At 42.8% G+C, this 72,089-nt stretch overlaps 2 protein-coding genes across 2 annotated transcripts; both read left to right on the forward strand.

Moving 5' to 3' along the window:
• The first annotated feature begins 4,293 nt into the window (after positions 1 to 4,293).
• LOC122893401 (ribonuclease pancreatic-like) lies at positions 4,294 to 6,195 on the forward strand. The gene is made up of 2 exons (XM_044230379.1): positions 4,294 to 4,378; positions 5,489 to 6,195. Exon 2 carries the CDS (start codon positions 5,514 to 5,516, stop codon positions 5,967 to 5,969), a length of 456 nt encoding a protein of 151 aa, XP_044086314.1. The 5' UTR covers positions 4,294 to 4,378; positions 5,489 to 5,513; the 3' UTR covers positions 5,970 to 6,195.
• A 26,297-nt stretch (positions 6,196 to 32,492) lies between these two features.
• Positions 32,493 to 34,259, forward strand: LOC122893080 (ribonuclease pancreatic-like). The gene is made up of 2 exons (XM_044229876.1): positions 32,493 to 32,511; positions 33,775 to 34,259. The coding sequence occupies exons 1-2, from the start codon at positions 32,493 to 32,495 to the stop codon at positions 34,257 to 34,259; spliced, it is 504 nt and encodes a 167-aa protein (XP_044085811.1).
• The last annotated feature ends 37,830 nt before the right edge of the window (positions 34,260 to 72,089 follow it).

Consider the following 72,089-nt stretch of genomic DNA (forward strand, 5'->3'; position numbering starts at 1 on the left):
GAATTTTGAAACTTTTCAGTTTATCCTTCCCTCCCAATCAGAAAGTTCAATTACTATGGACTCTGAAAAACAATCTGAGGGGTTTGAAGTGGTGGGGGAGTGGGAGGTTGGGGTACCAGGTGGTGGGTATTATAGAGGGCACGGATTGCATGGAGCACTGAGTTTGGTGCAAAAATAATGAATACTGTTATGCTGAAAATAAATAAAAAATTTAAAAAAAGTCTCATTCAGGGCACCTGGGTGGCTCAGTTGGTTAAGCGACTGCCTTCAGCTCAGGTCATGATCCTGGAGTCCTGGGATTGAGTCCCACATCGGGCTCCCTGCTCAGCAGGAAGTCTGCTTCTCCCGCTGACCTCTCTCCTCTCATGCTCTCTCTCTTTCTTTGTCTCTCTCTACCTCTCAAATAAATAAATAAAATATTAAAAATAAATAAATTAATTTTTTAAAGAAAGAAATTTCAATTACTGTCACCTCTACTGTTACCTCTACTACTAGATCAGAATTAAAAGTGAACTTTAAATTTTGACTCTTGAAGAAACAATATCAGTAGTGGTAATAATAATAACATTAAAATTCTTTTAGGGCTTACCATGTGCTTTGAATAGGGTGACCCTATAATTTGCTGTCTGGTTGGGACACTTTTGAGAGTGAAGAGGGACATTATTATATATTAGCCAAGAAATGAGCATAAATAGGGATGGTCCTCAGCAAGCAGGAGCATTTATATGGTTTCATAGCTATGAACCAGTTTCACATGATAGAGAGCTAAAGGAGCTCTCCGTGGTCTCTCTGTAAGGGCACTAATCCCATTCCTGAGTGATCCACCTTCATGACATAATCACCTCTCAAAGGCCCCACTTCTAGTTACCATCCCATTGAGACTTAGGTTTTAATATACAAATTTGGGGTGGGGGTGGGAAACAAACATTCAGTCCATAGCATCTTAGAATAAGGTACTTAAATTATTCCTAATTTACAGATAAGGAAACAAATACAGAAGTTGATATATTATTGATCTTTAAAATCATAATGCAGGACTTTTGGGTACACATCTGCACTCAACCAGAAAAATGTAAGTTGGAGTTTCAGGAATAATTAAAAAGGTGAACTGATTCCAGACCACTGTCCAAACAGACTCCAGTTGCTATGCACTTAAATTCTCTTTTATTAGTGCTTTGCCAATCATCCATGTGTTTTATAGATGACAAACTGAGGTCCAGAGAGGTGATAACATTTTCCTGAACATAACATACCAGTCATGAAGCTGCAACTAATACATATGGTCTCCTCACTCTACAGGCTTTAGTCAAATTCTCAAGAGCCATTTATGGAAATGAATATCACATCGTATGTGCCTAAAGAAATGACAACTGTGATGTATGTCAAACTACTTGAGAGAAATTTTGAGATTGATATCATATTTAATCTGTGTAATGAAGGTAAATACTGCAACTGTGATTTAATGTATGGGAAATGAGGTTTCTCAGTAATGGCTCACAGACTCATTCTATACTGGATAGCTGTCCCCATGACCTAGAGGACAACAGAGATGATGCAGACATTCTCAGAACCATTTTTTTAAAACAGAGGTTTGAGGCAAACAAGACTCAAGCCTCACTCCTTGGAGAAAATCCCATTGCTGGAAAGGACATTCTTCTGCTGCTCATATTCTTAGTCAACTTCACTGTTTCTCAGCTGCATCCTTTTCCTTGTCTGGTACCCACCTCCCTCTTTCCACCATCCTCACAGACAAGACAGTCTCCTATTCCTTTACCCATGTCAGCCCCCTTCCTGGAGCTATGCTCTCTCTGTGCTGTATTTTCAGTGTCTTCTCCCATACTGACTCTTTCCTCAAGATGTGCACCCCTTCATGTCACCTTCTCCCCAGCCATCCCCATCATGTTAGTGCACAAATTTGCTCCATCTCGTCACTGTCAGCCTCCTCGTTAACTCCATTTCTTTCACTCTGACTTTTTCTTTGACCTATTGGAATAAGGGTGCTCTGAAAGTACTCCAGCAAATACTCCATTGATCTCCTGATTATCACATCTCATCATCTAATAAAATATTACCTTCTTAAACATTTTTAAAAATTGTAAGTTATCTATAGGTACATGTATATATATAAATATACACATAGTGTGTGGGTATACTCTGTATATATGCACGTAGACAGAGAAAGAGTGTTACTTTTTTTCTATCAATCTTGTCTTTTAACTGTACCATTTAGTCCATTTATATAACACAATTATTCATTTTTATTTTCCTCAGTGAATACCTACTACCTTACTTTGCCTTAGCTATTAGTCTCATTTGTCTGGCATTTCTATTTCCTATCCTTTCTTCCCTTCTTTTGGATTAGTGGTGTAATTGTCTGTCATTCTGTGACAGCCATTAAAGCTGTTCAAAATAATTCTCTCGTTCCAGGCACCTAGAAGGATCCTATTTCTCTGTCCCTTGTACTTAAATGTGACCATGAGGTTTTCTCCGGTCAATGAAGTGTGAATAGAAGTGACATATGTCCCTTCCAGCAGAAGCATTAAGAGCTGTCCTCTGCGGTACTGTTTTTCTTTTTTGGTTTTTTTTTTTTTTAGGTTTTATTTATTTACTTAGATAGAGACAGAGAGAGAGAGGGCGTAAAAGGCAGAGGAGGAGGGAGAGAGAGAATCCCAAGCAGACTCCAAGCTCAGCCCAGAGCCCAACTCAGAGTTTGATCTTATGACCTAGATCATGACCTGAGCCAAAATCAAGAGCAGGATGCTTAACCAGCTGAGCCACCGGGGCATCCCAGTGCTATGTTCTTTCCTCTGCCTCTTTGATTAAGACAGTGTGTGTCAAGAGGAAGCCTGTGCCAACCTGTTTTCCCAAGTGACAATAGCAGGCAGAGCCCCTAGGCTGGACCAAGATAGATATGTAGCAGGAATGAAAAAGAAACTTTACTGAAATTTTGAGATTGTTTGTTACCGCAGCACAACTAGACTCTCCTAACTGATCCACAGTCTCCTTATTCTCTGCTAGTTTGGAATTCAAACCCTGTGTTTCCCTTCTTTTCATTGCTCTTCTTAGAAATTCTCAAATGCATACTAAACAGGAAAGTCTAATCAATACTTTTAGTCATCTCTTGAACACTTGGCAATATGTTCCTGACATATATTTTAATTTTATCTTCTTAACTCAACAAGAAATTATTGCTTTATATAGTCAAAAGATCTTTGATTTGTTCACATACTTATCACTATCTTTCTCTATTCCTTCCTGAATTCATATTTCTGATGAGTAGCCTTTCTTTGTAACCTCATATCCATTCTTAGAAATTTTTTAGTGGAAGACTGCTTTAATGAAGTCATATAACTCCATTAGGTTTTGTTTTATATTATTGTTTTATATTATTGTTTTGTCAGCAAATGCCTTATTTTATTCATTTCTAAGTGCCAGAGTAAATAATGTTGGTGTGTTGAGAAATCAAAGCCAGTGTATTGAATTAAGATTATGATGTGCTAAAGAGGGGAAAAGCCGTTCACATGGTCAGGTTACACCATCAGCATTCCAGCTGCCACTTTCGGGAAGTGAAAAGCCCAGGGCACAGTTTCAGGACATGGATACAGAAGCAAAGTCATAAGATTTGTCCCGTGCCTTGGTGACTGAGCCAGCCTGACATCCCTTGGGGGTTTCGTTTGACTTTAGTTCCTCTCCTCCACTCTGACCTTGTAGGAGTGGTTGCTGTGGCCAAGAACTGCTGCACACCCACCTTCCACACGCAGGAGAGCTGAAGTGGCCAACACTGGGTGAGGTTGTAGGTCTCCTCCTCTCCCTGCCCAGACCCCCCCTCCTAGACCCTAGGTCCACACAGTCTTCCAGCTGCAGAAAGCAGGATGCCCCCCACACCAGAAGAGGTGCTGTTGGAATTCCAGCCATGCCAGGACTCCTGGGGAGACAGAGGACCTCCATTTCTCTGGTGCTCTGGGGAGCACATGTTTATGTGTCCTTTGCAAACCTGCAAGAGTTATTTGTTTGATGCAAATGGCCCCCTGAGATGACAAGGACTTTGCTGCGGTTCAGGCATCATTACCGTAGAGGCTTTCTTTGCTGCTCCTTGTGAACCAGCAGACAGATGAGGTTCACATGGTACCAGGTTCCTATAAACAAGACTCACCCTTCTCAGCAGTCCTGAAAAAAGAGTGGTGTGAATGGTTCCCTACAATATCCTTCCTCACAATGTCTTTGGTTCCCACTAAAGTGAAACCAAGATGCTCCTCCCACCTATCTTTCCTTGGAAGCCAAACCCCTTTGTAATCTGTATAAGATTCCCTCCCCAGGGATCTCGGGATCACAGAGACTGGCCTTCTGCTCTGTCCTAGACACCAAGCTAGAGATCCAGGTCAGTGGCTGAAGAGATGGTCTTAGGGACTCCTTCTTCTTCTGTGTTGGATTAGAGGGACCAGGGTGGTTGAGGTTAGCACCTGGAAAAACTTGAGCTGGACCAATATCGGGATGGAGCATGTGGGCTGCAGGGAAACAAAGGCACTGGGGGAGGGAAGCATTGCTCTTGGGAATACAATGGCATCCCTCTATGATGCTGGTGTTAGGAACTGGGCTGTTGCCCTTGTGTTGGAGAACAATATCCCTGAAATACCACATGACCTATAGGATCATGACCTATAGGTCCGTCATGATCCTATAGGTCATGTGGTATTTCAGGGATACATTTCAGCTCATGTCTTATTCAAAAGGATTTCCTGGGGCGCCTGGGTGGCTCAGTGGGTTAAAGCCTCTGCCTTTGGCTCAGGTCATGATCCCAAGGTCCTGGGATCCAGCCCCACATCGGGCTCTGTGCTTAGCAGGGAGCCTGCTTCCTCCTCTCTCTCTCTGCCTGCCTCTCTGCCTACTTGTGATCTCTATCTGGCAAATAAATAAATAAAATCTTAAAAAAAAAAAAGGATATCCGGATAAGCACCTTGAGCACTGGGTATAAATGTACTCATTCTTCAAATGTATTTTTTTAATGTTTTTAAGATTTTATTTATTTATTTGACAGGGATAGATAGAAAGCACAAGCAGAGGGGGCAGTAGAGGGAGTGGGAGAAGCAGGCTCCCCTCTGACCAGGGAGCTGAGCTCGAGACAGGACTAGATCCTAGGACCTCAGATCACGACCTGAACTCAAGGCAGACACTTAACAGACTGAGCCATCCAGGTGCCCCCTCAAATAGATTTTAAATTTTAAAATCTCTAATATTCAGACATAGGACTGCAGGATTTTAGTTCACTGTCAAGTCACCAACCAGAGGGAAAGACCACCTCTCTCCAGCTAGTAGGACTTAAATACTCTTGGACAAGAGTGTATGTGAGCATCTCAATCCTTGGAAAATTGCACAGGAGGAGGGGTACCTTTCCGGCTGACACAGAGACTGTGAGCCAGGGAGGCCACAGGTAGGAGCTGGGGTTCTTCCTCAGGCAATGCTTTTTCTCTTCTCTCCCTTTCCTGGCTAGGCTCTTCCAGAGGAGTGAGACCACCATGGCTCAGGAGAGGTTCTTCATCCTCTTTCTACCACTGGTCCTGGTGCTGCTGGTGCTGGGCTGTGTCCAGCCTTCTCTGGCCAAGGAGTCGAGGGCCGAGAAGTTCCTGCGGCAGCACATGGACTCGAACACCTCCACCGTCAACGCCAGCTACTGCAACCAAATGATGAAGCGCCGGAATATGACGGTTGGATTTTGCAAGCCAGTGAACACGTTTATCCACGAGCCTCTGCCAGATGTCCAGGTCATCTGCTTCCAGGGAAATGTAACCTGCAAGAACGGGAAGCCCAACTGCCACCAAAGCAGTTCCAAAATGCGCATCACCGACTGCCGCCTGAAGAAAGGCTCCAAATACCCCAAATGCGACTACGAGACCAAGCAGCAAGAGAAATTCATCATCGTGGCCTGTGAGTGTGTACAGTATGAGACAGTCCACTTTGATGGTTCTGTGTAGGTCTGCACCTGAGGCCAGAGAAGCAAGATGCCCCACCTCCCTGTTGTGGCAACTGCTTCTCCCCTCTCCCTTCCTGGATCTGAAAGAACTCCAGTCAGGTCTCCTATCCCAAACACACATGCGTTCCTACCCAGGACATGCCCCTGTGTGGTTTCGGGGGTGAGGGGGTCCCTGTGTAAACCACTTCCTGGATTCTTTCAGTAAAACACAGTTGCAACCACCTGGATTTCTGAAACTGTCGCCATCCTGATACTGTCGTGTGATTGCGTTCCTGCTTGGGTGAGAACTGTGAATCTGGGTAGATTTCGTAAGCATCAAATAGAATCATTACTTGCCTTTGCTCCTGACTCTTGGTTCTCGGTGACCTGAGATCATTCCTTTTCTCAGAGATGCCTTGCTGCCAAATATGAAGCTGTTAAGTATGGGCTATTTGAGATGAAAGGGAGCTACAGTCTGGGACTGTCCTGCTGGGTGAGCTGATGGAGGGTGAGCTCAAATACCGAACTCTCTGGCATGGAAGGAAGGACAGGGTGACCTCAAGAAAATCCTGCTCAGACCCTGGCTGGGCAGGGGTAGGGGATGTAATTATGATCCTAAGATTTCCTTTTCCTTTTATTGAGTGAGCTATTACCAGATCACAAAAATGGCCATCTCTTAGTTGGAAAGTCAGAACGTTCCATTTAGGAACTAGAAGGGTCCATAAGGATTATTAAATTAAACAAGAAGAAGTAGATTTTGACTCATGTATCCACTTTAATGGATTGGGCCTGCCTAGAATGTTGCAGAAAAAAATTCCAACAAGCGATGAGGTTGAACGGTAGCCTCTATTGAAGGAAGGATGGAGGTAAATGTGTGTGTTCCACTTGATATCCCTGAGATAGTAATCCCCACTTTTACAGAGGAACAGCCTGAGTCTCAGGAATGGGTAAGTGACTTGCTCACAGCTGCTGCTACTTAGTGACACAGCTGAGACTAGACCCCAGGTCTCCTGGCCTCCAGTCCTTGTTCTTTCTGCTACCAGAGTGGACTCAGGAAGAAAATCCTGCAGTCTCCCTTTTCCTAAGTGGTGGGGAGGGCACCTAGGTGGCTCAGTCTGTTAAGGGACCTACTCTTGATTTCATGCATATCATGCTCTCAAGTCCCATATTGGGCTTTGTGCTCAGCTCAGAGCCTGCTTACGGTCTTCCTCTATCTCCTCCTCTGCCCCTCCCTTGCATGTGCTCTCTTGCGCTCACTCTCTCTCACTCTCTCTCAAATAAATAAGTAAATCTTTAAAAACAGAAAAGTAAGGTAGAAGTAATTATGGATATGGCATCAAGGAAGTAGGTCTAGGGAGACCTGAGAAACAAGATCAGAAAGGATGGCATAGTAGGGTACATAGTTCCCTTGGTTCTATTGAACGTCCTGTTCTGGAAAGTTCACTGATCAAATCACTCAGAGGAGGAGGAAAATCATTTTTTCTCACAGGAAGCATAGCTTCACTTTTCCAGAATTCTACCTTTGTCTCTTGGGCTTTAAGGAATGGCGGGTACACTCTATGGCAGCCTTGATATTTTATTTAAGTTCCATAGTGTGATGTCCAGAGCTTGTAGTTTTTGCAGCATCCACGCACTCCTGAAATTCCTTCAGCCAGCCTAGACACACGGAGATGTCAAACCATCAATTCTTTCCTCAATACTTTTTTTTCTTTTTCCTTTCTTTTTCTTTTAAAGATTTTATTTACTTATTTGACAGAGAGAGAGAGAGAGCACATGTAGGGAGAGCAACAGAGGGAGAGGGAGAAGCAGGCTCTCAGGGAGTCTGAGGCAGGGCTTGATTCCAGGACCCTGGGATCATGACCCGAGACCTTTAATGTCTGCCTTTGGCTCAGGTCATGATCCCAGGGTTATAGATGGAGCCCCATCTTGGCCTCTCTGCTCAGCGGGGAACCTGCTTCTCCCTCTCCCTCTGCCTGCCTCTCCCCCTGCTTTGTGCTCTCTCGCTCTGACAAATAAATAAATAAAATCTTGAAAAATAATAAAAAAAATTAAAAAATAAACACAGCTTGCACCTGGAGATGACAGGGGTGTGAAAGGTGAGAAAACCATTGGAACAGAGGCTAGTTCCATCTGTCACATTCTACAAATACATTTTGTTAAGGAAACATGACTACCTAGGAAACAAAGCCCTGACAAGCCAGGTAGTTCAGTCTGGATGATATACCCTTCTTAGAGATGAGACTCAGAGGCAGCCTGAATGGGCAGACCTGACCTTAACCCCACCACACCCTGCCTCCCTCTGAGCAGCAGTGCCCAAGGAAGAGCACTGGAGCTTGAAAGTAGCCCCTCAGGACTCTGCTGCTCCCTGCTATCACCACCCTGTCTGGGCCTCGGGACAATCTCTAGCATGGGGACAGTCAGAACTACCTTGTAGTCTGGTGTGAGGATTCAGTGAGGCAATTTAGATAAATTGCCTTACAAATGGGAACTTTCAATCTGCTCCAGAGTATGTTCCAAGTGAATGTAAAAATAAGTTAGCTGTCCATCCTAGTACCTTAGTTTGTCCGCCATATACTAAAATGGCCATTATTTTAACTGTCTCCAGCATTAAAAGACCAAAGTCTAATAATCCAATTGATAACTGACTTCTCAGATACCCATTATGGAAAATAATAATAATAATAACAACTACTCAGTTGTGTCCAGAATGTTCACTTTTCCTAGGCTTCCTTAGGTCTGGTAACAGCAAGTGCATCTGGAAGGGTTTCCTGTTGTCAACCCACAGCCCCTAGAACCCACACTCATGCGGGAGCTTCAAAACTTATCTCCAGGGAAGACCGGTAACACGCGGAGGGACTTATGGACAGCATGCGTACTACAGATAAATCCATGGGCCTTCGGGCTGCTGTTTTGTTCCAGTATATTCCTTCTAACTGGTTTATACTGGTAAAAGCTGGCAAACATACAAAATGTCCTGAACATGGGACTGGTTAAAATGTGATGCATTTCCTTACAACAAAATACTATGCAAATAGAACCAAATACACCTTTGCTAGTGACATGAAATATGTCCAAAATTTATTCTTAGTGGGAAACAGGAAATAGTGTACAACATTGTGTATAAAATGTTATTATTGGTGGGGCACCTGAGTGGCTCAGTTGGTTAAAGCCTCTCTGCCTTTGGCTCTGGTCATGATCCCAGAGTCCTGGGATCGAGTCCCCATCAGGCTCTCTGCTCTGCAAGCAGCCTGCTTCTTCCTCTCTCCTCTCTCTCAGCCAGCCTCTCTGCCTACTTGGGATCTCTGTCTGTCAAATAAATAAATAAAATCTTCTAAAAATAAAAAAAAATGTTATTATTGGTGATGGGAAAAGAGGAGAGAAACACATGCATGAGGATACATGTTAATTCACCATTTTTAATGTTTTCTTTATTTACTTGAGAGAGAGAGAGAGCCTGTGAACAAGGGAGGGGGCAGAGGTCAAGAAAGAAGCAGACATCCCACTGAGCAGGGAGCCTGACCACTCAAGACCAGGGGCTCCAATCCCAGGACCCGGGGATCATGACCTGAGCTCAAGGCAGACATTTAACCCACTGAACCTCCCAGGTGCCCTGTCAATAAACTTTTATTTTTATTCATATTTTTGGTAATAATATATTCATTTATTATTGTTTTAAATTTTTTCATTTAAAGTCAACTAATTAACATACAATTATTGTTGGTTTCAGAGGTACAGGTCAGTGACTCATCAGTCTCATATAATCCCCAGTGCTCATTACATCATGTGCCCTCCTTAATGTCCATCACCCAGTTACCCCATCCCTCTACCCCTCTCCCCTCCAGAAACCCTCAGTTTGTTTCCTATGATTAAGAGTCTGTATGGTTTGTCTCCCTCTCTGGTTTCCTCTGGTTTTATTTTTTCCTCTCTTCCCCTATGATCCTCTGCTTTGTGTCTTAAATTCCACAGATAAGAAACCCTCAGTTTGTTTCCTATGATTAAGAGTCTGTATGGTTTGTCTCCCTCTCTGGTTTCCTCTGGTTTTATTTTTTCCTCTCTTCCCCTATGATCCTCTGCTTTGTGTCTTAAATTCCACAGATCAGTGAGATCATACGATAATTGTCTTTCTCTGAATGACTTCTGTTACTTAGCATAACGTCCTCCAGTTCCATCCAGTTGTTGCAAATGCCAAGATTTCATGCTTCTGATGGCTATATCATATTCCATCACACATATTAATAATATTTAATACTTAAGTCTGTGTCATAGATAAAGACCGTGAAGAGACATAAAGAACTGAACTGCGTCTGGAAAAGAAAACTGGGACCTAACAAACAACGACCAAAGGAAAACATCCTTTTTACCAGATTTCTTTCTCAGTGTTGCATTTATGCTTACCATTTGCATGTGCAAGGCATCCATAGATATAAAGGAAAAAGTTAAAGGGACTACCTCACTGCAGCCCCTTCTCTGTCAGTAAGGAAGATCCTGGTAATAGAAAGTCCAAAAAATGGGGTGCCTGGGTGGCTCAGCAGGTTAAGCCTCTGCCTTCTGCTCAGGTCTTGATCTCAGGGTCTGAGATCCAGGCCCCCATCAGGCACTCTGCTCAGCGGGGAGCCTGCTTCCCCTCTCTCTCTGCCTGCCTCTCTGCCTACTTTGATCTCTCTCTCTGTGTCAAATAAATAAATAAAATCTTAAAATTAGAAAAAAGTCCAGAAAATGGCATTAGGAAGAAAACTTATAAGTACCACCACGATGAAACCTTGAGTTGACCCGGACACCCCCACCTGTCACCCCGCAGCAGCCCAGGAGACAGAAGCACACACCCCTGCTTTCCACACAACTAACCATCGTCGTGGTGGAGAGCTAGTGGTCCAGAGTAGGTGCACTTTATCTGAAGCCTACTGGCTTACTTTCAGGCAGTGTTCCTCAGTGTCAGCCATTTTGACAATCAAACCCGTAGCTCTGCAGAAACAATAATACTAAACCTTAAAAAGAACGTGGAGCTCATCAGGTAGTATCAGTCTCTAACTCACTGTTCTGACCACTCACTTGTCAGGTGCCTGATCAGAAAGACCTCAGCAACCAGGGAAGACGGAGTGTTCTAAGATGTTGAATATGACTGAATATCGTATATGATTCAAGATACTAATGCTCTGTAATTTCGGTGACAAGAATTTGGCACCATTACTTTTGCAGTCAGCAAGCATATAAAAGTCTAGAGAAAGAAACAGCCCAAATAGCAGGCCTTCGAACTAATCCCCTTCAAGCCAGGCAGCAGTGTGGAGAAAACACAGGCGTGTTGCAACAGAGACCCCGAAATGGACACATCAAATGCCCTGAACTTGCTTTAGGATTATGGGCCTGGACCAAGGACCAAGCCAACCGCCAGGGTCCATTCACATGACACACAGCTTCTGACAGAGTTCAGGACATCCTATTACAGAATATGGCAACTTGGCAAATTTAATCTTTTAAGTTGAAGAAATTTGAGAAAGGACAGGTACAGGAAAGACTTATTGACCTTCTCTGGAAGCAGGTCATTAAACCCTCCTGGGAGAAGGTTTCCTACACCCAGAGGAAAGGAGTGTCATTATCTGCAAAAATGGAGTGACATCTGAACAAACATCTTGCTAAGTTGCCCACCAGTTGCTACACTTAGCTTGTACCCTTTGTTCTAGCACATCTTTCCACCACTTTCTACCTTTCATCAAAACCTAGCAGACACGCGCTCAGGTTTAACCACTTTTTTAGAGCTTTATTTCCTTGGGAAGGCTCTCCTCTCATAATAAACCTATGTGAAATAAATGGGAATTCTTTTCTCTTGTTAATCTGTTTGGGTTTTTCTTATTCTTATTATTATAGGGTCCCAGCTGAGAATGTAGAAGGGTAGAAGAAATGGATATTTTTCCTCCACTACACTTGTAAGATTTGGGATAATTTAAAAGAGATAGGGAGGAGAGGGAGACTATTCCAGTTGTGTCCTCTCCAATCTTTCTTGCAGTCGTTCAAATAGGTGTTTTAAGATAAGGTACAAACTTTGTTTCAGGAATTAGGTAGAAGTCCAGTCTTGAGAACTTGGGAACTGGGTGAAAATCAGTGTCAGTTAAGAAAAATGGTTCTCCACTAGGAATGGGTATGAGATTCACCATGGAGCTCATCAAACACAGACATGCAAAAAAGACCTGCTTCCCAAAGAGTCTGTTTCACGAGGCCTGGAATCTAGGCCTTCTTAAGAGTCTCTTCGGCACTTCTGATGAGAGAGGCCAGGGTTGGGAACTCCAGTTAGGCACAGGGGTAATCTGATACTGTTTGCCTCTGCTAGTGGGCTCAGGGTGCTATCAAGTTGTGGCACTGCAGAGGGAAGTGGGGCTTGTGGCTGTAGAATAGGATACATGAGGACTAGATACACAGACAGCTTGTTTGGTTCAGGTTGGTTTGGTTTGGTTTGGTTCTAATTAAGTAGCTTTAATTCTTCAGGGCAATTTTAAGTTTACAGAAAAATTGAGTAGAAAGAATAGAAAATTCTCTCGTGCTTCTCCCTTGCCTGCTTTCCTACCCATACAGCCCAACAGCCCAACTGTTAATAACAGTTTTCCTGTTATTAACATCTTCCTTGGGGGGGGTCCTTTTCCTATAATTGATGAGCCAATATTGATGAAGGCTAACTAAAGTCCACAATTTAATTATGATCAATTCTCTGCATTATATATTCCTATGGGTTTGGACAGTGCATAATATCACTGTAGGAGAAGAAGCCATCTTCCTCAGCTCTCTTATGGTCTCTGACTGGGTCTCAAAATTGAACTGACAGAGATAAGTAAGAATAAAGCATACAAATTCGCTTATATTTTCACATGTACATGGGAGACTCCGTAAGGGAAAAAAGACCTAAAATAACGACTAGCACTGGAAGCTTTTATACCCTTTAGACAAAGACACAATACATTTTGGAGACTTGACAGGATAAAGGGGTTTGGTTTATGGGTAGGAAATGGGGAAGAAATAACTAGAAAGAAAAGGGTTAGTATAACAAGGTTTGTTTCCAGATTCCTCTGGTGCCACCTCTGGCTGGTAACATTGTCTCCAGGAAAAGAATTTATTTCCTGCCTTTAGGCAAAAAAGGAGAGCCTTCCCTGCATTTATGGATTCTTAACTGCCTTTAGTACAAAATATTATTTGTGTCAAAGAGCCATAGCTTGGGGTCACAGAGTCTGGTTTCCTTCAGCATGAACAAAGATGATCTCCTCATATACTTAGATTTTCTTTGATTTCTTTCAGCAGAGTCTTGTAGTTTTCCTCATAATGATCTTGTTCATGTTTTTAGTAGATTCATATCTACATATTTCATTTTTCTTGGGTGTGTATGTAAATTTTTTTCTCAAATTTCAGTTGTTCATTGCTGGTACCTAAGAAAGCAATTGATTTTTGTATATCAACCTTGTATATTATGATTTTGCTCTGAAAAGACATCATTTTTATCCTGTAGATATCTAAGACATTAAAAACAAGAGTGTTCCCCTATTTTATTGATGCTCAAGGAGTACTAATCTGGAAGGGATGTGTAAAACAGATTGGAAGGAAAAGAGGCTAGAGGCAGGGAGTCCCTGTAGGAGACTTTTCTGTGAGCCCTCCAAAAAACAAGAAGATTCCAAGTAAGTGTATTACAGCACCAGTGGAAAAGCAAGAACAGACTGAAGAGGCAAATACCCCAAACTGGCCTTTCTCCTTCGTGTCCATGGGTCTCTGTTGCCAGACTCCAACATGTCCGTATACCCAATGTGCAGCAAACCAAATTCTGAGACACTGGATTTAAAGCAAGGAAAGCTTTGTAGTCTAGAGAGCAGCCCAAGGAGAAAGAAGGGGAGCATTCCCAAAGCTACCTTGCCCTCTTACCCTGTTGATCTATAAGGGACAACTTACACACATGAAAGGAAGCTAAGGGGTTTCCTGACACTTGTTGGGAGGTCCTTGAAAAATCTGGAGATAAGCATTCTTCTGGACAGTGAGGCACAACTTGGGATCTGGGATCAGATACATCAAGATACATGTTTCTGTCTGGTCACTGTTATGTGTCTACAATCATTAGGTACCACAGAGTAGAAGTAAAAAGACAAAGTTAATGACTGATTGTGCTGAAGGTTAAGAAGTAAGGAAAACAGAGGCACCTGAGTGTCTCTGTCATTTGACCTTCCAATTGGTTTGCACTCAGGTTCTGATCTCATGGGTGGTGGGACTGAGCCCCAATAGGACGAAGTGCTGGATGGGGAGTCTCCCTCCTCACCCTTGCCCCTCCACCCACTCATGGTCTCTCTCTCTTTTTCTCTCTCTCAAACAAATAAATACATTTTTCAAACAGAGTACGTAACACATAATTAAGTAGGAAACAACACAACTTAGACCTAAGTGTACCATGCAAAAAATAAAATTACAGTGATCCTTATGATTTCAGAATGGGTCCAGGAGCCAGCTTCTGGCTTCCTCTTCACATGCAGTTCCCTCATGGGATGCCCTTTACCATCCTCTTCACCTAACTTCTTATTAATCCGAAAATAAGTTCAAGTCTTAGAGCCTTCTATCTACCAGCTCCTCAGAGCCCCCTGGCACCTCCTGCACTGCAGCCAAAAGAGGTATTTACAGTTATTAATGTACAATGTATGTCTCTATTTATCTGACCATCTCCTTCATTAGATTATGAACTCCTGAATCTATAAGGGGCAACTTATACACATGAAAGGAAGCTAAGGGGTTTCCAGAAAGTTGTTGGGAGGTCCTAGAAAAATCTGGAGATAAGCATTCTTCTGGAGAGTGAGACACAACTTGGGATCTGGGATCAAATACATCAAGATACATGAGTAGGAGAGAGTCTGGCCCAACAACATACCCATAAATCAATAATTCATTGGAGTCTGCTGTTGCAATTCACAACATTACAAGGTACCTAGCAAATATTGTATCAAATCTACATTGGGTGTTTTCTCCTAAAGAACAGAAAGCATAGAGGTTCCAAACACTGAAGCTTCCTATGGAGAAGGAAGCACCAAACCCATATCAGGAAGTCACCATTTCCTCACAATTTCTTTGAGGAAGTTATCACTTCTCCTTTGTTCCTTTAAGGAGGCTTGGTCTTCCTGCATCTGCGGGGATACTGGCTTTAGACAGTGAGTTGAAGGATGTGGATCTCATCCACACTGTGCACAAGAAGGGCATCTTCCAAGCCCTGGGTTTCCCTTTCCTCTTTCCTAGGGCTCAGAAACTATCCCTGCTACAAGCAGACCACGCTGGCATACCTGGCAGAGGAACTGCAAACAAAAGCCTCTGAGCCGGGGAGTAACCACTGCCTCTATCCTCCGCAGGACCCCAAGCAAGGAGACCTGGTAATAGGAAAAGCCTGGGGGCTGGGGAGTTAGAGCTGAGACGATGGCCAGATGGCCCAGGTTAAATAAACGGAGAAGAAATTTTCTAGGAGGGAGGAGGGAAGAAGCAGGATTCTGGACCCATAAGCACAGGACAGAGAGAAATGGGATCTGCCAGTCAGAGGAAAAGTCATCCTAACTCACATTTCTCCTCCCCAGGCTTGAGGACCTTCACAGAATTGTGAGAATCACATCAGAAAGAGGATGGTTTTACAAAAATAGACTTAAGACATCTTGAAAGGCTCAATGAAGATCTAAATGGCTGTGAATGATAATTTTGCTCTAACTGCTTCTACTACTATCATTCTATCACTTTCTTCCCTCTTCCCACACAGAAGAGATGATGCTGGATCTTCTGGGACCATTTCCTCTCCTCCTGGTGCTGCTGGGATCATGGGGGCCAGTGCCACTTGCTGCTAGGCCTCCAAACCTCAAAGGGTTCAAGGGTTTGAAATTCAGCATGTAAGAGCAGGTCCTGTCCAATGCAAGACAGAAATGCATGGGGCCAATAATTATACTCAGACTTGTAAACCTTCGGACACCTTTCTGCACGACACCTTCCAGAATGCGGCTGCTACCTGTCTTTTGCCCAAGACAGACTGTGAGGCTGCCCAGAAATACTGCAACTGGAGAGAGAATCATATTAACATGACTTACTGCTATCACTCTGGAGGGACAGTGTGACTGCCGCTACAAGACTATGCTCCAGAACCGGTTCTACCTTGTTAAATGTAACGAGTTTCAGCCAGGTTACCCTCCCAATAGTCTGCTTCCTGTACACTTAAACAGTATCAGATCACAGCCTCCTGGATAGTTTGATTAGACTCAGGTTCCCATTACTTCGCTTCACACTTGGTGCAGATGCTCTTATGCTCCCTTCTGCCTTTTTTTTTTTTTTCATTGTTGATTTCCATGGTTCCCATAGAAGAAAGAAGGAGGGGAATGAGAGAATTATGGGGCCATGATGCCAGACCAGAGCTGGGGACAAAAACAAATAGCATTCCTTTCTGCTTTGGTACTTTGTGTGTTTTGGAGAAGGGCAATAGTGAAAGGGGCAAGGAAGGACCCAGGCCCCCATATTTTTAATCTTGGAACGTCTTCCAAGTTTGTTCCATTCTGTTCACAGCAATAAAATCACTTTCTGCTCCATTGTAATGACCTTGAGTGTGTGTGTGTGGGATGACTTTCACATCATTGCCAGCCTGGAGCCATCTAGATTGCATTTGCTGACATTCTTAGGAGAACTAGTTGGGTCTTGGGCGTCCTTTGAGGTTAATCTGCAACCCAGAGCCTCTCCCACTTCTCTCACCTCTGTGGTTTTTGGAACTTTGGAGCAAGAATATTCTCCATCTCATCAAACTCTACTCACAGCTTTTTACATATTTCCCTTGAAACCATGACCTATGTTTATTTGGAGATGGCACAGATATTTCATAAAATGTCCACAGTACTTTCACTCACAGGTTCTAACCCTGACAACCAGTGCAGCCTACATCTTTACTGTTGATTTCCATATTTCATCATTAATGTTTTAAATGCGTGTAGTATTGGGGAGAATAATCCACTGTAGGCTTAGAGTCAATTCTTCCATGATCTATTGCAATGCATGAAGAGAAAGCATAGATCAAGAAAAAAAAGTACTAGGGATCTAACAACATTTCTGTCTTACTTAACACTGAAATATCACAGAGTAATAGTGTTTTTGAAGAGGTAGAAGACATAGAAATTGAGAGACTGGGATTCAGAAGTTGGCTGGGATTAAGAAGTTAGGTCCTAGATGTAGGAGAGGAAACATAATTTTCCCTCTACCATTCTAAGTTCTTAGCTGAGAGTCCCACCCCCAGTATATAAAGGCAGAGTACAAAAACTATTTTAATTATGTACATACATAGAGGATCCCCACAAAAATATGAGACTAAAAAGCAGCTATCCACCTGGGACTTATGGACCATCTTGGGCTAAGGAAAGGATAGGGATCTAGGGCTTTAAAAGGGATAAAAGCAATTCAGAGGAAGGTGAGAGAAGGAAAATTTTGTGAAAGGAAATTGGCCCTGGAATGAAAATGACTCTCCCAGATGAAAGTGATCCCTGTCATGGCTCACTTCCTGTACTGGACCCTTTTCTAATGTAAATTTCCCCTACAAAGGTGTAACCTCTACTCTGCTTTCAGAACTTCTCCTGGTCTACACTTTCTCACAATAAACAGCTTAAGATAATTCTTATGCCAAAAAGGAATATTTGGGATGGCGTATTCTGCTACCCCTCCATACCTTTCCATTTCCTTTCCAACTACCAACTCAATGGGTTAACAGTCCAGGGTAGGTCAAAGTGCTTTGTAGCCTGATCTGTCTTTGAGTAGCAGCCAAACATAATGCCTATCTGAAAGGCCACCTACTGAAGTAGTTACAAGTGTGTCAGTTATCTGTGCTGCACAATGGTTCTTTCCAAACCAAGCGATTCCCTTAAAAGCTGTGCTAGTCAGACTCACCTTCCTTTATGCCACTTCTTTATGTCAGGTCTTAGAAACAAAGACAGAAATATGAAGTTTCAGGTTTCAAGAGCCTGGATTCCAAGGGTGCTAAATTCTCAAGGCCCCTCTCAGTGGGAAGGCATGAGAAGGCCAGGACAAACTGGCACTTGACAAAGTGGGTACCCAGTAGGGGAACTTCTCTCATGGGACTTGAGTCAGCCAATTTAGAGCAGCTTTCAATAGTATTCATCTTAGTGTTGATATTTACATTGCATAGGTTCAAAGTATTCAAGCCAAGTGCAGGGGAAGTAGACGCAAGGATCTGTGTTCACATTAAGTAGGTACCAGTGTAGGAACATAGCATCATCCTCAGGGAAAGGGGTGCATTGACCTGATCAGTAATCACAATGGACTTATATATTGTATAAATATTCCTGGACACTTCAGCAGATTCTTGGAGAAAGTAACCTAGTAAAAGGCTGAATTTCCTTTCACCCAACCACTCAGTTACTCTACCTTACTCAACTATTTCTCAACAATCATTATTTATACATTAGGGAAGAACTCTGATGAGGGGATATTTAAAGTGAAACTTAAGAAATGAGGAGACAGTCACATAAAAGGACATTTCAGGCAGGAAAAAATAACAAGTGCAAAAGCCCTGTAGCAGGAAAAACTTGGCATCTTCTCTCCCCCTAAAGAGCCTGATGTGGCTGGGGAGAGGTAAGGGGATATGAGATGGTGGTGACAAGGCATAGAGAGAAGAAATAAAATACCTAATAGAAGGAATCAGGTTGAGGTGTCAGTAGCTCTTGTATTTCTTGTCACAGAAATGGCATGGCCTCAGGAGAATAGGAAAAGGAAAACCTAGATTTCTTTTTATTTTTTTTTAATTTTATTTATTTATTTTAGAGAGAGAGTGAGTGGGAACAGGGGAATGGGGTGGTACAGGGGCAGAGGGAGAGAGTATCTCAAGGTGATTCTATACTGAGCCCAGAACCCAAAATGGAGCTCAATCCCATAACCCTCAGACCATGACATGAGCTGAAATCAAGCAATGACGGCTTCACTGAGCCACTCATGTACCCCAAGAAAGCACAGATTTCCTAAAGGAAGAGACGACACGGACTGTAGACTCTAATCTGAAGGAAAGTTAAATTAGCTCACCACAAGGAGTCATGCAAGATCCAACCTGAGGGCCAGCAGTCAAATCCCAGGTCAACAGTTCTCTCCACACCTGAGAGTGAGGTGACATGTCTGAGGGGCTCAGAGGTCTCCTTGCAAAAGGCAGAAGGATGTAATGAGCCTCAGCACTAGACAGAGAGGAGTTGTGTGACACTTTCCCTGGAGGAGTCTATGCTAAGCGTGCCACTATCGGCAACTGGAAGTAGGAGCAGTAGGAATTAAAATGACAGCTGCAGTGGCAGAAAAAAAACTATATTAAGTAATGACAAATTCTGTACAGATGTTGACTTACCATCAATACTGAGGAAAGAGAAAAATTAATTGCATTCAAATGCAAACACGAAGATTTAGAATCATTATGACAGCAGCAGAGAAGGCTGGGAGATGGCCCACTGGACTGTGAAAGATAAATGTGGACTCTCCATCCATTGGATGTCTCTATACGGTTTTCTTCCTACCAAAAAAAGTGGAACAGGTGGGCTGGTCTTTGAAAAAATCAACATTCCCACACGTCAATGATCATGAAAGACCACTGATGGAATAAAGATCTTCTGTCTGAGTGTCTCCTCCTTTGCTGTGGACTAATTCCCTTCTTTATCAACATCATTTATCGTGGTCTGGTCAGTCTGTCCACACAGAATGCACACAGCATATCTGCTCTGGGCACATGGCCTCCATGTGTAGCCTGTCCAAGAACCCGAAAGCTTGTTCTCAGGAGGGTTTCATTGAATCTGATCAATCACATGATCTGTCCACACATTCTTGATAAAAATCAAGGTTTCCTTCTCATTTCTCTGCTTATGGCAAATCCTGAAACTGTGCCTGACCCACTCTAGGTCCTCCTGTGTAGAGCAATGGCTTTAACCTCCATGGTCACTCATCTCCACCTCCCTCTCATGTGCATTTGATGGGTAGGGATGGTGTAGGACAGGGCTTGTGCCTGTCATGCGGAGGGCCCAGAAGTACAGACTTGGAGATTATGCATGCAGAAGCCTTTCCTGCATCACATATGCTCTCTCAGCTGTGTGCTTCCCCTAGTTTGGGTTCAAGGCCAGTGTCAGGTATCACATTAGTTGCCATCTGTCTTTAGCCACCTTTAATCATAACAGTTCCACCGTCGCTGTATCTTGGGTCTTTGAAAGTTGTTTTTTTTTTTTAGCATTGACATTCTTTTATTTTTTTTCAGTATTCCAAAATTCTTTGTTCATGTACAAAATTCTCCATGCAGTTCTCCACCCAGTGCTCCATGCAATACATGCCCTCCATAATAACCACCACCAGTCTCACACAACCTCCAACCCCTCACCCCTCCAAATCCCTCAGTTGTATCTCAGAGTCCACAGTCTCTCATGGTTTGTCTCCCCCTCCAATTTCCCCCAACTCACTTCACCTTTCCATCTCCCAATGTCTACCGTGTTATTCCTTATGCTCCATAAGTAAGTGAAACCATATGATAATTGACTCTCTCTGCTTGACATATACAATGGAGTATTATGCCTCCATCACAAAAGATGAATACCCAACTTCTGTATCAACATAGACAGGACTGGAAAAGATGATGCTGAGTGAAGTAAGTAAAAGTCTGAAATTTTTGAAGAAATCAGCATCACTTTTTAATTTTTCCTTCTAAATAGACATCAATTGGGGAACAGTTTAAGATTCACAGCAAATAATGAGCAGAAAGCAGAATTCTCATATACCCTGGGTCCCCATGTCTCCCCATGCACAGCCTCCCCCATTGTCAACATTCTGCACTAGAGCAGTATATTTGTTTTAAATGACGGGCCTACTTTGACACATCACCCAAAGTCCATAGAATCCATTAGGGTTTACTTTTGGTGCTGTATATGTGTATGTAACTCAGGTTTTATCTCTTGCTAGTCTATCTTTTGTCAGTTTAATTTGTGCATTCCTAGTCTCTGAACCTAAGAGGGTAGAGGAAAAAGTTTCTTCCTCCACTCTGTTTCCTCCACCTATTCCATAAACACATGTCCAGGTTGAACCCTGGCTCTTCACAACATTAACCTTTGTGCTCATTCTCACTCTTGTAATACATCTAACATAGTCTGAGAATTGTTTTGCACATCCCACCATGATGAACTCCAAAAGTTTCGGATGTGTTTGCAGTTTTTCCCTTATCTCTACCCTACCCTGCTGAAGACTGATGATTTACAACTAAGCCATAAAATCAGAGATAATGAAAGTATTGGTGTTTAGTAAGTGTGCCGTACAGCAACGCATAAGCAGCATCACGTAGTTAGCCGTAAGCTATACTATGACGTTGGGGCTCTAATTCAGGACCATGCTTTTTCTCACTACATGATGTTCCACAAAGTCACAAATGAAGTTAAGTGGGCATAGAGTCAGGAACAGAAAGTGTTTTTGAGACTGATATGATAACATGCAGATAAGCAGGCATATCTATTTGATCATCCCAGAGAGAGCCCTCTTCTCTTTCCTTAGACTCGTAATTGGACAAAATGAACTGATTATAAGGGCCATCCTCTCAAGGGGCTGGAAGATCAGTGAAAGTTCAGGACAAACCCCAGACCTCTCTGACTTACTCCTACACCCAGTCTAAATACTTTTCACTGGAAGAGAGTATTTTCTGAAACTTGATCAGTCAAGAAGCACTCAGAAATGTTAAGCAAAAACTACATTGTTCACTGAGAACTTAAGCCAAGAATGATTTCATTCTTCAGCTGTAACCCCAGTCATCTGAGCTGGCTGGCCAATTCCAGGTCTGAGATTCTATCCCCAATGGTCCATTTTTCTGAGGCCTGGGTACATCCGAGAGATTTGAAGGTGTCTTGAGGCAACTTCCCCCAGGAACCTAACAGGAATTGAGAGGGCTCTTGAGAGGCAGTTTTGGAGATAGGGCAAGACAGGGGACTGCAGATAAGATACCTCCTGCTCTGGATCTATTCCCTTCCTCTTTCTGACCACTCTATTGTCTACCACACAGAAGGGAGTAGCCAAAGGCAATCTTTAGGTGCAGGGTAAGCTGCATTGTTTAGACCCCTCTGCCTCCAGGCTTCATTCACTCCCTTCGCTTCCTATTTACAAACTTGTCTGTCCCATTTTTCCCCCCGGGGAGACTGAGGTACAGCCATGTTTCCCACCATTGTCCCAATGAGTTATGCTAAGTTGTACATGGTTAACCCAAGGCTCTCTCAAAGGCACTGCTTTGAATGCCTCAGTGCCTTCTGACAGTTACCCCACAGTAAATCTCAGTGTGTCTAGTATGATGTCCAAGCCCAGATCTGCCTGTGTTTTCCTGATACACCCATTCCATTTTCACTGCTTTCTGATTCTCTATAAAGATAGAAGTTATAGCATCTGGGTGGCTCAGTCGCTTAAGGTCTGCCTTTGGGTCAGGCCATGATCCCACGGTCCTGGGATCAAGCCCCTCACATCGAGCTCCCTGCTCAGCAGTGAGCCTGCTTCTTCCTCTCCCTCTGATGCTCCTCCTGCTTATGCTCTCTCTATCTGTCCAATAAATCAATAAGGTCTTTTTAAAAAAATAAAGAGAACTTTGAAACTTTTCAGTTTATCCTTCCCTCCCAATCAGAAACGTCAATCACTGTCACCTCTACTGTCACCTCTACTACTAGATCGGAATTAAAAGTGAACTTTTAATTTTGACTCTTGAAGAAACAATATCAGTAGTGGTAATAATAATAACATTAAAATTCTTTTAGGGCTTACAGTGTGCTTTGAATAGGGTGACCCTATAATTTGCTGTCTGATTGGGACACTTTTGAGAGTGAAAAGGGACATTATTATTTATTAGCCAAGAGAATGAACATAAATAAGGATGTCCCTCAGCCAACAGGGGCATATATGTGGTTTCATAGCTATGAACCAGTTTCACATGAGAGAGGGCTAAAGGAGCTCTCCATGGTCTCTCTTGTAAGGGCACTAATCCCATTCATGAGTGTTCCACTTTCATGACATAATCACCTCTCAAAGGCCTCACTTCTAAATACAATCCCATTGAGATTTAGGTTTTAATATACAAATTTGGGGTGGAGGTGGGGAAACAAACACTCAGTTTATAGCATCTTAAAATAAAGTATTTTATTATTCCTAATTTACAGATGAGAAAATAAATACAGAAGTTTATATATTATTGATCTTTAAAATCGTAATGCAGGACTTTTGGGTATTCATCCAGAAAAATGCCAGTCGGTGTTGCAGGAATAATTAAAAAGGTGAACTGATTTCCACAGCCCCGTCCAAACACACTCCAGTCGCTATGCATTTAAATTCTCTTTTATTAGTGCTTTGTCAATCCTCCAGCTTGCATGTTTTATAGATGACGAAACTGAGGTCCAGAGAGGTGATAAAATTTTCCTGAACATAACGTACCAGTCATAAAGGTGCAACTAATACATATGGTCTCCTCACTCTATAGACTAGTCAAATTCTCAAGAGTGGTTTATGGAAATGAAAATTACATTGTTATGTGCCTAAAGAAATTGTAAGGACTTACTTAGCAAGAGGCTTCCATTAAAATTAAACTGTCCCTGCTCCCCTTCCCCCAGGGGATTCACTTAAAACAAGTCCCAGAAACCAGCTCCAGGTAACAAAGCCCAGATACAAGGGTGGGTCAGGCCAGGTGGAGACATCTGATCAGTGGGGGGATGCATACTGTCTCCCTGGTTACCAAGGAGTATGGGCCCCGCCCTTTGGGAGCCTTTTGGGCGCCAATCCTAACCAAGGTGTGATAGGCTAAATCAAATGTCTATTACGATAAATTGTAACTCAGTTGGTCACCTACCATCACTGTGGAGTTTCCTGTGTCTGTTACAATCTCATTGGTCACCTGTGCATGGCCAGGCCTGACTGCATGGCCTTTGCCATGCTAGACTGTGAAACAGAGAAGGATCACCCTCTCTTGTAAGAGGTGCATCCCTGAACATTCGGTTCGATTCTTGGTGGTTGGCGTGAAATAAAGCTTTGCTTGACCTTCACTTTATATCAGTCTCGGTCCTTTAATCACAGACCCATTATTGGGGCATAACATATGGGGGCTCGTCTGGGATTAAATGACAAGAACTGAGCAAGCATCAGAATTTTTGGGAAAAGCCTCGAGGTAAGATCTCACAGATTTTACTCTGTGGGATCCGACGATCTCCAGGTGCTCTGTGAGATCGGTTGGTCTGTCTGGGTGGAGGATGTGGAGACGCCCCTTCCCTCCACTGGTAGATCGCCAGGGGGTTTGACTCTCCCTAGACAGTCAGGGGGTTTGAGTCCCCCTAGGCAGTCACCTAGATGGTCAGGGGGTTCAAGTCCCCCTGGGCAGCCAGGGGGTTCGAGTTCCCCCTAGGTGGTCACTAGAGGTTTGAGTCCGCCTAGGCGGCCAGGAGATTCAAGTCTCCCTGGAAGGCCAGAAGATCAAAAAGTCCCCACCGGTGGCAGGTTCTGGGTAAGAACTCCTGGGCCTGCGGTTGTCTTTGTCTTCTCTTTTTGTTGTCTTCTGTGTCTTCCCCCTGTTTGTTGTGTTTGAAGAAATAGGACAAGCAGAGAGTAAGGGAACTCTGACTTTTAATGGCTATAACTGGAGCCAACTGGGGGTAGTCTAATTCGAGACAGAGACTTTCAGGAATATTCCCGAGTTTGTTTGTTTGCCAAAACAAACTTTGTTTCGGGGACATTCCTTGCCCTCTCTGGCCTTACTTGGAATACCTAGCCCCTCCCTCTTGCTGGTGGGAAAGCATGGTGTGTGCTCCTCTCTTGGAGCTGATGAGCCCTAGAACTGGGAACCCTTTCTCTGCATTCTGGTGGCACTTTGTTCTGTTCTTCACTGTCGGGAAACAAGAAGAGCACTCTCTGGACCTAATACCCTCAACGCCAGATCTTCCCACCTGGGTCTCAGGTAAACATTCAAAGTGGAGTGGGCCCAGGTGGAACGTAAATCGGTATTTGAACTAAGTTAAGCTTGTTGGGTTAATTAGGATGAACATGTCTTTTCAGTTAACAGTAGTAAATGTGAAACTTCAGAGTTTTTACTTAAAGTCAAGTAAGCTCGTGTTATTTGTTAAAATCTGTGTTAAATCTATTAGCAAAGAGATGACTAAACTAATGATTAATTGTCTGTCTCAAAGTTTTAATGGGTCATTCTTAAGGTAGCTTTCAAATTCTCTGGTAACCTGAAACTTTAACCAAATGGATAAAAAGCTAGAGCGCTGGTTTCTGGAACTAGGTTTGTGCTTTTGTAATCTGTTGGTAAACATGTTTTGTGCTTAACTGATTGATAAATTCGCCATCTAAAGAATTCTGTTGTAACAGTTCACAATTGGTTTATATTTAATCTTCAGTAGAGGTTAAGGTATTTCTAAGAGTACAAAATTCTGGCTAAGTGTAATTAAGACTGATGGAAATAAGGGAAACAACTCTGTAGAAAAGTAGGAAATATGTAAAAAGGAGAGAAAAAGACCAGATGCCTGATTCTGTTTGAATAATAAATAAAAACGGGCCCGGGGCCACTTTCTGAGCTAGATCCATTCTAAGGGGAGAGCCAGTGGGGACAGGTGTCCTACCTGTTTGAATCTGAAGAGTGCCTGACTGTGTGAATGTGTCTGTATGGCTCCACCACTTCCGCTATGGAGTCTGAGTGGGCTGCACCCTGAGTCTCGCGGGGTGTCATATGGCATAATGGTCATCTACTCCACAAAGGAGCCTGATCCGGGGTTTATAAGGACCGACCTTAGCTAAGATGCTCCTAAGTTCCTGTGAGGGACGTGACAGCATCTTAGAGATCCTCCTCCCTTTGTCTGCGACATCATTCATGGGAAGGAAACACAGAAAACTCATATCTTAAGACTGCAGGCTTAAAAATTAAAAAAGGAAAAACACTGGTATAGAAAAGCTGGTTTTCTCTCTGTTTGAAAGGGCAAAGTTTTCTTCGGTTAATTGAAATGTAAATGGTTTTCTCTTTGACTGCCCAGAGTTGTAACTGAGATCTCTTTGACTCATAAGGCTTCCTTGATATGCTAAGTTACTCATCGAGTACTGATGCAAGTACCCAAATGCAACCCAATGATAAATCTTGGGTTGCATTTGGGTAAATGCTGTAATTATTCTAGAGGTTCTATACATTTCCTACAACTTTAATGTTTTGATAAGGGCCATCACTTGATATTTAACTATATCTGTTCTGAGTTTTTTCTTTTGTAATTGTTTAAGTTCTCTTGTAAGATGAATTCCACCTTGCAGGAAATTCATATGGGAAGACTTTCAGGACAAATACAGGTCTTTGATATGTTAAAATCCTGGGAACTGAAATGGGTAAAAATTTACAGAAGTAAGGGCTGCATTCAGACTAAACTAGAATTAGTAACATGGGACTAGAAGAACTGAAAGGTTGTGATGTTGTGTCTCTTAATGTTTTAAACATTGCTGTTTCTGTAATGTTTGCTCCTCTAGGCTAGGGAAACTTTTTCTTAAGTTATCTGTAACTAATAGAGATGTAAAGGTATTCATTTGTAAACAAATCAAGGCATTCAACTTTTTCTCTATCTAAACCCTCTGAAACCTAAATGTCTCAGTTAAGTATTCTTTCTTCCTTGGCAATCAGTTATTTGCATAAGTTCAATAAGAATCTTCTCCTTGTAACAGGACAGCATTGGAAACACTGGTCATTTCACCAAGGCTTTAACTGGAACGTCATATTTGAAAAGACTCAGATATAACCAGCTTAAAGGAACTAAGGTTGACTTTATAAAACCTGGAGCCCTAAAGCCCGTTGGAACTGTTGGCCTGATACCTTGCTTACAGAGTTCCCAGCAGCCTGACCAGGTGAGTATTTAAAGAATGTCACTCCCTGGTAGGAGGAGGAACCTCAGATTACTTTGGGCACCTCAGGAGTTCACCCAAATCTGACAGGTATTGCAGGCATGTCTGATGGCAAGTATGTGGCTTGGCTTCTGGCCCAGAGAGGCTACTAAAAGTTCAACCTAGAGATTCCTTAAGAGAAGTTCCAGCAAAGCAGATTCTAAATCTATATGATTACTTACTGTTCTTGCTGAGCTTATGTAAATTATTAGGCCAAGTTTGTTAAAACTGGACTTGTTTTTCAAATGAATACGTCCTGATTTGGATATCTCTGGAAATGGTTATTTTAGAGAGAAAAATTGTTTTAATAACATGCCTTTATAGGTGTCAAATTCTAGATTTGATTGCTATTAAATGTTTGTTTACCTAAGCTAGACAGCTTAAGGTAAACTGCAGAGAAGTTGCACGATAACTCGTGTAGACGATCTTGCCTTTGCCAGTCAGTCAGCCCCAGATATAAGGAAGAAACTTCAGAAAATTGAAGAATTTGAAAGGAAGAAGCTGACTGAGTTAGTAGAAATAATGGAAATAGCTGCTGAGGACTATGGGTCATGCTTGCAGGGGACAAGACCTCTCTTACAGACTCTGCAGGGAAAAGGGTACCGGGTGTCAGCAATGAAAACACAGCTTTGTAAGAGCCACACCACTTATTTAGACTTTGGTCTCCATGAGGGAATTCCCTGGGATGGTGAGCTACTGCAGGCTGTGGATACCACGGTTCGCGGAGATGGCTCAACCTCTCTATGAACTGGCTAAGGGGGGACTCACTATGGTAGAGTGGACAGCTGAGGCAGAAGGAGCATTTCAGGAATTACAAACAGCTGTACTGAGTGCCCCAGCATTGGCCATCCCAGATGTTACCAAGCCCTTCCACTTGTATGTGGATGGAAAGGCAGGGGTGACTGAAGGAGTTTTGACTCAGACTCTGGGGCCTTGGCAAAGGCCAATAGCTTATCTTAGCAAGAAACTAGATCCAGTAGCAGCTGGGTTCACCCTTGCCTGCGCATAATTGCTGCCACAGCCCTCCTGGTCAAGGATGCAGGTACATTTACAGAAGTGGACTAAATTAGATTAGGAAGGAGATTGGGCTAAGACTAGAAGAAATTAGTAAGCCAAATACATCAGGGCACTCATCTGGGGACACGCAAGCTTAAGGAGTTTATGGGCAAGCAGTTCCAGATTTCTAAATTAGGGTGTATGGCTCAAGATGTGGTTGATAGATGTGCTCAATGTCAGGCAGTAAATGCGGGAGGAACTAGAATGGGAAGAGGGAAAAGAGAAAGAGGTAAGTAACCATGAATTTATTGGGAAATAGATTTTATAGTGATGAGACTGGAAAAATATGGGCACAGGTATATGTTAGTTTTTGTAGATACCTTTTCAGGCTGGGTAAGGGCTTTTTCTGCCAAACATGAGATGGCAGGAATGGTAGCCAAAAAGCTACTAGAGATGTGGGTTACCTCTTGTGACTGGGTCAGATAAAGCCCTGCATTTGTGAGTTCAGTCTCACAGGTATTGGCCAAAGCCATAGGCACTAATTGGAAACTACATGTGCCTACCAGCCCTGGAGCTCAGGGCAAGTAAAAAGAATGAATCAGACTCTTCAAGAGACCTTGACAAAATTAATTCTGGAAACTGGCGGTGGGTGGGTGGATATCCTTCCCTTCGCCCTCCTCTGGGTGCAATGTACACCCTACTTAAATAAGGTGACTCCATTTGAAATAATGTTCGGGAGACCTGCCCATTGCCCTCGATTACAAGAGATTGCTATAGCAGAAATGACTGATGAGTCTGTACTCCAGTCACTGCAGGCATTACAGTCTGTCTTAAAAGAGCCCATGCAGGGATCCGGACTGCCCACACTGGGATGGAGACGGAGGTGGAGCCACACCCTTCCCAGTCCGGGGACTTGGTTTAGATACGTCGCTGCCACTGGAGGGGGCACCTAGAGTGGGAAACCTGGAGCCTTGCTGGAAGGGACCATTTACTGTCATCCTGACCACTCCCACAGCAATAAAAGTAGGAGGCATCAGGGCCTGGATTCATGCCGGTCATGTCAAAAGAGCTGAGGACAAGATCGCCCCCCAGAGGTGAATGCTGCTGCCAATGGACCCCGCCGATCCTGGACTAAAACTAGACTCAAAAAACAATGAGTTCATTAAAGTCATTGTTGCCCCTGTTGTTAAGATATAGGTGGGAGTTATGAGCAATTGCAAAATTAAAAAGGGGGGACTTAACTTACTGTTAAGGGAAGTGGGGAGCTCTGCATAACCTTAGGAGAGAAATACTGTTTCTGGGTAAATCACACTGGAGTCATTAAAACAGTCTAGCAGCCGTTAAAAAGGGGGGTATAGAACTGGCTAAAAAGTCAAAGATTTGACTAGTCTCCCAAGAAAAGGGGGCAATGTAAGGACCTACTTAGCAAGAGGCTTCCATTAAAGTTAAACTGTCCCTGCTCCCCTTCCCCCAGGGGATTCACTTAAAACAAGTCCCAGAAACCAGCTCCAGGTAACAAAGCCCAGATACAAGGGTGGGTCAGGCCAGGTGGAGACATCTGATCAGTGGGGGGATGCATACTGTCTCCCTGGTTACCAAGGAGTATGGGCCCCGCCCTTTGGGAGCCTTTTGGGCGCCAATCCTAACCAAGGTGTGATAGGCTAAATCAAATGTCTATTACGATAAATTGTAACTCAGTTGGTCACCTACCATCACTGTGGAGTTTCCCGTGTCTGTTACAATCTCATTGGTCACCTGTGCATGGCCAGGCCCGACCGCATGGCCTTTGCCCTTAAAAGCTAGACCGTGAAACAGAGAAGGATCTCCCTCCCTTGTAAGAGGTGCGTCCCCGAACGTTCGGTTTGATTCTTGATTCTTGGCATGAAATAAAGCTTTGCTTGACCTTCACTTTATATCAGTCTCGCTCCTTTAATCACGGACCCATTTATTGGGGCATAACAGAAATGACAACTGTGATGTATGTCAAACTACTTGAGAGAAATTTTGAGAGATTGATATCAATTTTAATCTGTGTAATGAAGATAAATACTGCAACTGTAACTTAATGTATGGGAAATGATGTCTCTCAGTAATGGCTCACAGACTCATTCTATACTGGATAGCTGTCCCTGTTACGTAGAGGACAAACAGAGATGATGCAGACATTCTCAGAACCCAGTTTTAAAACAGGGGTTTGAAGCAAACAAGACTCAAGCCTCACTGCTTGGAGAAAATCCCATTGCTGGAAAGGACATTCTTCTGCTGCTGATATTCTTAGTCAACTTCACTGTTTCTCAGCTGCATCCTTTTCCTTGTCTGGTACCCACCTCCCTCTTTCCACCATCCTCACAGACAAGTCGGTCTCCTATTCCTTTACCCATGTCAGCCCCCTTCCTGGAGCTATGCTCTCTCTGTGCTGTATTTTCAGTGTCTTCTCCCATACTGACTCTTTCCTCAAGATGTGCACCCCTTCATGTCACCTTCTCCCCAGCCATCCCCATCATGTTAGTGCACAAATTTGCTCCATCTCGTCACTGTCAGCCTCCTCGTTAACTCCATTTCTTTCACTCTGACTTTTTCTTCGACCTATTGGAATAAGGGTGCTCTGAAAGTACTCCAGCAAATACTCCATTGATCTCCTGATTATCACATCTCATCATCTAATAAAATATTACCTTCTAAAAACATTTTTAAAAATTGTGAGTTATCTATATGTATATACATATACATATAGATAATCTTACATTTATTATGTGTACATAAATACACACATAGTGTGTGGGTATACTCTATATATATGCACATAGAGAAAGAGTGCTAATTTTTTTCTATCAATATTGTCTTTAAACTGTACCATTTAGTCCATTTACATAATTATTCATTTTTATTTTCCTCATTATTTTTATTATTTTATTATTATTCTACCTTATTTTGCCTTTCCTATTAGTCTCATTTGTCTTGCATTTCTATTTCCTATCCTTCCTTCCCTTCTTTTGGATTAGTGGTGTAATTGTCTGTCATTCTGTGACAGCCATTAAAGCTGTTCAAAATAATGCTCTCGTTCCAGGCACCTAGAAGGATCCTATTTCTCTGTCCCTTGTACTTAAATGTGACCATGAGGTTTTCTTCGGTCAATGAAGTGTGAATAGAAGTGACATATGTCCCTTCCAGCAGAAGCATTAAGAGCTGTCCTCTGCGGTGCTGTTTTTGTTTTTTGGTTTTTTTTTTTTTAGGTTTTATTTATTTACTTAGATAGAGACAGAGAGAGAGAGGGCGAAAAGGCAGAGGAGGAGGGAGAGAGAGAATCCCAAGCAGACTCCAAGCTCAGCCCAGAGCCCAACTCAGAGTTTGATCTTACGACCTGAGATCATGACCTGAGACAAAATCAAGAGCAGGATGCTTACCCAGCTGAGCCACCGGGGCATCCCAGTGCTATGTTCTTTCCTCTGCCTCTTTGATTAAGACAGTGTGTGTCAAGAGGAAGCCTGTACCAACCTGTTTTCCCAAGTGACAATAGCAGGCAGAGCCCCTAGGCTGGACCAAGATAGATATGTAGCAGGAATGAGAAAGAAACTTTACTGAAATTTTGAGATTGTTTGTTACTGCAGAACAACTAGACTCTCCTAACTGATCCACAGTCTCCTTATTCTCTGCTAGTTTGGAATTCAAACCCTGTGTTTCCCTTCTTTTCATTGCTTATCTTAGAAATTCTCAAATGCATACTAAACATAGAAAAGTCTAATCAATACTTTTAGTCATCTCTTGAACACTTGGCAATTCACATCACTTCCAAGTTATGTTCCTGACATATATTTTAAATTTATCTTCTTAACTCAACAAGATATTATGGCTTTATATAGCCACCACTTTTATTTGTCCACATATGTATCATCATCTTTTTTTATTCCTTCCTGAATTTCATATTTTGACTGAGTAGCTTTTCTCAGTAACCTCATATCCATGCTTAGAAATTTTTTTAGTGGGAGGCTGCTTTAATGAAGTCATGAACTCCATTAGGTTTTCCTTTATTTTATTGTTTTGTCAGCATCCCTTATTTTATCTTCATTTCCAAGTGCCAGGGTAAATAATTCTATGTTGGTGTGTTGAGAAATCAAAGCCAGTGTATTGAATTAAGATTATGATGTGCTAAAGAGGGGAAAAGCCATTCACATGGTCAGGTTACACCCTCAGCATTCCAGCTGCCACTTTCGGGAAGTGAAAAACCCAGGGCGACATTTCAGGACATGGATACAGAAGCAAAGTTGTAAGATTTTTCCCATGCCCTGGTGACTGAGCCAGGCTGACATTCCTTGGGAGTTTGGTTTAACTTTAGTTCTCTCCTCCACTCTGACCTTGTAGGAGTGGTTGCTGTGGCCAAGAACTGCTGTACACCCACCTTCCACATGCAGGACAGCTGAAGTGGCCAACACTGGGTGAGGTCGCAGGTCCCCTCCTCTCCCTGCCCAGGAAACATCCCCCTCCCAGAACCTAGGTCTGCCCAGTCTTCCAGCTGCAGGCACCTGGATGCCGACCCCACCAGCTCCCACCCCCAGAAGAGGTGCTGTTGGAATTCCAGCCACGCCAGGACTCCTGAGGAGATAGAGTACCTCCCTTTCCCTGCTGCTCTGGGGATCGCACGTTTATGTGCCCTTTGCAAACCTGCAAGAGCTATTTGTTTGTTGCAAATGGCCCCCCGAAGATGAAGATGACTTTCCGGGGTTCAGGCATCATTGCCATAACGGCTTTCATTGTTGCTCCTTGTGAACCAGCAGACAGATGAGGTTCACATGATACTATAAACAAGACTCACCCTTCCCAGCAGTCCTGAAAAAAGAGTGGTGTAGATGGTTCCCTACAATGTCCTTCCTCACAATGTCTTTGGCTCCCACTAAAGTGAAAGCAAGATGCTCCTCCCACCTATCTTTCCTTGGAAGCCAAGCCCCTTTGTAATCTGTATAAGATTCCCTCCCCAGAGATCCGGGGATCACAGAGACTGGCTTTCTGCTCTGTCCTAGAGAACAAGCTAGACATCCAGGTCAGTGGCTGAAGAGATGATCTCAGGGACTCCTTCTATTATGCAATGATTAGAGGGACCAAGGTGGCTGAGGTTAGCACCAAAGAAAGCTTGGGCTGGACCAATATCAGGATGGAGCATGTGGGCTGCAGGGAACCAAAGGCACTGGGGGAGGGAAACATTGCTCTTGGGAACACACTGGCATCCCTCTATGATGCTGGTGTTAGGCACTGGGCTGTTGCCCTTGTGTTGGAGAAAAACAGGTCTCGCTCTGTCCATCATGATCCTGCAGGTCATGTGGTATTTCAGGGATGCTGATCAGCTCATGGCTTATTCAAAAGGATTTTCTAATAAGCCCCTTGAGCACTGGGTATAAATGTATTAATTTTTCAAATGTATTTTATTTTTTGTCTTGTTTTTAAGATTTTATTTATTTATTTATTTGACAGGGATGGATAGAAAGCACAAGCAGAAGGGGCAGCAGAGGGAGAGGGAGAAGCAGGCTCCCCACTGAGCAGGGAGCTGGGTTCGAGACAGGGCTCGATCCCAGGACTCCCAGATCATGACCTAAGCCCAAGGCAGACACTTAACTGACTGAGCCACCCAGGGGCCCCCTCAAATGTATTTAAAATTTTAAAATCTCTAATATTCAGACACAGGACTGCAGGATTTTAGTTCACTCTCAGGTCACTACCCAGAGGCAAAGACCCGCCTCTCTGCAGCTAGTGGAAGTTGAATGCTTTCGGGCAAGAGTGTATGTAACTGTCACATTCCTTGGAAAATTGCATAGGAGAAGGGGTAGCTTTCTGGCTGACCAAAAGGGAGACTGTGAGCATGAGCCAGGGAGGCCACAGGTAGGAGCTGGGGTTCTTTCTAAGGCAATGTTTTTTCTCCTCTCTACTTATCCCAGCTAGGCTCTTCCAGAGGAGTGAGACCATCATGGCTCAGGAGAGGTTCTTCATCCTCTTTCTACCACTGGTCCTGGTGCTGCTGGTGCTGGGCTATGTCCAGCCTTCTCTGGCCAAGGAAACGCAGGCTGATGAGTTCCTGCGGCAGCACATGGACCCAGACACCTCCAAAGTCACTGCCAGCTACTGCAACACAATGATGAAGCTCCGGAATGTGATGGGTGAACCTTGCAAGCCGGTGAACACGTTTATCCACGAGCCTCTGCGAGATGTCCAGGCCATCTGCCTCAAGGGAGATGTCCCCTGTAAGAACACGAAGTCCGACTGCCACCAAAGCAGTTCCAAAATGCGCATCACCGACTGCCGCCTGAAGAAAGGCTCCATATACCCCCAATGCGACTACGAGACCCAGCAGAAACGGAAATACATCATCGTGACCTGTGAAGGGAATCCATACGTGCCAGTCCACTTTGTCGGTTCTGTGTAGGTCTGCACCTGAGGCCAGAGCAGCGAGATGCCCCACCTCCCTGTTGTGGCACCTGCTTCTCCCCTCTCCCTTCCTGGCTCTGAAAGAACTCCAGCCAGGGCTCCTGTCCCAAACACACACGTGTCCCTGCCCAGGGCGTGCCCCTGTGTGGTTTGGCGGGGTGAAGGGAGTCCCATGTGAACCACTTCACTGCTTCTTTCAATAAAACACAGTTGCAACAACCTGGATTTCTGAAGCTGTCGCCATCTGGTACTGTCTGTGTGATTGTGTTCCTGCTCGGGTGAGAACTGTAAATCTGGGTAGATTTCGTAAGCATCAAATAGAATCATTACTTGCCTTTGCTCCTGACTCTTGGTTCTCGGTGACCTGAGATCATTTCATTTCTCAGAGATGCCTTGTTGTCAAATATGAAGCTGTTAAGTATGGGCTATTTGAGATGAAAGGGAGCTACAGTCTGGGACTGTCCTGCTGGGTGAGCTGATGGAGGGTGAGCTCAAATACCAAACTCTCTGGCATGGAAGGAAGGACAGGGTGACCTCAAGAAAACCCGGCTCAGACCCTGGCTGGGAGGACAGGGGGCTGAAATTATGATCCTAAATTTTCCTTTTCCTTTTATTGAGTGAGCTATTACCAGATCACAAAAATGGCCATCTCTTAGTTAGAAAGTCAGAACGTTCCATTTAGGAGCTAGAAGGGTCTGTAAGGATTATTAAATTAAACAAGAATAAGTAGATTTTTACTCATGTATCCACTTTAATGATTTGGGCCTGCCTAGAACATTGCAGAAAAAAATTCTAATAAGTGATGTGGTTGAACAGTAGCCTCTGTTGAAGGCAGGATGGATGTAAATGTGTGTGTTCCACTTGCCATCCCCGAGATAATGTAATCCCCACTTTTACAGAGGAACGGCCTGAATCTCAGAAAGGGTAAGAGACTTGCTCATGGTTGCTGCTTCCTAGTGGCAAAACTGAGACTAGACCCCAGGTCTCCTGGCCTCCAGTCCTTGTTCTTTCTTCACCACAGTGGACTCAGGAAGAAAATCCTGCAGTCTTCCTTTTTTTAAGTGTGGTAGAGGAGAGCACCTGGGTGGCTCAGCCTGTTAAGGGGCTTACTTTTGATCTCAGTGCATATCATGATTTCATGTTCCTGGGGTTGAGTCCCGTTTGGGCTTTGTGCTCAGCTCAGAGCCTGCCTGGGGTCTTCCTCTCCTCCGCTGCCCCTCCCCTGCCTGCACCTTCTCTCTCTCTCACTCAAATAAATAAGCAAATCTCTAAAAAAGAAGTAAGGTAGAGGAGATTATGGATATGGCATCAAGGAAGTAGGTCTAGGGAGACCTGAGAAATAAGATCAGAAAGGATGGCATAGTAGGGTACATAGTTCCCTTGGTTCTGTTGACTTCCTATTCTTGAAAATTCACTGACCAAATCACTCAGGATGAGGAGGAAAATCATTTCTTCTCACAAGAAGCATAGCTTCACTTTTCCAGAATTCTACCTTCGTCTCTTGGGCTTTTAGGAATGGCGGGTACACTCTATGGCAGCCTTGATATTTTATTTAAGTTCAGTAATGTAATATCCAGAGCTTGTAGTTTTTGCAGCATCCATGCACTCCTAAAATTCCTTCAGCCAATCTAGACACGCGGAGATGTCAAACCATCAATTCTTTCCTCAACACATTTTTTTTTCTTTTTCCTTTCTTTTTCTTTTAAAGATTTTATTTATTTATTTAACAGGGAGAGAGAGAGAGAGAGAGCACATGTAGGGAGAGCAACAGAGGGAGAGGGAGAAGCAGGCTCTCAGGGAGTCTGAGGCAGGGCTTGATTCCAGGACCCTGGGATCATGACCCGAGACCTTTAATGTCTGCCTTTGGCTCAGGTCATGATCCCAGGGTTATAGATGGAGTCCCACCTTGGCCTCTCTGCTTAGCGGGGAACCTGCTTCTCCCTCTCCCTTTGCCTGCCTCTCCCCCTGCTTTGTGCTCTCTCGCTCTGACAAATAAATAAATGAAATCTTGAAAAATAATAAAAAAAAATTAAAAAAAATAAACACAGCTTGCAGCTGGAGATGACAGTGAAAGGTGATGATGAAAGATGACAGATGGTGTGAAAGGTGAGAAAACCATTGGAACAGAGGCTAGTTCCATCTGTCACATTCTACAAATACATTTTGTTAAGGAAACATGACTACCTAGGAAACAAAGCCCTGACAAGCCAGGTAGTTCAGTCTGGATGATATACCCTTCTTAGAGATGAGACTCAGAGGCAGCCTGAATGGGCAGAACTGACCTTAACCCCACCACACCCTGCCTCCCTCTGAGCAGCAGTGCCCAAGGAAGAGCACTGGAGCTTGAAAGTAGCCCCTCAGGACTCTGCTGCTCCCTGCTATCACCACCCTGTCTGGGCCTCGGGACAATCTCTAGCATGGGGACAGTCAGAACTACCTTGTAGTCTGGTGTGAGGGTTCAGTGAGGCAATTTAGATAAATTGCCTTACAAATGGGAACTTTCAATCTGCTCCAGAGTATGTTCCAAGTGAATGTAAAAATAAGTTAGCTGTCCATCCTAGTACCTTAGTTTGTCTGCCGTATACTCAAATGGCTATTATTTTAACTGTCTCCAGCATTAAAAGACCAAAGTCTAATCCAATTGATAACTGACTTCTCAGATACCCATTATGGAAAAATAATAATAATAATAATAATAACAACTACTCAGTTGTGTCCAGAATGTTCACTTTTCCTAGGCTTCCTTAGGTCTGGTAACAGCAAGTGCATCTGGAAGGGTTTCCTATTGTCAACCCACAGCCGCCGGAACCCACACTCATGCGGGAGCTTCAGAACTTATCTCCAGGGAAGACCGGTAGCACACAGAGGGCCTTATGGACAGCATGTGCACTACAGATAAACCCATGGGCCTCCGGGCTGCTGTTTTGCTCCAGTATATTCCTCCTAATTGGTTTATGCTAGTAAGAGTTGGCAAAAAAACAGAATGTCCTGAACATGGGATTGATTAAAATATGATGCATATCCTTACAACAGAATACTATGCAAATAGAACCAAGTACACTTTTGCTACTGACATGAAATAGGTTCAAAATGTATTCTTCATGGGAAAGAGGAAATAGTGTACAACATTGCATATAAAATGTTATTATTTGTGACAGAAAAAAAGGAGACAAACACATGCACCAGTATACATGTTAATTCACTTTAAAAAAATGTTTTCTTTATTTACTTGAGAAAGAGAGAGCCTGTGAGCAAGGGGGAAAGGACATAGGTCAAGAAAGAAGCAGACATCCCACTGAGCAGGGAGCCTGACCACTCAAGACCAGGGGTTCCAATCCCAGGACCCGGGGATCATGACCTGAGCTCAAGGCAGACATTTAACCCACTGAGCCTCCCAGGTGCCCTGTCAATAAATTTTTATTTTTATTTATATTTTTGGTAATAATATATTTGTTTATTATTGTTTTAAATTTTTTCATTTAAAGTCAACTAATTAACATACAATTATTGTTGGTTTCAGAGGTACAGGTCAGTGACTCATCAGTCTCATATAATCCCCAGTGCTCATTACATCATGTGCCCTCCTTAATGTCCATCACCCAGTTACCCCATCCCTCTACCCCTCTCCCCTCCTTAAACCCTCAGTTTGTTTCCTATGATTAAGAGTCTGTATGGTTTGTCTCCCTCTCTGGTTTCCTCTGGTTTTATTTTTTCCTCTCTTCCGCTATGATCCTCTGCTTTGTGTCTTAAATTCCACAGATCAGTGAGATCATACGATAATTGTCTTTCTCTGAATGACTTCTGTTACTTAACATAACGTCCTCCAGTTCCATCCAGTTGTTGCAAATGTCAAGATTTCATGTTTCTGAGGGCTGAATCATATTCCATCAAATATATTAATAACATTTAATACTTAAATCTGTGTAATAGATAAAGACGGTGAAGGGACATAAAAAACTGAACTGCGTCTGGAAAAGAAACTGGGGCCTAACAAACAACGACCAAAGGAAAACATCCTTTTTACCAGATTTATTTCTCAGTGTTGCATTTACGCTTACCATTTCCATAGCTATAAAGGAAAAAGTCAAAGAGACTACCTCACTGCAGCCCCTTCTCGGTCGGTAAGCAAGATCCTGGTAATAGAAAGTCCAGACAATGACGTTAGGAAGAAAACTTAAAAGTACCACCGCAATGAAACCATGAGCTGACCCGGACACCCCCACGTGTCACCCCGCAGCGGCCCAGCCGACAGAAGCACACACCCCTGCCTTTCACACAACTAACGACCATTGTGATGGAGAGTTCGTGGTACAGAGTAGGCGCTCTTTATCTGAAGCCTATTGGCTTACTTTCCTGCAGTGTTCCTCAGTGTCAGCCATTTTGACAATCAGGCCCGTAGCTCTGCAGAAACAATGAAACTAAACCTTAAAAGGAACGTGGATCTCATCAGGTAGCCTTAGTCTCTGACTCACTATTCTGACCACTCACTTGTCAGGTGCCTGACACAGAAAGACCTCAGCAACCACGGAAGAGGGAGTGTTCTAAGAGGCTGAATATGGCTGATATCGTGTATGATTCAAGATGCTAATGTTCTTTCAATGACAAGAATTTGGCACCATTACTTTTGCAGTCAGCAAGCATATAAAAGTCTAGAGAAAGAAACAGCCCAAATAGCAGGCCTTCGAGCTAATCCCCTTCAAGCCAGGCAGCAGTTTGGAAAAGACACAGGCATGTTGCAACAGAGGCCCCAAAATGGATGCATCAAATGCCCTGAACTTGCTTTAGGATTGTAGGGCTGCACCAAGGACCAAGCCAACCGCCAGGGTCCATTCACATCACACTCAGCTTCTGACAGAGTTCAGGACAGGCTATTGCAGAATATGGCAACTTGGCAAATTCAATCTTTTAAGTTGAAGAAATTTGAGAAAGGACAGGTACAGGAAAGACTTATTGACCTTCTCTGGAAGCAGGTCATTAAACCCTCCTGGGAGAGGGTTTCCTACACCCAGAGGAAAGGAGTGTCATTATCTGCAAAAATGGAGAGACATCTTCCTAAGTTGCCCCCAGTTAGTACACTTACCTTGTACCTTTTATTCTAGTGCATCTTTCCACCACTTTCCACTTTTCCTCAAACCTGGCATACACACACTCAGGTTTAACCACTTCTTTAGGGCTTTATTTCCTTGGGAAGGCTCTCCTCTCACCTTAAACCTATGTGAAATAAATGGGAATTCTTTTCGCTTGTTAATCTGTTTGTTGTTTGTTTGTTTGTTTGTTTGTTTCATTATACGGTCCCAACTGAGAACGTAGAAGGGTAGAAGGAATGGATGTTATTCCTCCACTACACTTGTAAGATTTGGGATAATTTAAGAGAGATAGGGAGGAGAGGTAGATTCTTCCAGTTGTGTCCTCCCCAATATGTCTTGTACTTTACTTCTGGTGCCATTCAACTGCCTGTTGAATGGCAGTTGAAAAGTAGAAACTTTGTTTCAGGAACCAGGTAGAAGGCCAGTCATGGGAACTTGGACATTGGGTGAAAATCAGTGTCAGCTAAGAAAAATGGTTCTCCACTAGGAATGGATAAGAGATTCACCATGGAGCTCATCAAACACAAACAGGCAAAAAAGACCTCCTTCCCAAAGTCTGTTTCAGGAGGCCTGGAACCTAGGCCTTCTTAAGAGTCTCTTAGGCACTCTGACGAAAGGGGCCAGGGTTGGGAACTCAAGTTAGGCACAGGGAAAATCTGATACTGTACCTCTGCTAGTGGGCTCAGGTGCTATCAGGGTGCTATCCAGTTGTGGGACTGGAGAGAAGGGGCGGGGGGGGGCTTGTGGCTGTAGAATAGGATACATGAGGGCTAGGCACACAGACAGCTTGTTTGGCTTGGTTGGGTTTGGTTTGGTTCTAATTAAGTAGCCTTAATTCTTCAGGGCAGTTTTAGGTTTACAGAAAAATTGAGTAGAAAAAATAGAAAATTCTCTTGTGCTTCTCCCTCACCTGATTTCCTACCCGCACAGCCCACAGTTTTCCTGTTAACATGTTCCTTGGGGTGGTCGTTTTCCTATAATTGATGAGCCAATATTGATGATGGCTAACTAAAGTCCACAATTTAATTACGATCAATTCTCTGCATTATGTATTTCTATGGGTTTGCACAGTGCATAATATCACTGTAGGAGAAGAAGCCATCTTCCTCAGCTCTCTTATGGTCTCTGACTGGGTCTCAAAATGGAACTGACAGAGATAAGTAAGAGTAAAGCATACAAATTCACTTAAACCTTCACATGTACATGGGAACCTCTATAACGGAATGAAGACCTGAAATAGTGACCAGAGCTGGAAGCTTTTATACCCTTTTGACAAAGACACAATACATTTTGGAGACTTGACAGGATAAAGGGGTTTGGATTATGGGTAGAAAATGGGGAAGAAATAACTAGAAAGAAAAGGGTTAGTATAACAAGGTTTGTTTCCAGATTCCTCTGGTGCCACCTCTGGCTGGTAACATTGTCTCCAGGAAAAGAATTTCCTGCCTTTAGGCAAAAAAGGAGAGCCTTCCCTGCATTTATGGATTCTTACCTGCCTTTAGTACAAAATATTTATTTGTGTCAAAGAGCCATAGTTTGGGTTCACAGAGTCTAGTTTCCTTCAGCATGAACAAAGATTATCTCCTCATGTACTTAGATTTTCTTTGATTCCCTTAAGCAGAGTTTTGTAGTTTTCCTCATATTGATTTTATTCATTTTTTTAGTAGATTCATATCTACATATTTCATTTCTCTTTGGTTCGAATGTGAAATTTCTTTTCAAATCTCAACTGTTCATTTCTGGTATCTAAGAAAGCAATTGATTTTTGTATATTAACCTTGTATCTTGTGATTTTGCTCTGAAAAGACATCATTTTTATCCTGCAGATAACTAAGACATTGAGAGCAAGAGTGTCCTCCTATTCTATTGATGCTCAAGGAGTACTAATCTGGAAGGGATGTGTAGAACAGATTGGAAGGAAAAGAGGCTAGAGGCAGGGAGTCCCTGTAGGAGACATTTTTGTGAGCCCTCCAAAAAACAAGAAGATTCCAAGTAAGTGTATTACAGCACCAGTGGAAAAGCAAGAACAGACTGAAGAGGCAAATACCCTAAGCTGGCCTTTCTCCTTCATGACTATGGGTCTCTGTTGCCAGACTCCAACTTGTACATGTACGCAATGTGCAGCAAGCCAAATTCTGAGACACTGGATTTAAAGCAAGGGAAGCTGTGTAGTCTAGAGAGCAACCCAAGGAGAAAGAAGGGGATCATTCCCAAAGCTGCCTTGCCCTCTTGCCCTGTGGATCTATAAGGGACAACTTACACACACGAAAGGAAGCTAAGGGGTTTCCAGACACTTGTTGGGAGGTCCTTGAAAAATCTGGAGATAAGCATTCTTCTTGACCGTGAGGCACAACTTGGGATCTGGGATCAGATACATCAAGATACATGTTTCTGTCTGGTATCTGTTATGTGTCTACAATCATTAGGTACCACAGAGTAGAAGTAAAAAGACAAAGTTAATGATTGGTCATGCTCAAGGTTAAGAAGTAAGGAAAACAGAGGCACCTGTGTGTCTCCGTCATTTGACCTTCCAGTTGGTTTTCACTCAGGCCCTGATCTCATGGGTGGTGGGACTGAGCCCCAATAGGACGAAGTGCTGGATGGGGAGTCTCCCTCATCTCCCTTTGCCCCTCCACACATTCGTGCCCTCTCTCTTTTTCTCTCTCTCAAATGAATAAATAAGTTTTTCAACAGAGTATGTAACACATAATTAAGTAGGAAACAACACAACTTAGACCCAAGTGTACCACACAAACAATAAAATTACAGTGATCCTTATGGTTTCAGAATGGGTCCAGGAACCAGCTTCTGGCTTCCTCTTACATGCAATTCCCTCATGGGATTCCCTTTACCATCCTCTTCACCTAACTTCTTATTAATCCAAAAATAAGTTCAGGTGTCAGAGCCTTCTATCTACCAGTTCCTCAGAGCCTCCTGGCACCTCCTCCACCACAGCCAAAAGAGCTATTTACAGTTATTAATATACAGTGTATTTCTCTATTTATCTGACCATCTCCCTCATTAGATTATGAACTCCTGAATCTGTGAGGGACAACTTATACACATGAAAGGAAGCTAAGGGGTATTCTGACACTTGTTGGGAGGTCCATGAAAAATCTGGAGATAAGCATTCTTCTGGACAGGGAGGCACAACTTGGGATCTGGGATCAAATACATCAAGATACACGAGAAGCCCAGAGTCTGGCCCAACAACATACCCATAAATCAATAATTCTTTGGAGTCTGCTGTTACAACTCACAACATTACCAGGTACCTGGCAGCTATTGTATCAAATTTACCTCGGGTGTTCTCGCCTAAGGAACTGAAAGCATAGAGGTTCAAAACCCTGAAGCTTCCTATGGAGAAGGAAGACCCAAACCCTTATCAGGAAGTCATCATTTCCTCACAATTTCTTTGAGGAAGTTATCACTTCTTTGTTCCTTTAAGGAGGCTTGGTCTTCCTGCATCTGCAGGGATACTGGCTTTAAACAGTGAGTTGGAGGATGTGGGTCTCATCCACACTGTGCACAAGAAGGGCATCTTCCAAGCCCTAGGTTTCCCTTTCCTCTTTCCTAGGGGTCAGAACCGTTCCCTGCTGCAGGCAGGCTACACTGGCATACCTGGCAGAGGAAAAGCAGACGAAAGTCTCTGAGCCTGGGACTAACCACTGCCTCTGCAAGGAGACCTCGTAAGAGGAGAAGCCTGGGGGTTGGGGAGAGTAGAGCTGTGATCATGGCCAGAAGGCCCAGGTTAAATGATGGAGGAGAAATTATCCAGGTGGGAGGAGGGAAGATGCAAGATTCTGGACCCATAAGCACAGGACAAAGAGAAAAATGGTATCTGCTAGTCAGAGGAAAGATCATCATAACTCTCATACCTCCTCATTGGGCTTCAGAACCTTCATAGAATGTGAAACTCATGTTGTAAAGATGATGCTAAAAAAAAAAAATGGACTTAAGAAATCTTTAAAGGGGTACCTGGGTGGATCAGTTGGTCAAAGCCTCTGCCTTTGGCTCAGGTCATGATCCCAGGGTCCTGGGATTGAGCCCTGCATTGGGCTCTCTGCTCAGCAGGAAGTCTGCTTCCTTCCTCTCTCTCTGTCTGCCTCTCTGCCTACCTGTGATCTCTGTCTGTCAAATAAATAAGTAAAATCTTTAAAATTTAAAAAAAAAGAAATCTTGAAAGGCTCGATGAAGATCTAAATGGTTGTGAATGATAATTTTGCTCTAACTGCTTCTACTACTATCATTCTATCACTTTCTTCCCTCTTCCCACACAGAAGAGATGATGCTGGACCTTCTGGGACCATTTCCTCTCCTCTGGGTGCTGCTGGGATCATGGAGGCCATTGCACTTACTGCTAGGTCTCCAAACCTCAAAGGGTTCAAGGGTGTGAAATTCAGCATATAAGAGCAGGTCTTGGCCAACGCAAGACGGAAATGTGTGGTGTCAATATTTATACTTAGACTTGTAAGCCTTCAGACACCTTTCTGCACGACACCATCCAGAACACAGCTGCTACCTGTCTTTTGCCCAAGACAGACTGCGAGACTGGCCAGAAATACCGCCACTTGAGTGTGAATTGTATTAACATGACTTACTGCTGTCACTCTGGAGGGACAGTGTGACTGCTGCTACAAGGCTACTCTCCAGAACCGGTTCTATCTTGTTAAATGTAACAAGTTTCAGCCAGGTTACCCTCCCAATAGTCTGCTTCCTGTACAGTTAAACAGTATCAGATCACAGCCTCCTGGATAGTTTGATTAGATTAAGGTTCCCATTACTTTGCCTTACACTTGGTGCAGGTTCTCTTGTGCTCCCTTCTGTCTTTTTTTTTTTTTTTCATTGTTGATTCCCATAGAAGAAAGAAGGAGGGGAATGAGAGAATTATGGGGCCATGATGCCAGACCAGAGCTGGGGACAAAAACAAATAGCAACAAAAAGCTCCTTTCTGCTTTGGAGCTTTGTGTGTTTTGGAGAAGGGCATTAGTGAAAGGGGCAAGGAAAGACTCAGGCCCCCATATTTGCAATCTTGGAACTTCTCCCAAGTTTGTTCCATTCTGTTCCCAGCAATAAAATCACTTTCTGCTGCATTGTAATGACCTTGAGTGTGTGTGTTTGGGATGCCTTTCACATCATTGCCAGCCTGGAGCCATCTGGATTGCATTTGCTGACATTCTTAGGAGAACTAGCTGGCCCTTAGGCATCCTTTGGTGTTATTCTGCAACCCGGGGCCTCTGCCCACTTCTCTCACCCCTGTGTCTTTTTGGAACTTTGGAGCAAGAATATTCTCCATTTCATCAAACTCTACTCATGGCTTTTATGTATTTCCCTTGACACCCTGATCTATGTTTATTTAGAGGTGGCACAGATATTTCATACATTGTCTGTAGTACTTTCACACAGGTTCTAACACTGACAACCAATGCATCCTACATCTTTACTGTTGGTTTCTGTATTTCATCAGATAATGTTTTAAATGTCAGTAGTAGTAGGGAGAATAATCCACTGTACCTTAGAATCAATTCTCCCATGATCTATTGCAATGCATAAAAAGAAACCATAGATCAAGGGGAAAAAAAAGTAATGGGAAGCTAAAAACGTGCCTGTCTTACTTAAACACTGAAATATCACAGAGTAATGGTGTTTTTGAAGAAGTAGAAGACATAGAAATTGAGGGACTGGGATTCAGAATTTGGCTGGGATTAAGAAGATAGGTCCTAGGTGTAAGAGAGGAAAAATAATTTTCCCTCTACCATTCTAGGTTCTTAGCTGTTAGTCCCATGCCCCCTCTATAAAGGCAGAGTAACAGGACAAAAACTATTATAATTATGTACATACACAGGGGATCCCCACAAAAATATGAAACTAAAAAGCAGCTGTCCACCAGGGGCTTATCCAGGGCTAAGGAAAGGATAGGGATCTAGGGCTTTAAAAGAGGGAAAGGCAATTCAGAAGAAGGTGAGAGGAGGAAATGTTTGTGGAAGGAAATTAGTCCTGTCATGAAGATGACTCTCCCAGATGAAAGCAGTCCCTGACATGGCTCACTTCTTGTACTGGACCCCTTTCTAATATAAATTTCCCCTAGAAAAGTGTAACCTCTACTCTGCTTTGAGAACTTATCCTGGTCTACACTTTCTCACAATAAACAGCTTAAGATAATTCTTGTGCCAAAAAAGAATATTTGGAGGTGGCCTATTCTGCTACCCCTCAGACCTTTCCATTTCCCTGCCAACTACTAGACTCACTGGGTTAACAGTCCAGGGAAGTCAAATGTTCTGTAGCCTGATCTGTCTTTGAGTAGCAGCCAAACAAAATGCCTATCCAAAGGGCCACCTACTGATGTAGTTACAAGTGTGTCATTTATCTGTGCTGCACAATGGTTCTTTCCAAACCAAAGGATTCCTTTAACAGCTGTGCTAGTCAGACTCACTTTCCTTCATGCCACATCCTTATGTCAGGTCTTAGAAACAAAGACAGAAATATGAAGTTTTGGGTTTCAGGATCCTGGATTTCAAGGGTGCTAAATACTCAAGGCCCCTCTCAGTGGGAAGATATAAGAAGGCCAGGACAACCTGGCACTTGACAAAACGTGTACCCATTGGGAACTTCTCTCGTGGGACTTGAGTCCTTCAATTTAGAACAGCTTTCGATAATATTAATCTTAAGCAGCGTGACATTTACATTGCATAGGTTCAAAGTATTCAAGCCAAGTGCAGGGGGCGTGGACACAAGGATCTGTGTTCACATTTGGTAGGAACCGGTGTAGGAACATGTAGCATCATCCTCAGGGAAAGGGGTGCATTGACCTGATCAGTAATCACAATGGATTTACATGTTGTATAAACATTACCTTGGAGATTCTTGGGGATTCTTGGAGAAAGTAAGATTCTTGGAGAAAGTAACCTAGTAAAAGGCTGAATTTCCTGTCACCCAACCACTCAGTTACTCTACCTTACTCAACTATTTCTCAACAATTATTATTTATACATTACAGAACACACAAATTGAAGAAATTGTGGGAGGGAATAAGAATGAAGATAACTTGGGGAAAATCTTTTATGCCCAGAGACATTTGTTCTAAATTAACAGACCAGACCAGGGTAGACTTTCTCTCAGATTCGTGTTATTCTCTGCATGCAATCAGATATTGTGGGAGAGTCAAGATAACTGACTAAATCAGATATTCATTTAGGTATATTCCTAAGTCAGCTTCAATGACCTGACAGTCATTATAGGAATGACTCAGAAGTAGCAAACCTTAGAAATGAACTTAGCAAATATTCCAGCAGTTCTCAACTCTGGTTTCATATGAAGTTCATCTGGGAGCTTTATAAAAAAACAAAATCAATGACTGGATCCTTGTGAGAAAGTAGAAAATATATGTTGATTTCTGTCTTTGATTCCTGGCACAGGGCTCTTGAAACCCTTGTAAATTCCTAAGTGATAAGAGCACTGGGAACATATTTTCTTATAAGAAAGAGAACCCTGTGTGGTCCCAGGATCCTGGGATCAAGCCCCGCATCGGGCTCTCTGCTCAGTGGGGAGCCTGCTTCCTCTTCTCTCTGTCTTTGCCTGCCTCTCTACTTGTCTGTCAAATAAGTAAATAAAATCTTTAAAAAAAAAAAAAAGAAAGAGAGAAAGAAAGAGAACCCTGGCAGCCACCTGGGAGATCTCTGGATGGGGGCTGATCACCAGAAAGATGGAACCATGATGAAAAGCTTGGTAATTTTGGCCTCACCCCCAACCTCAAGAGAGAGGAGAGCAGCTGGAAATGGAGGTAATAATTGCCCTACCTGTGTGAGGTAGCCTTTATAAAAAAAATCAAAAGTTCAGGGTTAGGGGAACTAATGGGTTGGAAACACATCTATGACGAGAGAAACAAAAGTGAAAGAAGAACTAAATTTCCTTACTACCTGCAGCCCATGACAAGCCCTTGACACAGGCCGAGTGACACTCCTCTAAGATCTCAGCTGCATCAATGTTACTACTTTGCCAAGGACAAACGGCAATCTTAGCCTGATCTCCAGGATCCTGTAAGTCTACTATAATATATAAAAGTCCTTTGGGAACTTTCATTATCTCTACTCCTTCCCAAGATATATGAAAACATGATCCCCAACCATATGGCCCACTTACATAAATCTGAAGTCCTCATGACTGATGTTTCACTAGACAGTAGTAAATGACCTCTTCCTAGCAATAGCTAGCCCCTTCAAGGTCCTGGAATCCTTCCTGCCCAGTTCTTTAGAGATTTACCTATCCCTAAAGTCCTCTGAACTTGGAACTATATAATGGGCCACTCCTCATCACCTGAGTGCAGCTCTATCTGCCCTCAGGTCCTGCCCCCCTGCTTTAATGAAACCATCTTTTTGCACCAAAGACATCTCAAGAATTTGTTCTTGGTCATTGGCTTTGAGGCCTAACATCCTTTCTACATCATCTACACTGGGTGGGTGATGCACGCCAACTCCATGAGGACAGAAGCACAATCATTAGGGACCCTCCCAGACCTTACCCAACATAACTCTTTATCTGGCTGTGCATCTCTCTCCTTATCATATCCCTTTAAAAACTGGGAAAGCATATGTGTTTCCTTGAGTTCTGTGAGTGGTTCTGGCAAATCAATCCAACAAACAAGGGGGTCGGGGGAAAGCTGAGACTTATAGCCAGGTAATCAGGAGACTTGCAATTGATATCTGGATTGGGTGAGCACATGGAATGAATCCTTAATCTGGAGAACTGACACTATCTCCAGGGAGGTAGTGTCAGAATTGAGTTAAATTGTCAAACATCCAGCCAATGCCCCAGAATTGGCTGTTGTAGGAAACCACCTCCCCCTCCACATACACACACCCACTGCATATCTGGGGTCAGAGGTGTTGTGAGTGTTGCAGCAGTGTGACAGTAAAGGAGAGACACAGAAGTTGTTTGTCCCATTAAATGAATTTGATGAACACTTAATAAACAACCAAATGAATTTCTGAGGATGAGGCCTGACTTGATGGAATATTTTAAAGGTCCATGCCTGATTGTAATGGGCAGTCTGATACAGGAACTACTGTCCATCTAGAGGTAGGACTACCAGGCAAGGGGGAGGGGAGGAGAGAAAAAGAGGGGAAGAGAGACACCACATGTAACCCCCTAATACGAAATAGTTATTGTCTGGCCCTGTATAGAAAAGGTCTGCTACTTCTGGTCAACAAAACTATTCCATGGATGTTGTCTTCTGGCTGTGGCTGAATTCAGTAGGAGGGAAGACATCCAGCAGGCTGAGGATTTGTAACTAATGCCTCAGGAAATCATAGACTCAAGACTGGAAAGATATTTGGCCTCTTGGTGTCTCTCGTCAGTGTTCTTTTCTATGCATTCCCTCAGTCTGTAGGTAGCAGATTCATTTCCTCGACCCTTCTGTTTCACATGGTGAGCCCATGTTCATCTCACTTTCTACTTCTCCCTTAAATATAATTTCCTGCTGAAGGATGTCTGGTTGACCGACCTCTGTCAGTCAGTCATCACTCAGACAGAGTGGCACAAATGTGTCTTCTGGAGCCTTCTTCTGTGGGCCATGCAAGAGACAGGATTAGAGCTGGAACTGCCCTTACACAGAAAAGTGGAGTCTCTGGAGTCTTGGCCCACATGTCAGGGATGCCCGCCCACACACTTTGCAACACTTTAGAAGTTCTCACCTTTTAACTTTTCATTTAATTTTTTTTAAAGCAAACTCTAGTGAACTTGAGGCTCAAAACCATGACCCTGAGATGAACCATCTCATGCTGTACAGACTGAGTCAACCAGGCACCCCGCTTTAAGGCACTCCTTAAGTCTACCTGTAGTGGTATGAAGTCACTTCCAAGGAATAGAATCAAAGTGACTTCTCGCATGATTTCCAAGGCCAAGTCATAAGTACTGATTCAGCTTCTGCTTGGTTCTCCCTTTCTGTCTTGGGATGCAATCACCATGTTCTCAAGAAACCTATGCAACCCAGAGAGGCCATGCATAGATGCTCTGGCCACCTAAGACCTACGCCACCTAAGGTCTCAGCCAACATCAATCACTCATCCTGTGGGTGACTGAGACTATAGATGATTCCAGCTCTTAACCTTTGAGTCTTCCAGCTGTGGCTTCAGTTGTTGGAACAGAGACAAGGGGCCCTCACCATGGCCTATCTGAATTCCTGACCCATTTCAGTTTGTCACTTATTTTTAACGACGACAACAACAACAAAACCAAAGCAGGGATATTTGTCCCACAAAGCTTTTAAGGGAAATATTGACCAACATAGCAGCCCATGGCCCCAGTTTTTACCCAAACGTGGGGATGTTCTTTCTTCCCTTCCTACAGTCATATTGTGTAGCACCCTCCGAATAACAGTTTACAACAACAGATGGTAAACTCACAGTAAGCTAGAGTGCAGGGCAGGCTGCCAATTCCTGTCCCGAACTCCACTAATGCTCTGTTCCAGCTACAGTTTTAATCAAACCAGCTCACCAGGAGGGAGTCCCAGAGTGTTCACTCCCAAGGACAAAGGAAAGCAGGGGAGTATCTTAGTTGTTTTATTCTTAGTATGATTGAACTGAAACCCATACTTGATTCAGAGTTCCTTAGTTTTTACCAACATCCTTTTTCTGTGCCAGGGTTCCATCTAGGACACACTTGGCATTTCATTACCTGTCTCCTTAGGCTCCTCCTGACTATGACAGTCTCTCAGACTATCCTTGTTTTCAAAGACCACCACAGTTCTCTAGAGAACTGCTCAGGAATTTGGCCGAATGTAATGGTGTAGTTTGAAACCAATTTTTCTTCAAAGTAGATATTAATTGGTAGGCCCAGGCTTTCAGAATTCTCCCATTGCAGGCAAGGGAGAGGAGTTGACTCTTGCCCAAGGAGCACCTGTGGTAGGAATAAAAAGGGAAACTCCTTGGAAGTGGAGCTTAAGGTCAGTCAGTATATACTTCATTGAGGGAAGTGATAGCGCCGCTAGGGTGGAAAAATTCGCTCTTGAGAGCAAAAACATGTTATTTTATTGCACTTACTTATTTATTTTTCACACTGACCGATTTTTAACATGCAGCTTTCCAAGCAGAGAGGATGGGGCCTAGAAGGTGCACTGGTACCACGGTCTCTACACAGACCCAACTCCCAGGGCAGAAGGTTCATCATACCACATCTTCCTGCTGTCTCACCAAGCACAGAGCGGTGTGGCTATCTGGGTCCAGCTGGGTCAGCCCACAGCGACATCAGCCTGGTGCTTGACAGCTTTGCCCACGTGGGCACCCCCTCCCACTGCTGCTCCTGGACACCAGGGGTCCCTTGGGGATGGGGTGGGGGACTGCCAGTGCTCCCGACACCAAGGAGCACCCTGTAGGAATGGACCTGGGCACCTGCCCTCCCCTGAGGGCCTGGTGGAAAGTGTATCCAAGAAAGGTCTGGGATCCCACCATGAAGATGTGGTGGGGGGCGGGGGAATTAGGGTCAGGGGTCCTGGACACCTGAGCGGGAAAGCGAGCTGGAGAAGGTGCTGTAGGTCTGGACTCAGGCATGCCCTCCTCCTGGGGGGCTCTTGCTGTGGTACCCCAGGAGAGGCCTCCATTCCCCCAGCAGTGGAGTTGCAGTTGCTCCACATCTTTGATGGCTTGGGCTATGGTCAGTAGTTTTCATTTTGACCATTAGAGTAAGTGTAGTGATTCTCATTTGCACTTCCTTAATGAACAATGATATTGAACACTTGGATATTTTGATTTCTTATTACTAAATTTTGAGTTTTGAACTCAAAATGGCTGAAAGACCCACACATGAGACAAGAATTTATCAAAATCCTAGAGAAGAACACAGGCAGCAACTGTTCAGCCTCAGGGGCAACAACTGCTTACTGGACAGGTCTTCAAAGGCTAGGGAAACAAAAGCAAAAATGAATTCTTGGGACTTCATCAAGATAAAGAGCTTTTCCACAACAAAGGAAACTGTCAACAAAACTAAGACAACAGATAGAATGGAGAAGATATTTGCAAATGACATACAGATAAAGGGCTAGTATCCAAACTCTACAAGGAATTTATCAAATTCAAAATCCAAAGAATAAATAATCCAGTCAAGAAATGGGCAGAAGAGGGTGTCTGGGTGGCTCAGTGGGTTAAGCCGCTGCCTTCGGCTCAGGTCATGTTCTCGGAGTCCCAGGATCGAGTCCCACGTCGGGCTCTCGGCTCAGCAGGGAGCCTGCTTCCTCCTCTCTCTCTCTCTCTCTCTCTCTGCCTGCCTCTCTGCCTACTTGTGATCTCTGTCTGTCAAATAAATAAATAAAAATCTTTAAAAAAAAAAAAAAAGAAATGGGCAGAAGACATGAACAGACATTTCTGCAAAGAACACATCCAAATGGCAACAGACACATGACAAACTGCTCAACATCACTTGGCATCAGGGAAATACAAATCAAAATCACAATGAGATATCGACTCACACCAGTCAGAATGGCTAAAATTAACAAGTCAGGAAACAACAAATGTTGGCAAGGATGCAGAGAAACTCTTACGCTGCTGGCAGAAATGCAAGTTGGTATAGCCACTCTGGAAAACAGTATGGAGCTTCCTCAAACATTAAAAATAGAACCATCCTATGACCCAGCAATTGCACTACTAAGCATTTTCCCAAAAATACAAATATGGTGTTTTGAAGGAGCACCTGTACCTCAATGTTTAGAGCAGCAATATGCACATAGTTGAGCTATAGAAAGAGCCCAGATGTCCATGGGCAAGTGAATAGATAAAGAAGATGTGGCATGGATACACAATGGACTATTACTCAGCCATCAAATAAATAAATAAATAAATAAATAAATAGAACCTTGCCCTTTGCAATGACATGGATAGAACTAGAGGGTATTGTGCTAAGTGAAGGAAGTCATTCAGAGAAAGATAATTATCAAATGATTTCACTCATATGTGGAATTTTTAAACAAAACAGGGGAGCATAGAGGAAAGGAGGGACAAAGAAAACAGGATGAACTCAAAGAGGGAAACAAACCCTAAAATACTCTTAATCATAAGAAACAAACTGAGGTTGGGGGGGGGGCACCTGAGTGGCTCAGTGGGTTAAGCCTCTGCATTCGGCTCAGGTCATGATCCCAGGGTCCTGGATCAAGCCCCACATCAGGCTCCATGCTCAGCAGGGAGCCTATTTTCCCCTCTTTCTCTATGTGCCTACTTGTGATCTCTGTCTGTCAAATAAATAAAGAAAAGAAACAAAATGAGCATTGCTGGAGGGGAGGGTGGGGGATGGGTTAACTGGGTGATGGACATTAAGGAGGGCATGTGATATAATGAGCACTGGGTGTTATATACAGCCAATGAGTCACTGAACTCCACCCCTGAAACTAATAAGACACTATATGATAATTAATTGAATTTAAAATAAAATAAATTTAAGTTAAAAAAATAAAATGTTGAGGACAAAAAGATGGCAGGAAAGTAGGAGAGGCACCAATTCAACCTATCCACTAAAGTGAGCTGATTACCTACCAAAGAACTCTGATCACCCATGAAACCAGCCTGGTATTAGAATTATACACTTCAGGATCTCTATGGGGCCAGAAGATGCCAGTGGGCAAGTAAAGTGGAGTGGGAACATCGGGCTGATATCAGATGATAAACAAAAGCAGGAGGGAGCCTCCAGAAGTGACCCGTTGGAAAGTAATACCCCAATACGAGAGTGCCCTGTGATTGGGGACCAGCATTAACTTGGAGTCTGGTTGAAAGCACTCAAAAAAAGCAAAGGATTGTGGGGTAAAATTGTGGGGATCTGGGCAGTTAGGGACAGGGGTTTAAGTCTCCCAACCCAGGACAACCACCCATGGCACTGAGCCAGAGAGAGTGCTGCGAAGAAGCCAGGTCTTGGTCCCTGAGCGGACAGCACGACAGCACACCTGAGAGCTTTTGGGTGGCAGCTCCCATAAGGGTGAGGGAGACTCACCAGCTAGCAGAAACACAGCCTTTTGCACTCTCCACATGTGAGCTGCACTACCAGAGTCTGAGTCTCGCCCCACACCCTCCCCTGAGAGAGGTGCTTGTAGGCGCCAGCTGGTGCTCTCTCAGACCCTGGGAGTCTGAGCACTCCCAGGCCCGGCAAGTGGGAAAATCTCAGTGTTCTATTGCTGCTTGGGACCTCTCTGGCCACGTAGAGCAGCTCAGACAGCTGCAGCTATCGTGGTTTGGGGTACAAGCAGGAGTTCCTGTGACCCCAGAGACTGTGACTGGGAATGTGCTCTGCCAGTGGCCAAGGGGGAATTTATGTGCTCTGGAGCACCCAGAGGGGAACAGACAGGCTTCTCTCTGAGAGGAAGGTCTGGGTGCAGTTTGCTTTCCTCTAAACCTCCAAAAGCCATCAAAAGCTGCCAAGGTGAGAGAAAACAAATGAACAAACAAACAAAAAACTTCCAGAGATCCCCAAACCAGGCAAGGACCCTACCAAAAAGGAGAATTTCAGACCAATATCACTGATGAATATGGATGCTAAGATTCTCAACAAGATCCTAGCCAACAGGATCCAACAGCACATTAAAAAGATTATCCATCATGATCAGGTGGGATTCATCCCGGGGCTACAAGGATGGTTCAACATTCGCAAATCAATCAATGTGATACAACAAATTAATATGAGAAGAGAGAAGAACCACATGGTCCTCTCAATTGATGCAGAAAAAGCATTTGACAAAATCCAGCATCCGTTCCTGATGAAAATGCTTCAAAGTATAGGGATAGAGGGAACATTCCTGAACCTCATCAAATCTATCTATGAAAGACCCACAGCAAATATCATCCTCAATGGGAAAAAGCTTGCAGCCTTCCCATTGAGATCAGGAACACGACAAGGATGCCCACTCTCACCACTCTTGTTCAACATAGTATTAGAAGTCCTAGCAACAGCAATCAGACAACAGAGAGAAATAAAAGGTATCCAAATAGGTAATGAAGAAGTCAAACTCTCTCTCTTCCCAGATGACATGATTCTTTATATGGAAAACCCAAAAGACTCCACCCCCAAACTACTAGAACTCATACAGCAATTCAGCAACGTGGCAGGATACAAAGCCAATGTGCAGAAATCAGTGGCTTTCTTATACACTAACAATGAAAATACAGAAAGGGAAATTAGAAAATCGATTCCATTTACTATAGCACCAAGAACCATAAGATACCTGGGAATAAACCTAACTAAAGAGGTAAAGGATCTGTACTTGAGGAACTACAGAACACTCAGGAAAGAAATTGAAGAAGACACAAATAGATGGAAGACTATTCCATGCTCTTGGATCGGAAGAATAAACATTGTTAAAATGTCTATACTGCCTAGAGCAATCTATACTTTTAATGCCATTCCGATCAAAATTCCACCGGCATTCTTCAAAGAGCTGGAGCAAATAATCCTAAAATTTGTATGGAATCAGAAGAGACCCCGAATCACTAAAGAAATGTTGAAAAACAAAAATAAAGCTGGCGGCATCACCTTATCTGATTTCAAGCTTTATTACAAAGCTGTGATCACCAAGACAGCATGGTACTGGCATAAAAACAGACACATAGACCAGTGGAACAGAATAGAGAGCCCAGATATGGACCCTCAACTCTATGGTCAATTAATCTTTGACAAAACGGGAAAAAATATACAGTGGAAAAAAGACAGTCTCTTCCATAAATGGTGCTGGGATAACTGGACAGCTATATGTAGAAAAATGAAACTCGACCATTCTCTTATACCGTACACAAAGATCAACTCAAAATGGATAAAAGACCTCAACGTGAGACAGGAATCCATCAGAATCTTAGAGGAGAACATAGGCAGTAATCTCTTTGATGTCAGCCACAGCAACTTCTTTCAAGATACGTGTCCAAAGGCAAAGGAAACAAAAGCGAAAATAAACTTCTGGGACTTCATCAAAATCAAAAGCTTCTGCACAGCAAAGGAAACAGTCAAAAAAACAAAGAGGCAACCCACGGAATGGGAGAAGATATTTGCAAATGACAGTACAGACAAAAGGTTGATATCCAGGATCTATAATGAACTCCTCAAACTCAACCCACACGAAACAAGCAAACACATCAAAAAATGGGCAGAAGATATGAACAGACACTTCTCCAATCAAGACATACAAATGGCTATCAGACACATGAAAAAATGCTCATCATCATTAGCCCTCAGGGAGATTCAAATGAAAACCACATTGAGATATCACCTTACACCAGTTAGAATGGCCAAAATTAACAAAACAGGAAACAACATGTGTTGGAGAGGATGTGGAGAAAGGGGAACCCTCTTACACTGTTGGTGGGAAAGCAAGTTGGTGTTCTCTTTGGAGAACAGTGTGGAGATTCCTCAAGAAATTAAAAATAGAGCTTCCCTATGACCCTGCAATTGCACTCCTGGGTATTTACCCCAAAGACACAGTTGTCGTGAAAAGAAGGGCCATCTGTACCCCAATGTTTATAGCAGCAATGGCCATGGTCGCCAAACTGTGGAAAGAACCAAGATGCCCTTCAACGGAAATGGATAAGGAAGATGTGGTCCATATACACTATGGAGTATTATGCCTCCATCAGAAAGGATGAATACCCAACTTTTGTAGCAACATGGACGGGACTGGAAGAGATTATGCTGAGTGAAATAAGTCAAGCAGAGAGAGTCAATTATCATATGGTTTCACTTATTTGTGGAGCATAACAAATAGCATGGAGGACAAGGGGCGTTAGAGAGGAGTAGGGAATTTGGGTAAATTGGAAGGGGAGGTGAACCATGAGAGACTATGGACTCTGAAAAACAATCTGAGGGGTTTGAAATGGTGGGGGGGTGGGAGGTTGGGGTACCAGGTGGTGGGTACTATAGAGGACATGGCTTGCATGGAGCACTGGGTGTGGTGAAAAAATAATGAATAATGTTTTTCTGAAAATAAATAAATTGAAAAAAAAAAAAAAAAACTTCCAGAGAACAAAAGCCTGAAATACTGGTTTACTCAGAGCCCACCCCCTTGATGGGGGCAGGAGGACTTAACTCCAGCAAAATTCCCTGAAAACCCACATGGTGGGCCCCTCCCCCAGAAAGCCAACCAAAAAAAAAAAGACAAGAGGACAACCACCACTACTTCATAGATACAACTTTTATTTTTAATTCATTCCCACTATTCTGGTTCATTTTTTATATATATAACTTTTTAACCTATTTACCATCACAGTGAGATGTCCAGTCCATCAAATTCCATAATAACCTTTTAACCTAAACTTTTTGATACATATACCTGTGTTTTTCTTTTGCTTTTCTATTTTTTAAATTTTTAATTTTAGTTTAGTTTATTCTTTTTTTTCTTTTTTTTAAATATACATATAGAGTTAAGCTTCAAGGTAATCCCCTTTCCCCAATAAATGCTACCCCTTAGGTAAACCAGTTTTTAATCCCCCTTTATCTTAAGAAAGTTGAGTCCTTTAACAAAGATATCAAGATACATCCAGGAAGAATCAAAATAACCTTTCTCACATACACTGAGAATTTATAACTACTCTCATCTTTTTCTTCTGCCAGTGTTTCTGTGTATTTCTTTCTGTCCTGGTAATATATAAATCTTATACTTGGGGTACTTGTAGATGAGTTTCTTTTTTTTGTTTTCTTTTTACTTATTTATTTCCTTTTCTTTTGTCATCTACTTTTGTCAGTCTTCTTGTTGGTATACTTCATAAATCTTACCTTGGGGCCCATTTGTGTTGGGACTTCTATTTTATCTTTCTTTTTTTTCCTCTCTCTCTCCCTCTCTCTCTCTTTTTTCTTTTTTCTTTCTTTTGGGTGGGGACTCTTGACTGCTCAGAAGTGTTCCAGGGTGCACCTTCCCTGCACCACTGTCAATACATTCAGTTACACATCCATTCAGCCATCTCTCACCAAAATGAATAGAAGGAGGACTGCCCGAAAGAAGAAAAATTCAAAGATCGGGACTTCTTCAACAGACCTAATGGCTATGGACATAGACAATATGTCAGAAATGGAATTCAGGCTAACAATTATCCAGACAATAGCTAGGTTGGAAAAAGCCATGGATAACAAAATGGAGTTGACTAGGGCAGAAGTGAAACCCACCAGGGATGATGTTCACAATGTTCTCAATGAGTTCCAATCTAATCTAAATTCTCTAAAAGCTAGGGTAACCGAGACAGAAGATAGAATCAGTGATCTGGAAGACAAACAGATAGAGAAAAAGAATCAGGAGGAAGCCTGGAACAAACAGCTTAGAAGCCACAAAAACAAAATTAGGGATATAAATGACACCATGAAATGTTCCAATGTCAGAATTACTGGAATACCTGGGGGGGAGGAGAAAAAAAGAAGATTAGAAGATATAGTTGAACAAATTCTCCATGAACATTTTCCCAATCTTGTGAATGGAATCAGCATTCATGTACTAGAGGCAGAAATGCCTCCCCCCAAAATCATACAATCTCTCAAGACACCTGATAGTGAAAATGATGAATCATAATTGTAGACAGGAGCTCTTGAAAGCAGCTAGGACAAAGAAATTCCTTATGCACAGAGGAAAGCCCATGAGAATAACGTCAGACCTGTCCACAGAAACCTGGCAAGCCAGAAAGGGCTGGCAAGACGTATTCAGGGCACTAAATGAGAAGAACATGCAGCCAAGAATACTTTATCCAGCAAGACTGACATTCAAAATGGATGGAAAGGTAAAGAGCTTCCAAGTCCGGCAAGGTTTAAAAGAGTATGTGACCACCAAGCCAACACTGCAAGAAATATTAAGGGGGGGGTCTATAAAAGAGGAAAAATCCTAAGAATATCATTGAACAGAAATATATGGAGACAATCTATAGAAACGAAGACTTCACAGGTAACATGATGTCAATAAAAACGTATCTCTCAATAATCACTCTCAACATGAATGGCTTAATGCACCCATAAGACAACACAGGGTTGCAGATTGTATAAAATAACAGGACCCATCCATATGTTGTCTATAAGAGAAACATTTTGAACCTAAAGATACACCCAGACTGAAAGTGAAGAGATGGAGAAGCATCTTTCATGCCAGTGGGCCTCAAAAGAAGGCCAGGGTAGTGATTGTAATATCAGATAAATTAGATGTTAAACTAAAGACTGTAGTCAGAGATACAGATGGACACTGCATAATACTTTCTTTTTTTAATTTCTTTTCCTCGTAACAGAATTCATTGTTTTTGCACCACACCCAGTGCTCCATGCAATGTGTGCCCTCCATAATACCCACCACCTGGATCCCCCAACCTCCCACCCCCCCGCCCCTTCAAAACCCTCAGGTTGTTTTTCAGAGTCCATAGTCTCTCATGGTTCATCTCCCTCTCCAATTTCCCTCAGCTTCCTTCTCCTCTCCATGTCCTCCATGTTATTTGTTATGCTCCACAAATAAGTGAAACCATATGATAATTGACTCTCTCTGCTTGACTTATTTCACTCAGCATAATCTCTTCCAGTCCCGTCCATGTTGCTACAAAAGTTGGGTATTCATCTTTTCTGATGGAGGCATAGTACTCCATAGTGTATATGGTTCCTTATCCATTCATCCATTGAAGGGCATCTTGGTTCTTTCCACAGTTTGGCGACCATGGCCATTGCTCCTATAAACATTGGGGTACAGATGGCCCTTCTTTTCACTACATCTGTATCTTTGGGGTAAATACCCAGGAGTGCAATTGCAGGGTCATAGGGAAGCTCTAATTTTAGTTTCTTAAGGAATCTCCACACTGATCTCCAAAGTGGCTGCACCAACTTGCATTTCCACCAACAGTGTAAGAGGGTTCCCCTTTCTCCACATCCTCTCCAACACATGGTGTTTCCAAGGACACTGCATAATTCTTAAAGGGACTAGCAATTGTAAATATTTATATGGGAGCAGCCAATTACATAAGAAAACTGTTAATCAAGAGAAAGAGTCATATTGATATGAATACATTAATAGTAGAAGATCTTAACATGCCACTCTCGGTAATACACAGGTGATCCAAGCAGAAAATCAATAAAGAAACAAGAGCATTGAATGACACATTGGACCAGATGGACCTCATAGATATATACAGAACATTCCACCCTAAAACAACAGGATACTCATTCTTCTTGAGTGCACACGGAACCTTCTCCAGAATAGACCACATGCTGGGTCACAAATCAGGACTCAACCAATACAAAAGACTGACATTATTCCCTGCATATTCTCAGATCACAATGCTTTGAAACAGGAGCTCAACCACAAGGAAAAGTTTGGAAGGAACTCAAACACCTGGAAGCTAAAGACCACTTTGCTTAAGAATGCTTGGATCAACCAGCAGATAAAAGAAGAACTTAAACAATTCATGGAAACCAATGAGAATGAAGACAATCTGGTCCAAAACCTATGGGATACAGCAAAGGCAGTCTTAAGGGGGAAATACATAGCCATCCATGCCTTCCTCAAAAAAATTGAAAAATCCAGAGTACACCAGCTGTCTCTACACCTTAAAGAACTGGAGAATCAATGACAAATTAATCCAACACCACACGGAAGAAGGGAAATAATCAAGATTACAGTAGAGGTCAAAGAGATAGAAACCAGAGACACAGTAGAACGCATCAATGAAAATAGAAGCTGGATTTTTGAAAGAATCAAAAAGATCGATAAACCATTGGCCAAACTAATCCAAAAGAAAAGAGAGAAGGCCCAAATTAATAAAACTATGAATTAAAAGGGAGAGATCATAACTATCGCCAGGGAAATAGAAACAATCATCAGAAGTATTATCAACAGTTATATGCCAATAAGTTAAGCAACCTGGATGAAATGGATGCATTCCTGGAAAGCTATAAACTTCCAAAATTGAACCAGGAAGAAACTGACAACCTGGATAGACCAATATCTAGTAAGGAGATTGAAGCAGTGATCAAAAACCTCCCAAAAAACAAGAGCCCAGGACCTGACAGATTCCCTGGGGAATTCTAACAAACTTTCAAAGAGGAAATGACACCTATTCTTCTGAAGCTGTTTCAAAAAATTGAAGCAGAAAGAAAACTTCCAGACTCTTTTTATGAAGCCAGCATTACCCTGATCCCCAAACCAGGCAAAGACCGCACCAAAAAGGAGAATTTCAGACCAATATCACTGATGAATATGGATGCTAAGATTCTCAACAAGATCCTAGCCAACAGGATCCAACAGCACATTAAAAAGATTATCCACCATGACCAGGTGGGATTCATCCCTGGGTTGCAAGGATGGCTCAACATTCACAAATCAAACAATGTGATAGAACAAATCAATAAGAGAAGAGAGAAGAACCACACAATCCTCTCAATTGATGCAGAAAAAGCATTTGACAAAATCCAGCATCCGTTCCTGATTAAAACACTTCAAAGTATAGAGATAGAGGAAACATTCCTGAACTTCACAAAATTTTCCTATGAAAAACCCACAACAAATACCATCCTCAATGGAAAAAAGCTTGCAGCCTTCCCATTGAGATCAGGAACACGACAAGGATGCCCACTCTCACCACTCTCGTTCAACATAGTATTAGAATTCCTAGGGACAGCAATCAGACAACAAAGGGAAATAAAAGGTATCCAAATTGGCAATGAAGTCAAACTCTCTCTCTTCACAGATGACATGATACTTTATATGGAAAACCCAAAAGACTCCACCACCAAACCACTAGAAGTCATACAGCAATTCAGTAACGTGGCAGGATACAAAGCCAATGTACAGAAATCAGTGGCTTTCTTATACACTAACAATGAAAACATAGAAAGGGAAATTAAAGAATTGATTCCATTACCATTATCCTCATTGGAGAAGTGTCTGTTCATGACTTCTGCCCATTTTTTGGCATGATTATCTGTTTTGTGTGTGTTGAGTTTGCGAAGTTCTTTATAGATCCTGGATATCAGCCTTTTGTCTGTACTGTCATTTGCAAATATCTTCTCCCATTCCGTGGGTTGCCTCTTTGTTTTGTTGACTGTTTTCTTTGCTGTGCAGAAGCTTTTGATCTTGATGAAGTCCCAAAAGTTTATTTTCACTTTTGTTTCCTTTGCCTTTGGAGACATATCTTGAAAGAAAGAGGTTACTGCCTATGTTCTCTTCTATGATTCTGATGGATTCCTGTCTCACATTGAGGTCTTTTATCCATTTTGAGTTGATCTTTGTGTATGATGTAAGAGAATGGTCGAGTTTCATTCTTCTACATATAGCTGTCCAATTTTCCTAGCGCCATTTATTGAAGAGACTATCTTTTTTCCACTGTACTTTTTTCCAAATATACAGTGGGTATATTTATATATATAAAAATATATATAATATATAAAATATATAAAAATATATTTTTATATATAAAAATATACCCACTATATATTTTTTCCTGCTTTGTCGAAGATTATTTGACCATAGAGTTGAGGGTCCATATCTGGGCTCTCTACTCTGTTCCAGTGGCCTATGTGACTGTTTTTATGCCAGTACCATGCTGTCTTGGTGATCACAGCTTTGTAGTAAAGCTTGAAATCAGGTAAGGTGATGCTCCCAGTTTTGTTTTTCTTTTTCAACATCTCCTTAACAATTTGGGGGTTTCTTCTGATTCCATACGGATTTTCGGATTATTTGCTCCAGCTCCTTGAAAAATACCGGTTAAATTTTGATCGGAATGGCATTAAAAGTATAGATTGCTCTAGGCAGTATAGACATTTTTACAATGTTTATTCTTCTGATCCAAGAGCATGGAATGGTCTTTCATCTTTTTGTGTCTTCTTCAATTTCTCTCATGAGTGTTCTGTAGTTCCTTGAGTACAGATCCTTTACCTCTTTGGTTAGGTTTATTCCCAGGTATCTTATGGTTCTTGGTGCTATAGTAAATGGAATTGATTCTCTAATATATCTTTCTGTATTGCATTGTTAGTGTATAAGAAAACCACTGATTTCTGTACATTGACTTTGTATTCTGCCACATTACTGAATTGCTGTATGAGTTCTAGTGGTTTGGCGGTGGAGTCTTTTGGGTTTTCCATATAAAGTATCATGTCATCTGCAAAGAGAGAGAGTTTGACTTCTTCATTGCCAATTTAGATACCTTTTATTTCCCTTTGTTGTCTGTTGTCTGTCAGGAGAATGTCTATTCATTCTCCTGACACTTCTTTTAAAGAACACAAGTTCTTTAAATGGTGTTTATAGCCTTATTGACAGAGATCAGACACACAGTACACTGCATATTTGTTAAGAATACAATCTGGTAAGTTTGACATATAGGTATACTCATGCAACCACCACCATCATCAAGATCGTAAAGGTATCCATCCTTTCCCCCAAATTTTCTTCATACTACTTTAGAATCCCTCCCTCCCGATTTACTGCCCCCAACCCATGCTAACGTCATAATAAGTTTTGAAACCTAATGGCATTAGCCTTTCAACTTTGCTCTTTTTAAAGTTGTTTTGGCTATCCTAGGGGCCCTTGGCTGGTTCAGTGGATAGAGCATTGGACTCTTGATATTGGTGTTGTGAGTTTGAGCCCCACCTTGTGGGTACAGATTACTGAAAAATAATATCTTTTTTTTTTTTAAAGTCTTTTGGCAATGCTAGGTTCTTTGTATTTCCATATGAATTTTAGAAACAGCTTATCCTCCAGGGATTTTTATTAGAATTGAGTGGAATCTATAGGTCAATTTGGGAAGAATCCACATCTTAATAATATTGAGTCTTTAGACACAGAAACATAGGATGACTCTCTTCTTTAAATTCTCTTGGCACATTTGTTGATTTTCAGCATGGGGGGCGGGAGGTTCAGGAGTGCTATCCCAAACTATGGCACGTTGGCAGAATAAAAGTGAGTCTCATCAATCTGTTCCCATTCCTGGGATGAAGAAGGAAAGCCTGGAGCCTTCCCTTCTGCCTTCACTAACACCAAGCTCCAGGGCTCTAGTCCAGGATGAAGGATGGGATGAGCTATGTTAGAGACCAGGAGATGTCATGGGAGTCTGCTTAGGAGTCTTCCTGGGATCCCTCTCCCTCTGCCTCTCCCTGCTTCAGGTCCTGCAAGCTGTGTTTATGAATACAAGTAACAAAACAAGTAACATGTTTGCTCTTTTAATTGATCGTGCATGCATGTATAAATTATATATTATATGAAATTGTTATGTGATGCTTTTAGGTCTCTGAGTTAAATGATTTCACCACAGCAGAGACACTCGGTGTACAGCTCTTTTGTTAGCCCCCTTGCATTGATCGTTAACATAGATAAATGGGTGTTTCCGTTGGACATTTGCAATATCATGTAGCAAGCTGCTGGTGCTCTAGGAAAGCAATTGTCAAAGTGTGGTCCAAGGACCTTGATGGTCCCCCAAACTCTGTCGAGGTGTCTATGAGGTTCTAACCCAAAACTATCCATCTGTGGGAGCCTGGCTTTTCTTCATATTATCTGACAGAACAACACTGTGCCATATAGATTGAATGGAAAAGCAGATATGAGAATCCAGCTGTCTATTTTTAAGCTAGGCATTAAAAGAATATTCAGAATGTAAAGCAATGTCATTGTTCATATTAATTTTTTGTTTTGGAAAATGGAATTACTTGCCATAAAAATATATCAATGTCATAGAATGGATTCACTGTTGTTATTTTAAAATGAGTTAATGAGTAAATCTTAGGAAGTTTTCTCCATGTTAAGTTTACAATATGGTTTATATGAACAGATTGACACAAAAACCCTCTTTGGAGTCCTCACTAATTTCTAAAACTCTAAAGGTGAATCAGGAGCAAAAACTCTGAGTTCTGCCACTGTAGAATATCCGGCAGAAGTCTGGAACACGCGAATGCGGCGGTGCTGGCCAACCCGGAAGCATGCATACATATGGACGCTGTAGCTGATGGTCTGTTTTTACATTTTGTGAGCCTGAATATCTGACCATGGTTTACCCACTGTCAGATTGTTATTCTAGGCAGTGAAGGAGGATGGCAGCGGAGGAGGTGGGTTGGCATTCCTCTGTCATAGCAAAACAACTGTGTTTGGTCACTCATCAGTGATTTCCCCAGTTGGGGTGGGGGGTGTTTAAAAAAAAGCATTAGAAGAAGGTTTAAAAAAAGTGAAGCACATTGGTGGCTCAGGGAGTTAAGCCTCTGACTCTCAAATTCAGGACAGGGCATGATCTCAGGGTCGGGAGATCAACCCCCATGTCAGGTTCTATGCTCAGTGCAGAGTCCACTCAAGATTCTCTCCCTCTCCCTGTGTGTTGCTGCCCCCATTCTGCCCCCCGCACACCATGCATGCTTTCTCTCTCTCTCTCTCTCTCTCTCTCTATATATATATATATATATATATATATATATATATATGAAAGAAGGCTGCATTCAGTGAGACTTTTCAGTGGTGCCTATTAAGATACGTTAGGAGAAACTAAGCTTGTGTGGTGATCACTCTTGTGCAATCCATGCGTTCGTCTCAACCACAAAGTGAATATTGCCTGGGCCTTTGTAGCATTTAGAAAACAGCAGACTTTGAGGCCTTTGCAAGGATGTTCTGTCATTGCCTGGCCTCAGTAAGAATCCATAGTGACCACCTTTATGAAGACTTTTTGATCTGGTGGTCTAGGCATCGATATTTCTCCTCCATGATGAGTCAACCCTGTTATAACTTGACATATCAGGAGGCCCTAAGAGGTTGTCTATAGGAGCTCAAGAACCTGACTGGGACTCAGAGAAGTGCAGTGGGGCCTGCAGGGACAAGAGAAGCACAAGGGCCTCTGTGTTAGAAGGCACCAGTTACCTCACAACGGGGCCTGGCTAGGGCACTGGCCATTCATTCTCTGGGAGATCATGATAGAATGGCCCCCATCTTTAACCCTTCTCTGCATTCATCCCCTTGGGCAGTGCCCCCCCCGGTGACTCTGGGCTGGGTTTGTACCTGACCTGGACCGACAGAGTGGAACAGAAGTGACTGCATGAAGTGTTGTGTCTAAGCCTTGGTGTTTCTGGTTTCACCACCTTGGAAACTGGAGCATCCTGGAAAAAGCAGCTCCCCTGCAGTCAAGTTCATGGTGGAGGTTGTGGGGAAAAAGTCCTAGAGGGTGGATGGCCATGAGGAGAGAGAAGCCCTGTGTCCCAGCTGTCCCAGACGATGGATGAAACAGGAGAGTGATGTCACCCGGAATTCTGTAGCCTGAGTTAGAGCTGCAGGAACAGGCTCAGCTGGCACTAGACAGAGGACATACAAGCCATCCCAGCCAAGCCTCAGAGTAGGAGCTCACTCCTTCTTTTCTACCAGGTAAACAGCAAAATTCTCTATGATAGGGATATAATCAGTTGGATGGCAGATTCCCTAGATTCTGAGAACAGGTAAGAGTCAGTATCATCTCTAGGGAAGTGGAGGAAGGGGTTACTGACAGAACAGCATTGTTGTGAGGCTTCATAAAAAAGTCTAGAATGAAATCACTACACCCACGCAGTGTCAGACCCCTTCATTTCCAACGCTCAGTGGAAAATTATGGTGGCTATACATGAGGAGTGAAGCCAAGGTACGTTAGGATACACAGCACCTGTCAAACAAAGTTTCCTCCCGGGTGTCATGTTCCAGGCCTCTTGACTGCCTATTAGACCAAAGGTAGATGAAGGGAAGAAACTTTATCAGAGACAGCTGAGGATGGAAACTCTGACACTCATGTCTGCTGACTGAGAGGCATCTCTGTGTATTCTCCAGGCCTCTAAGCTAGAGGGTCTTAGAGGTTTGAAATCATCCTCTATCTTTTGAGCTGATCTTTTCTCTTGTTCAGTTGAACAACAGTTCTGAGCCACAGGCCTTGGCATCTCCCCTAGAATAAAATCAGCTTAAAAAAATGGTTTGCATAGTTTAAAATAGTGATGCAGTCTATAAGTAAAGACAATTTCATTTCAGATAATCATACCTTTTCTGCATGAATTTGTAATGATTTAGGAAAATCAGATTTACATAGATAAGTAATGCATCTCAGTCAAACTTCCCATACCCTTTCCTCTACAGACACACACACACACACACACACACACACCCTTATTCCCTAATCAGAGTATTCAAATTCTAGATAAAGTCTGAGCTGAAAAGAACTCCTAAAGACATTCGTGCTAAACACCTCATTTTCCAGCTAAAGAGCAGTAAAGGTAGAGAGGTCAAGCTCACTAAAGAAAATTAACAATAGAAACGGGTATTTAAAAATGGGGATGCCGGGGTGGCTCAGTTGGTTAAGCTGCTGCCTTCAGCTCAGGTCATGATCCCAGCGTCCTAGGATCGAGTCCCACATTGGGCTCCTTGCTCAGCAGGGAGCCTGCTTCTGCCTACCACTCTGTCTGCCTGTGCTCACTCTCTCTGACAAATAAATAAATAAATAAAATATTTTTTTTTAAAAAAAGTTACTTTAAAAAAAAAAGAAAAGAAATGGGTATTTAAAAATGTATTTTCTTGTTCTGAGGGTACATTAGTACACTGGCAATCCCCAAATGAGATTTGCAGTCTGTAGAGCTCTCCAAGGGAAACTGCTAGACCAGGGCACTGAGACGGGAGGGAAGGAAAGAAGGGAAAGGTAGAGAAAGATGTGTGACAAGGCAGGAGGATGTGATGATGGAGTGAGTTGCTCACAGGAGTGCTTGGAGGGGCAAGGAGAGATGGAGACAGGCCCAGGGAATGGAGGTGCTGGGGGCCTGGGGTCTGGTTCAGGAGAGAAGAGTATCTGTCCAAGAAATGCAGGTGCCCTATTCTTTGTGTCCTCATTCCCTCCTCTAGGACAGACACTTGACGCAGATAATTATCCTGTATGCTTAATCTCCTCATATAAATCTTTGATGCCTAAGCTATATGTTGTTCAGTAATTGCCTCAACCACTAATTTTAGTAAATGTGCTTTTTTCCATTGGTTGTCTTCAGAGGACTCGATTAGTTTCATGCTACAAAGATGGCTTCTCCTCAATATGAAGATGAATGTTTTCATAGAGAATAAATTTCTACATATTTCCTGGTCCTGCTGCCTGTCACATATCCCCTTCAGAAAATTAAGGTCAGGTGAAGGACATTGGAATCAGAGTGCTACTCCTTATGGATAATGAGACCCTATACATAACTACTTAGCCAAGCAGAGCACACCGAGGATTGGATACTTTAAGACCAATGAGCAGTTATGTGGGACCATGAACACATGAAATTGTGAAATCTGTAAATAATTAATTAAATAAGAATCACTGAGCATAGTAAAGTTCAAAACATGTAGTTCTCTGTTCTTGACCAATGATAAAGTAGACTGAAGTTCAAGGACATTGTGCGTGACCTGGGTGTCCAGGTCATGTTCTCAGGGTCCTGGAATCGAACCACTGTTGGGTTCCCTGTACCCCTGAGTATCTACTACTCCCTCTTATGCTTCCTCTCTGCATGTTCATGTTCTCTCTCTCTGTCACAAATAAGTAAATAAAATCTTTGACAGAGAGAAAGCACAAGCAGGGGAAGTAGCTAACAAAGGGAGAAGCAGGCTCACCCTGAGCAAGGAACCTGATGCAGGACTGGATCCCAGGATCCTGGGTTCATGACTTGACTTGAAGGCAGGTGCTTAACTTACCAAGCCACCCAGGAATCACTAAAAAAAAACTTTAAAAAAAAGGGGAGCACCTGGGTAGCTCAGTGGGTTAAGGCCTCTGCCTTCGGCTCAGGGCATGGTCTCAGTGTCCTGGGATCGAGCCACACATCAGGCTCGCTGCTCAGCAGGGAACCTGCTTCCTCCTCTCTCTCTGCCCGCCTCTCTGACTACTTGTAATCTCTGTCTATCAAATAAATAAAATCTTAAAAAAAAAAAAAAGGAAGTTCAAGAATACTGAAATCTAGGCATTACATTGCCTAGAAAACAATGCTGCCACTATAAAATACAGACCAGGAAAAAGCTTATAGAAATGGGAAAATATTCTGTTTATATTGTTATGACCAAAAAAAGCAGAAAATAAAATGCTATATATCCTATCACACGTTTTCATTTCAAATACAATCAGAAAAAATACTGATGGAAATTGTGAAAACAAAGAGTGTTTATCTTTGTTGAGATTACAGCTGTCTAGGTTTTTTGGGTTTTTGTTTTGCTTTGTTTGAAAGATTTTATTTATTTACTTGAGATGGAGAGAGCATACATGCACAACCTGGGGGTAAGGTGCACAGAGAGAGAAGCAGACTCCTCGCTGAGCAAAGAGTCCCACTTGGGGCTCCATCCCAGGACCCTGAGAGCATGACATGAGCAGAAGGCAGCCACTTGATCAACTGAATCACCCAAGCACCCCTGTTTTTGTTTTCGGTCTTTTTTAAGATTTGTGATTTTTCCAAAATTCCTAACATTTCTGAATTGAATATGTGTTACTTCTCTAAAAAGAAAAAAAGTGATGTTATTTAACATATTGCCTTCTTACATCAGATGTTGAGGTTGTTTCCAGCCTCATCAAACCCTCTTCTTACTGCAGTGGGACCACACACTCACCTCGAGTTTTGGACTCCTCTTCCAGGGGGGTAATACAGATAGAGGAATGTTTGGAATCCCAGGGTTGCTCAGAGAATTCTTGACTGATTTCTATGAGGCTAATTCACTTCTTTCTCCCCAAGAAGATCAAGAAAAATGCTTCACCCTTTGGATAACTGTAATTCTTCTTAAGATTTATTTATTCATTTTAGAGAGAGATGGGGCGAGCAAGGAAGTGTGAGGATTGTGCAGAGGGAGAGGAAGAGAGAAACCAGCAGACTCCAGGCTGAGTGTGCAACCCAATGTGGGGCTTGACCTCCAGACCCTGAGATCTAGAGATAAGTCAAAACCAAGAGTCCGGGGGTGCCTGGGTGGCTCAGTTGGTTGGGCAGCTGCCTTCGGCTCGGGTCATGATCCCGGGGTCCTGGGATCAAACCCCATGTCGGGCTCCTTGCTTGGCAGGGTGCCTGCTTCTCCCTCTCCCTCTGCCTGCTGCTCTGCCTGCTTGTGCTCTCTCTCACTCTCTGTCAAATAAATAAATAAATTTTAAAACAAAACAAAACAAAAAAACCAAGAGTCGGTCACTTTGACTGTACCACTCAGGGGTCCCAACTACAATATTTTTTTAAAGATTGATTGATTGATTGATTGATTTTTTTAAGTAATTTCTATACTCAATGTGGGGCTCAAAATCATGACACCTACATCAAGAGTCAGGATGCTTTTCTGACTGAGCCAGCCAGGGGCCCCAGCCATTTTTTCTTCAATGTCTTTCAGAAGGATGACGACAACACACACCATCAGAGAATCCCTATTTTGATGCAAAAATATTTTTCTCTAAGAAGAATCATCATTGACTTCTCCCTTGGTGTCCTACCATCCCTTCTTAAGAAAGCAGTTTGGTGTTGGGAAGAAAGCACATTTTGCCTGATGACCATTTTAGGTTATCATTAAAACTGTCATTAAAATCCTGATACTTGGCGTGCCTGGGTGGCCTAGTTGTTAAGTAAGCATCTGCCTTTGGCTCAGGTCATGATCCCAGGGTCCTGGGCTCGAACCCCACATCGGGGTCCCTGCTCAGTGAAGAGCTTGCTTCTCTCTCTCCTTCTGCCTACCACTCTGCCTACTTGTGCTATCTCTCTGTCCAATGAATAAATAAAATCTTTTTTAAAAAATATTCTATTTATTCAATTATGAGAGACAGAGAAAGAGAGAGGCAGAGGCAGAAGCAGAGGGAGAAGCAGTATCCCCACTAAGCAGGGAGCATGATGAGTGTCCAATCCCAGGATCCTGGGATCATGACCTGAGCTGAAGGCAGATGCTTAACTGACTGACCCACCCAAGTGTCCCAGTTGCCATTTAGTTTTATTTATGGTTTCTTTCATTGCGCAGAACCTTTTTCTTTTGATGTAGTCCCAGTGGTTTATTTTTGCCTTTACTTCGTCTCAGGAGACATATCTAGAAATTTGTTGCTATAGATGATGTCAAAGAAATTACTGCCTGTGCTCACTTCTAGTATTTTTATGGTTTGAGGTCTCACATTTAGGTACTTAATCCATTTGGGGTTTGTTTTTGTTTGGTAAAAGAAAGTGGTCCGTTTTCATTTTTTGTATTGTAGCTGTCCAGTTTTCCCAGAGATTTGTTGAAGGGACTGTCTTTTTGCCTTTGATAGTCTTACTTGCTTTGGTAAAGATTAATTGACCACTAACTAATTAAAGATTAATTAGACTAATTAATCGAATAGAGGAACTGGTGGGTAGAAAAACAGAATTGCTACAGACAGAATGTTTGAAATGTTAAATCCCACATGTGATGGTATTAGGAGGTCAAGCACTTGAGAGGTGACTAGGTCATGAGGGTGTAGCCCACAGGAATGGGGCCCAGGAGAACTCCCTGCCCTGCCACCATATGAGGACACAGCAAAAAGGTAGCCATCTATAAACCATCTATAAATGGTGGCATTCTCAGCACACATGAAATCTGCTGGTGCCTTGACTTTGGGCTTTCCAGTCCCCTAAACTGTTAGAAAGAGATGTTTGTTCTTTATAAGCCATCTAGTATATGGGCTTGCTACAGTATCCTGAACAGACTAAGACAAGGACCACAGATAGCGTGGTCAGGGTAGAACTCTAATGAAGGGATATTTAAAGTGAAACCTGTCAAATGAGGACACAGTCATATAAAAGAACGTTTCAAGCAGGAAAAAATAACAAGAGCAAAAGCCCTGTAGCAGGTAAAACTTGGCATCTTCTTTCACCCTAAAGAGGTTGGTATGGTCAGGGAGAGGTGAGGGGATATGAGATGGTGGTGACAAGGCTAAAGAGAAGAAATAAAATACCTAATAGAAGGAATCCGGTTGAGGAGTCAGCAGCTCCTGGATTTCTTGTCATAGAGATGGCATGGCCTCAGGAAAATGGGAAAAGGAAAACCTAGATTTCTTTTTATTTTTTTAAGATTTTATTAATTAATTTTAGAGAGAGTGAGTGGGAACAGGGGAATGGAGTGGAACAGAGGCTGAGGGAGAGAGAATCTCAAGCAGATTCTAACTGAACACGGAACCCAACATGGAGCTCAATCCCATGACCCTCAGACCATGACATGAGCTGAAATCAAGCACTGAGGGCTTCACTGAGACACCCATGTACCCCAAGAAAGCATAGATTTCCTAAAGGATGAGATGACATTGACTGTAGACTCTCATTTGAAAGAAATTTAGATAAGCTCACCCCAGGGAGTTATACAAGATCAAGCAGTCAAATCCCAGGTCAACAGCTCTCTCCACATCTGAGAGTGAGGTGACACGTCTGAGGGGTTCTGAGGTCCCCTCAGACAGAAGGATGTAATGAGCCTTACATCCTTACATCATGAGGAGATGAGTGATGCTTTCCCTGGAGAAGCCATTCAAAGAGCGCCACCATTGGCAGCAGGAAGTAAGAGCAACAGACATTGAAATGACAGCAGTGGTGGCAACAACAAACTATATTAAGTAATGACAAATTCTGTACAGATGTTGACTTACCGTCAATACTGAGAAAAGACAAAAAATTAACTGCATTCAAATACAAACAGAGATTTAGAACCATTATGACAGAGCGGCAGAGAAGGCTGGGAGATGCGCCACTGAACTATGAACTATGAAAGAAAAATGTGGACTCTCCATCCATTGGATCTCTCTATACAGTTTTCTTCCTACCAAGAAAAGTGGAATACATGGGCTGGTCTTTGAAAGAATCAGGGTTCCCACACATCAACGATCATGAAA

The sequence above is a fragment of the Neovison vison genome, chromosome 13 (assembly GCF_020171115.1).
Source record: "Neovison vison isolate M4711 chromosome 13, ASM_NN_V1, whole genome shotgun sequence".
Lineage (NCBI taxonomy): Eukaryota > Metazoa > Chordata > Mammalia > Carnivora > Mustelidae > Neogale > Neogale vison.

Bases quoted from the DNA above. Each gene is read 5' to 3' on its own strand.
- LOC122893401 (XM_044230379.1), top strand. From the start codon at position 5,514: ATGGCTCAGGAGAGGTTCTTCATCCTCTTTCTACCACTGGTCCTGGTG.